The following is a 72,089-nucleotide window of genomic DNA, read 5'->3' as shown; positions in this document are numbered from 1 at the left end:
ATAATAATGCCTGAAATTTCTGACCTGTTCCCGTTCGAAATCGAATATTTTAAACCTACATCAGAAAAAGCCCTGTATACCACTCATGGTTTATTAATTGATATCTCGAATTACCTGGTTTTTTTATTTTAGATTTTATCCATTCGTCAATATATAGGTAATAATAGTTGAAAATAGTTTGCAATAGAAACATCCAAAAGCATTTTTTTCTATATTTAAATTATTCCTAATTCTATTTGCTATCGTATATTCTTTCATGATGCAATATCTGAAAACAGAATACGAGTATAACTAGATATAACTAGAAAATTCACGAAGAATACTAATCTTGTTTCAGATTTCTTTCTTATACGGTAATATTCCTATCTCGTCATTTTAAGTACAAGTATATGATGATACCTACATTCTGACCTAACTTCATAACATGAATTTCAATATCTTAAAGGATTGTATCTACATATAATAATTAGATATTTCACGCTAGCTTGCATAGCTAGTACCGAGTTGTTACTAAAACTCTCCTTACATCTAAACATTGCGGAGTAGCGCCACAGTAAATCTCTATTTAATGCAATAACAGTCATTTTTTTAAAAGTGGATGTATTCCAATTCGCCTAGTTGTAACTAATTGATCTATTGAATATTGCGGAGTAGCACCACAGTAAATCTCTGTTTAATGCGATAACAGTCATTTTTTTAAGGTGGATGTATTCAAATTCGCCTAGTTTTAATCAATTGATCTATTTGTGCTAATTGAAGGAACTAGTTAACCAAAGCACCAATATGAAATAATTGGATAGAACTATTTGAACCCACTGTAGAGTTAGATGAGTCAGTAGAAATTTAACTCCTTTACCCTTGCCACGATCTATCGTAAGCTTCATTAAAAGAAGTTTAAAAGCTCATTATATCAGTCCTATTTGCTTAGGCAACAGTAAACTAGACTCACCGATATAATTTGTATCCTTTTCACGTTATTTTATTAATGGATAACGGAAAGAATTGATCCATCAAGTGATCTAAAATTTGCTGTAGGCGTTGAGTGTAGATCTGCTTGTAAACAAATATTAAGATTTGCAATGCTGATACCGTTATTGTTGATCGAGTATAAACTAATGAAGCCGCAGACTATATAATTCATACTCGTTCTGTTCATGTTGGTGTGTTTGATTGTATCACCGTATCGAATGCCTACGATTTAATCACTGTAATAATTATGTATGAAATTAAGAAAATTTTCATTTATTTTTAGCTTATTCTATTTCTTCGTTATTAATAAGTTATGAGGGGTAACTAATTACATGCACATTGAAGTAATGCTATCTCCCTGACATTTTCAATCAAATGTAAACAGGAAAAAATATCATCGAAAATGTTCTGAATGCATGTCCACTGAATGTGAGAAAATTCCATTTTTTAGTAGTGTCATCAAAGGTAAGTCAATGAATTTCTGCTATGCTAAAATAGGATAATGAAATTTTTCTGTTATACAATATTTCTACAATGATAAGTACGAAAAGAATCTATTATCGGTACTAGTTATCATTTAAATTCATTATGGCGTAACAAATAACTGAATAATAGTGGGCCCTATAGTCGATTTCATAGAATATGGACTAAGAAATGGGTAGTAGCATGAAAGCAAGTAGAAAGAAACTTTAAAATTTTATTGAAATTCCATTAGAAAGCTTGTCAAGATGGCTACAGCTTTCCGTTTGAAAAAAAAATCTATGAAGGAATTTGAAGTACCTTAAGTTAAAATATTGAAATATTATAACACAATAAATTCGTTCTGAGCTATATGAATAGGAAATACTAATATAGCCATCAATGAGACCTTAAACTAAATCAATTCAAACATCAATGAATACAGGATTAGAGAGCCTGTTAAGATCGATATAAAATTTGAAAATATCTACTGTATAAAGAGGCTTAAAATTAATTCCAAAACTGATGCAGGTTTAAAGGGTCAATCTAGCATAATGTAAATATAAAGATGATTATAAATTGACTTAAAAAACTAGTTTATCAAGACTGCTATTAAGATAAAATATCTAAACAAACTCATAAAGTTATGAATTGTATATCGATATCACTTTAAAATATCGACTAAGATTGATATCGATTGGAAAGTTAATGGCAAAAAACACTCATGTTAAAAATATCGATCCGGCCATAGATAGTTCTTTACGTTATATAATACAGAAAGTAAATAAATATCCTCTAAATCTCGAAGTCAAGAGCTCATACTCTATACGTATTTTTCGTATTTTAATATCAACTATAACGAGCACTCTCACTTCGTACACTTTTATCGGCATGAAGTAGAAATATCAGCTAGATACGTGCACTAGTCTAGAATTTTCAAGATTAAAATTAATATAGGAAAATGCTCTTATGTTATAATTTAGACGGTTATAAGTACGGTATATTTTTACAGAAAATCGATAGAATCAGGAATCGAAAACCAGAATTTTTCGTGTATATAGTTAGTATATCAGACTGCCATATATCGTAAATTATGAGCACATTTTGTAAAAGCAATCGATAAAACTAAGAACAAAAAATAAGAATCTTTCGTGCGTATAGTGGTTTATATTCGATTGTTCTATAAGTTATAAGAATATGATGTAAAAACAATTGACAGAATCAAGAACTGAAAATCAGAATCTTTGCTGTATTTAGTAATTTGTATTAGAATGTTATACACGGTAAATTAAATGTATGTTATGAGCACATTTCGTAAAAGATATGAATGCGATCAAGAATTAGAAATCAGAATCTTTCGTGTACTTATGCTTCATGTTATTATTCTATACCATATATTACGAGTATATTTAGCAAAAGAAATAGATATAATCGAAAATCAGATTTTCTCGCGTGCAGTATTTAGCGCCTCATGGCAGCTTGTTTACTAAAATTGGTACTTCTTTATTAATGACATTGAACTATTTTCAAGAAATAGAACACAATTAATTTACCACTGGGCCTGACAAAATGAAGGGATGGTGAACCATAGTTGCTATTTCTTAGGCTAGAATGTAGAATGGGTATATCGTTGTAGAATAAGATGGCCCTGTTGGCTATGTTTTACTGTCATGCTGTAAGGTAAAATGAAAGAGAAAAGAATTAATTCTATTTTTTCCTTTCAACGATACAATCTTTAATTTACGCGTTTGGATACCTATTTTTGATATAGACAATCATCAACAATATTCAATCAGTATAGGCTACAGCAATGTAGCCTTTTTCGATATGGTACCGTAATAAATGATCGACATTTCCGTCGTCTATTTTGTGTCGATTGTAAAGAATTATTGCCAAGTAAATCATAAGGATATGCCCGTAACTTTAGAAAACAGGATATCCATTGTGAATAGTAAAGATTCTAGGCAACTTTTATTAAGACATCCGTAATATTTTAGAAATGCAAAATGACAGTGAGGACAGAAGTACCTATATGACTTCAAAGTAGAAAGGAATATGCAATTAATTCAGTCCGAAATGACATTTAGAAGTGACAATATAATGATAGATATTACAAAAGGTAGTATTATACAACCTTATGGAATAGTATCATACGTGCTGTACAAAAATAAGCTACAGATTTATTATTCAAGGTACCATGAACATGATATGAAGTTTAATTTATTATTCATGCACGATTTCGCTTGATGTTATAAATTGATTTCGATAATATAGTTGATTGTTGTTTGTGGGTAGGTGACTTTGATCAAATTATTATTATTGTCAGCATTGTCTAAGTGTATACGAGTATGTACAATAAGGGAAAATAGAAGACAGATATTTCTAATGTCTATTTGGGGCTCCTAAACCTCATTTCGAAATTAAAGTCACGATATTATATTATCCTTTGCATCGTATAGCCCAACCAAGTTAGATTGATGCCACTGTCTTCTAATATCATGCTTAATAGACCCATAGATCGTACTTAATGCGTTTACTTAATCTTGTAGCTAAACTGACACACCAAGATATCGTAATATACTAGAATTATTCAATTATAAATGATTGACTATCATGATTTACGTCAATTGGCACGTAGAAATGTTATTTGCAAACAAGCTAAAATCAATCTCACACTGCTGCCATTATCGTAGGGTTATATTAGTATACGACTAGATTTCATAGCAAATTATTTAGTTTATTATCCTGTATCCAAGATAAAAGCGCAATTTTAATAGGTCTGACTTACAAGTGCGGTAATTAGGTAATCTTAATTAAATACGTTTATATACGGCGAAAATATTGATTGAAAGAATATTGTCTAATGGTTGTCAGGAGAAATTACCGGTAACAAAAATATCGTCTGCACCATATCCTTAGACTCACAATGAATCGTATAGTTCACGTTCACAATTATACTTTCCTACCCACAAGAATTCTCAGTTTCAGTTCCTTACTTCATTAATTAGTGGATAGTATGCCGAGGGTTATGAAACTCAATATACTGGTATAATTCTTTCCTTTGATGGTCTACCGCCATATATTGTTGAAAGATAATACTTAATTTCTTATAGCAAGATTCTCATTTTATTATTGAACTGCTTCAATAGTGATTGTGCCCTTTTTATATCCTGGGCTTTCAAATTTAGTATAGAAAGTTCTCTTTTATCAGTACATTATTTTAATCATGATCGTATTCTTAGTGTACTGTACCTTAAATGTATAAATTAAGTTTAGTAGGGTCCTCATTTGTTCAGTAAGCCGCTCTTAATCATTACATCCCATTATTAGAGCTACTAAAGATTTGACTTTAAGAATGAAAGTTTCATTTTTGGTAATCCCTTGCTATATCCAATATTAGCTTAGTATATTTCTTATTTAACAAATAAGACACTTCAATTATGTTTCTATTATTACTATATACCCAATACTACTGCAGTAAGACTCTCACTTAATCAATGAACTGCATTTAATCATAATCATGTATCTATAAAGATTAATAGTTTTCCAGTATCACGTTGTAAAAATGAGGAGAGATTTAGTAAAAGTTAAATTTTTATCTAGTTATTTTCGCATTTGTTAAAATCAGTTCAATACGCTAACACACTATTTTACATCGGTATATAATCGATAATATACTATTATAAATTAGAATAAAAGTCTTTGCCTTCTACAACAGAATATGAAAATTTTCAGTAATAAAAATTCTTTAAATTATATTTAATCTTAATTACAGTACTAGCTAGTAAGTAGTAAGCGATTCCTTGGAGAAACATAATATATCCGTTACTTCTGCACGCTTTGCAAAGATTGTGTAGATCAGACTGCATGAGTTAAGATTAATTTAATGATCAATCTAAGATTATGCTTTTATTTCTTTTAAAAATTTTAAAGCAACTATAGTGCCTTAGTTAATAATAAATGAAGATATGCGTACACACCCAACAATTAATTTTAGCTATTATCTTTATTGTATATGCTTATATTTTATACCCAGCAGCACAGTATTAAAACTTTATTTGCCTATCATACTGTGTGTATATGAGGAATATAGTGCAGGACTGAAGTATTGGTAGAATTAACCACGATTAGATTGCAGTTACTTCTAAATATGAAAAGATTTCAATAAGAATTAAATTAATGATATTGATATGATCAACTAAAAAGCAAATTCGTATAGTATATATGAACGTGACCGTATGCGAAATCGGTCATTTTGCAAACTGCCCATTAGTCGCGATTGAGTGACAGCACAGCTAATATAGAAATACTAGCTATTTCATAGAATAGTCGGATTATTTAAATCTCTACAACATTTATATAAATACCATGGAGAAACGATTGCTACAATTTCAACATAATAATGGCTCAAAGCAGATTTACTTGTACAGTAATTTTATAGGCTATTAGCAATCATTTTTTCGAAATATGATACACTAGATTTCAGTCAATTATACAATTTTTAAGATTAAAATAGGACATTTCGGCTCTAATATTTACTTATAATTATCTATCTCTTTCAAATGCAGACATGAAAGAATAGTAAAGAGAAAGGTTTATACAATTTCTATGATACCAAATTGACTACCGTATTTTGATATCTACAGCTATATTAAGCATTTTCTGTAAATTCACTATGATTTATGGCCATAATTAGAAAATTTGGAGTCAACAATAATTAATATAACTTGTACACGTATGTGATAATTTCATGTATTAGTCAAGCCGCTTTTTTCTGATAACTTTTTAAGACCAACGTGATGTTAGCACGATGTTTAAAAATTTGTTCTCAGATCTCGTGTAGGTCTCATATATATCAGATTTTCATCAAAAATTTGTTTACAAACAGAAAGGAATAGATAATTGGAACAGATGGGTTGCTCTCATATAAAGTTATGCTATAGAAGGAACTTCCCACTACTAACTTACGTGTGGCAATAATTATTTATTTATACAATTATAGTACATGACGGAATAATCATTACATTTTGAATGGATTTTTGTTTCGAATTATTAATAGTAAATATACGATCATTTCTAGTTTCATAACATAATCATTAATCAATCATGGACGATTAATTTATATTTATGTCTATCTATAAGTATTAAAATCAGCCTTAATGCTAATTATTATTTAACTACAATGCCTGCATGCATGAATTTAAATTTGAAGCTAATCTCTTCTATTGACTAATGCAATATATCTTCTCGGTAAAGTCTATTGAGTCTATTCACATCCTACGCGACATAATCATCAAGATATTTATTACGATGATGGCGATAATTATAACACTTATTCAAGAATAAAAGATTGCCCAACTATTAAGTTGATATTTGTTTTACTTTGCATTACGGTAATAGTTTATTTTCTTTGATTTGGATGGAAAGTACTAAAACATAAGAAGAAATTTGACAAAGTATATTATAATTGCTGTCTATTTTATTCTGCATTACGCTACTTGATAGTCTATTTTCTTTGGTTTGATAAAAAATATTAAGTTGCAAGTGAGGAGAAAATTAATGTGGTACATTCTATAAATTTTATACGGTATATTTTTATCCATAAACCTATTCAGTAATACTTACAGTATAATTAGCAATTATTTTATATACATTAAAGTAGTTATTATTCAGGGATAATTGTTAGATAAGCAATAATTATGGGCTTATTTTCGATTATAATTTTATGTCTCTTAATAATGATAATGATTTATGATTTGTGATGTCTAAATTAAGTATACTAAAATTTTATCAAGTGTAAAAAATAACCTATTGGCAATACTCTAATATCGACACCTGAAGTCTCATTATACTACCTAAAGCAAATGGTTAGAGTAGCTTTTAATGGCATCCTGTGTTCAATTTTTAATGTAAAAGAAAAAGTGATTCTATATGTCGTAATTTACTCCGGTCCAGTCTATATCTGTACATAAGCAATAATAATAATTTTATACAGATTTATGGGGATGGATCATCTCGTATATTGTTATATACCTAGCAAGAAGTGTAACAAAGTGATTGAATACCGTATTCATTTTGTCATCAAAATATCAGATAGGAAATTATCTACTTCAATCAAGTAGTAGTATTAAGCAATCACGTGCTTTAAGAAAGAGACATGTAGTCAATTTGATAAAATGTATTTATTATTTTCAAGCAAATTAGAAGTTTACAATTTACTTTCTACTTTTATGGAATACTTGTGACTTTTAAAAGCTTGCCAATATCAATACTGAGTTGGTAGTTGTCTATTAAGAACAGAAAAATAGATTTATTTACCGAATCTTGTTCAGGCAATCGTTAGGTTTTATAAGAAATGGTCTAAATGAAAGTTATTTCAAGAAGATACATATATTACGCTGGAATAGTCTTTGATGTAATATTATAGCACTCAATCAGTACTAGTAATTTTTAAAATCGTATATTATTTACTTCCTTTTTAGACTGCACAATTTAGGAATTAATTATCATTATTAAAATCTTAGGAGTCTGTACTGTAGACCACTTGCAATTATAAGAATTAGTTCTGGTATTCCTTTGGTCACAATATACTGTACAAGACATTTAGCAATACTACTTGAGAAAGCTAATATTGTGTTATGTTTGCTTATAGATTATGATCGACTTTATTACTTATTTAAATACCTAAATATCGGATTGAAAAGTAGATATCACTAGCATGATATTACAGGATAATATAATGATCAAACAAGCCTTTCTGCATTGACTACATGTAGACATCTTGCTTAAAATTGATAGGATAAGAAGTATTATTCGTAGATTGTAATATTCGATATTACACTCTTTAACATCAACTTTAGATTGTATATTATTATTAGTAACCTATAATGTCTAGATCATAGATCATTAATCACCAATCAGTTGAAATCAGGGTTATATTAACCTTATTTTGATCAGTTTCTAATGAATTGACCTAAAATTATGGATGTAATGTATATTTGGAGGTTCCGAACTTGTTATGATCGATAGTGTCATCCTCATCAATAATAAGCATCAGATTTATGACTGGATATATCGGCTAGTATTTGCTATAAAATCTATATCAAGTCACGATAACATTAATAGTTTACACGTATTGACTTAAAAATCATAATTTCAAGGAATATTTTGAATTGTGATGGCTTGGATTTATTATGATTACTATCGCTTCTTACTACAATTATTCAAGTGTCCCAAGTAGACTACCTTTGACCTTTTCCTTGCATTATTACTTTATATTTCTATCTTGGCCAGTCTTGGCTGATCGTTGTTATAGAAAATAATTCCATTCGGGTATTTTTGAGCTTATATTTACTTTTTCTATTTAAAATACTATAAAAGAAGAAACACAGCACAAATTAAAGATTTTTATTGTAAGCGACACAGTTTTCCTGTCTTATTTAATTATATTGTTTAGTAATGAGACAAGCCGTCTATTATGGCTCGCCACTTTGGCCCTTTACCCCAAATAGCGGACTACATTACTTTTGTACAGCGATCAACAACGTCTATTCCTTGTTCATTAGATGAAAACAAAAGGATCACTAATTAATACAATTGATAGTTCTAACTATATATTTTAATTTAAAGAGACACATTAATTGATGCCGTATTGATAGAGAATAGATCGATAGCAAGTGATTAAGGTATTGAAAAATGATGCATTGGTAATGATATTTATTTAAGAGTCAATATACGCCAGCTGTGCCACCTCCATATCTTTAATAATGATAATCTCATGCCTACTGCCTACGATAAATTTTGTAATAGCGTACGATAACACTATGGCTAGAGATAGAGCGAGTATAGATATGTTTAGGGTCTTGAAGCCGCTGTAGAAAAGCGAATTCAAAGGAAAAAATTTGACCTGATTCATTCTAATTTATGATACGCCACAGCTACCAATGCGTAGGTTTTTTTCTATATCGGAGTCATTTTCTTTTATTTCTTGATCGATTAAGTGTAGTCATTAAAATGCATAAAAACAAACTAAGGCATGGTGCACTTTTATCAACAAACTCTTGCTCACTTAAATGATGGAATGAATTAATAGCAGGATATCAAATTAGTTAGTGAGCCACAAACAAACGTCCTTTTATTGTTAGTATAACTGTCGCCCGTTATTATGATATTATTGGAAGTTTCCTCCAGCATCTTTTTGTCATGGTCTCTTTCTAATTCCACCTACGTATCATTTATTGTTTAAATGTCCTCCTATTCGAGTTATATATTGAAGGATGAAGTAGAGATTAAATTTTAAATTTTTTGCTTGGGTGACAAGAAAAATTAGCTAAAACATTTATTGAATAACTGTTCTGGAAAAGTAAGTACTAATTAATTCGAGTCTGGCGTTTTAAAGCCTTGATAAGTACCGTTTGCCATAAAAATTGGATTGATCTGCGACAATACTTAGGATGTTGAATCATTGATTTTAGGAAGGTATCACATCCTCTTTGTTGTATGTTGTATTTTCAGAATTTTACTATTCTTAACGGATAAAATTGTCTTGCACAATGTAATCATTATAATTATCAGAACTTGTTCGACATGAGTAAAAACCCATTGCATTTATTCAGGTTAAATGCTACTTTTTCTTTGCGACTATCTAGTGTATCGGAGACTACCGTTGTACCAATCAATTATTTTTTTAATCTTATATTTTACATTCATATCTTTACAACCTAGACAGTAATAACTCATATTCTAGTTTCTTTGATTACTTACAATTATTATACCGTCATTTGCGATTAGAGGCGATAAGTCATAATCAATATCAGCGCTTTTTCAATTATTATAAACTTCAAAAGTTACCGATAGCGTCATGAAAGCGATCGTTCACAATTAGCGGTAATAGTCAACAATGTTTGGAGTAACGTATAATTACGATTTAAATCGAAAGTTCAGCATAAAAAATGTATCTAAGAGTCCTCTTGATAGATCTTCCTTGAAAATCATGTCATGTATTGAATGCTTGACTAGAAGATCAACAGTCTGTTTCGTGTCATGTTTTCTTTTCCCACAACATTGATCTCTTATGTCGATGTCCTTTGATGCCACGTAATGTATTTCCTAATTATAATCGAACTTCCATTTGTTTTGATAATAATGCAAAAAATATCCAAGTTGGAAAACAAACTACTCGCAGAACCTTTAAAGGATTACAGATAAGGTATTATTTTATCATTTTTGGCTATACCATCTTAAAAACCTTCTCGGTAAATTACGATCGTTCGTGATGGGAATTGTTACTTTATGGCACTTTAAGTGAGCTTATTCTATCATTACTTACGCGTATTTTGGTTAAAAAGCTAAGAACGTTTTCAGTACTTTAAAGGAAAGAAAAGGTATCGGTATGCTTTATTATGAAATTTATCTGACATGTTTACAGATGGTAATATGAATTTTCGAGGGATGAAGGTTAACTTTAGGCGAAGCAATCGCGATAACATGTGAAAGTGTGTACTTAAATTTATAACATTGAGCTGTAGTAATCAACTAATACTATCACTAGCTAACAAAATGAGCCTAAATGGTATTCGCTGCGAATCTGTTTTAGATGAAAAAAGTTTTCAAACAATTTTAATATTTTATACGTAAAAGACTGCACCGAAATTGCCATCTGGTCAGCTTCTTATCTCTCAGCGGAAGACTAAAATAACTAGTGACAGTTAGGCCATCTAATGCATCAAGATGATTGACATTAGTAATTCCTGAAAGGAATATCCTTTGGACTGGTAACGCTCCACGATGGAAGTCAGATAATTAATATCAATGGATAGGGTACTTTACCATAGATTCGACACTCACTTTTTCAGATCATTATAGTAAAATAAGTAATTCTTAATGCTAATTTTACTTTTATATTCATGAAGATTTTTAGCACAAAAAATCTCAATTCTTGACTTGCTATAATTCCTGTGTTTATGTATATTATACATTAGACTTAAAAATGTAGCACTTCTTTTATTTTTTGGGTTCTAAATATCAAAGCAATTTCCAAAAGCTACTGCAGTTTTCCTTTAGGAGAGACTAATATAAATATTTTAAATCTTGATGGGGTAAAATAGTTTGAGTTACCGTATTTATTTTTAAATATTATTGAAATTGATAGACATGAGAGTGCCGTTGAATTTTGATTATCAAGGTCCTAGAACATTTTAATTGTTATTTGCAAATAGAAATTGAATTTATAGTAATTTCTTTCAATTTTACTTTTACATAAATAAACATTACAATACTCCATTTAGTGCCATTTATTTATATTCATCAATTGACCTTGGTATAAAACGAGAAGAAATAACCTCATAACGTTTAATAGAGAGTTCTTTTAGCATTTCATGTCTTGTTTTATACCTAGGGATATGAAATATTTGATTGATTGGATGCTCCCTTACTCTCCATGATTGTTTATGTTCATTTATTTCCGTTGGTTTACAATTAATTTTGTCTATATTATCTAATAGATATGACTACAACAATACAAACAACCAGCAGGGATATTATTTTGTCGACACAACCTGAAGATCTACGAAAACAACAAGATCGATTCAGTAACTCATGTCATTTCAGTGAACTAAATCAAAGCCATACCGTGGATGAAAGTTTGCTATGTCGCGACAAAACTTCAACATTTGGGTTAGAAATGCATTGTGATAGCCATTCCGATCCAAATATTTGCACTCCAGGGGTTAAAAATGCCAATTTCTTTGGCAGTACCGCCGATGAATCGGATTTGCAGTCAGTACAATATCATAGTCAAGCGTCGTATACAAATGATGAAGATTCGCTGTTACCCTCATCAGCATCGTCTATTTATTCGTCATCATTTTACTCAGATAGTTTTAACAGCTTGTCAGGCCTTGTTACATCACCAAATACATTACCAATGCATTCATCACAATTTCTAATGCCACCATCACCAGCGCCATCGGAGCGCCGCCATTCTATCACAAGTACATGGCCTCAAAGTGCTGGTCACCATTTCCCTATGGATAATACTCAATTTAGTTATCAAGGTAAGATAGGAGTGTTGTATTCTATTCTTAAAAGCTGATGATTGTAACTTGGATGTTGAAAAATATTGCTTTAAATCTTAGGTACTCCTGTTTCATCTCCTCCCTATAATGGCCATAACAATTATGAACGATTACACTTGGTATCAGGGGACGCTTTCGACGATCAATTTGAAGAACTTAAGGTTACAAGAAAATTTCATTCTTTAAAAATTAAATAATTTGCTAATGATACATCGTATGTCGTTTATTATGTAGCATTGCTGCTATATTAACAACTAAGCGTGGTAAAAGATTTCCTTTTAATACAATTATTTCCTTTTAATGCTGCAGGAATCCTTAAAAGAATGGCTAGTTCTTCTTTGTGATCTAAAATTTGGTGATCGACTTAAAACTGGTTATAAAGGTTCCATCTACAAGTTAGTTTCGTATTCATATGATAACGTTGTAATTCGTTTGGGTAATTTAATATTTTTCTAATGCGACTAATACCTTATATCAGAGGCCGATGGCATGGAGAAGTTATGATTCATACAAGAGAGAATTTAAATAAGAAGGAAATTTCTGATTTATGGCAAGAAGTATCTATTTTAAGTATGATTCGCCATGACAATATCTCTTTATTTATGGGAGCTTGCTTCGAACCCCCATTTTATGCAATTATTACAAGGTAAAACATTAAATGGACATTCTAGTATTCATCGTTTGTTATAATTATTAATATGTGTACATATTAATGATAATTTTTTCGAACCAATTTGAGTGGAATTACGGTATACAGTATACGAGTAGATCACGTCAGAAAATGATTAAAAACATGATGTTGTAATTACATAAATATAACTACGATACTCGTTCTTAATCTTCTGAAATTGTAATATAGTATGTCTTATTTTCACTGTAGCATGCGTAAAGGACACTCATTATATCATCACACACATCATCGCCACGATAAATTATCGATGAAGACTAAATTGCAAATTGCGCGTCAGATTGCACACGGAATGGGTTATTTACATGCCAAAGGAATCGTTCATACCAAATTGTGTTCTAGAAATATTTTTCTAGAATCAAAAGTGAAAATTTCAATCACAGATTATAGCACTTATAATGGCACATCTTATCGTAGTGAAAACACCAGTATTATTCCACATGGCCATTTAACATATATTAGTCCTGAATTAATGAGAACAATGATTGTTGATCCACCGAATTTCAACATGTCCATGCCCTATACATATTATTCCGATATGTATGCTTTTGGGTAAAGGCTTTTACGCTATCATTTTTATCTTAGAACTTATACGAGCGAGTATATCAATAAATTTATATTACAGAATACATATATACATTAACTCTTAATTTTCTTATATATTGTAGAACTATACTTTATGAACTAGTCGCATTTGAATGGCCATTTGCTGGCGAACCAGAGGATGTTACTATATGGAAAATTGGAAATGGTTGTAAGCAGAGTTTGAATCATATCAATTGTCCACCAAAATTAAAGGTAGAAAGATACAAAATATTTAACAATATTTATTTTAGTAAAAATGTATAAATATGAGGAAATTTTTAGTGTTATACTTAAGTTGATACTACCTGTTATTATTTTTAATCACAATAAACAGAAAATTATCAACATGTGTTGGTCGCATAATATCGCTCAAAGACCACAGTTTGTAGATATGGCGAAATCATTACAAAACAACGTAAGTAAATTATGTATACCGATCAATTCTATAAATATTTTTAGCTTACCTAATATTATACAAAGTTCTATCTATCAAATTGTGCGTTAATTATTTTTGACTGCTAAAATAAATTGCCATGATATTATTCTCTAGTAAATTTCTTGTAAGCAGTCTATCGTTTAGTGAATTTATCGGAATAGAGCGTCATCTGCAGTCTATGTACTGTACAGCATATCAGCCGTTGAATTCCTCTAAGTTGCGCCTATTACATTTTTATGTAAAATCTAGTAGCTTATAGTTTTATTAAGATATAAATAGCAACTTGATTGTTTGGTAGAATATTAATATTAATAATGATATCAGTTGTCCTTTTACTTCAAGCAGAGTAGTATGATTGGGTCGTTTAAATCAACTAAAAAGCATAGCATGTCGGAGCCAGATATACTTCATAGAATTCCTTGAAGGGGAAATGAAGTGGAACGAAAAATACTAAATATCTAGATTTACTTCATCTTTTCGGGATCAATCTTGCAACTGAGTTTCGTCGCACTCTGCTTTCTTTTCAATAAGCATTAATAATTAAGTTGTTTGTATCGGTATTTAAAGCCTCTTTTTTAAATCGAATGTTGTGTTTCTACTCTATCATGATTTTTTATTACAAGTTCTAAGTATAGATTGCTATAAGGTGATATTAATTACATCTTTTCTGATATTTGTACTCGCTGTCTAGCTCCGAGCTAGCAAATACGAATGTATTATAAATTTAAATGTTGATGGATGTGTTTCCCATCTTTAGAAACGATAAATTTATAGTTTGTCCAGCATTCATAATTCCTTACATTAACCAAACTGTTTTACTTATCCATGCAATTGCTTTGCAATGGAGATTATTTTGTTTAGCAAGGCTTGATCTTGCTCCTTGTTGACATCGTATTTAAGGTATTATGTCTGTAAGAAGTTAGTTGAATATTCAACGCTATTATACGACTTATAATATTTCATCATATTGAATCGGCTTGCACTTTCAATATTACCGTGGCATAGTTATTGGTAACTATAATTTACTATCAAAGATACAAAGTTAAAAATATGGGTTTATTTTAGTTTCTAACACTGCGTATCTATCAATCTTTCTCATGATTAACTTGCAATTATTAATTGATTCAGGCGATAATGAATGATCACATTTTCCTTTGAAAATTTGTTATAGTTTGATATCAATCAAAACAGGCCTTTCTGAGGTTATACATGGGTTGTATTATACCTCGGTAGTTGCTACTGCATAGATATATTTCAGTTCTACTTCATCTCTTTTGTACCTTTTCTTGTTATTTTATAGCCAATTGAAGGCCTAATCTTGGCAGAAACGATTGATTATGTTGTAAACTATTGCTAAGCTATTACTGCTCTAATTCTACATCAAAATTCAGTAAGTTATCGCCGATCAAGTGCCGAATTTTGTCTTGTCTGTGGAATAATAAAATATCATTTTCAATATTGAAATATTGTTAACACAAGTATTATACATAAATATAAATAATATGATTGACATACGCATATATAAAAAAATTATCCCGCAATATTAAAGTCAACTAACCATTTTTGGGGGAGGGGAGGAGGGATAAAGCTATCAGATATTAATACAAATACAATTGTCATTAATGCATCTATACTCAGAATAAGAGCTCGAAAGTAATGAATTTTACAGTGGATTGAAACAGTTAATGGATATTTGAGATCTAAGATGCTATGGTAGGTTAGTAATTGTTGTGATAGTATGTCCTAAAAAAAACGTTACTTTGAAAGTTAATAATACGATGTTAACTATTTGTGGCACATTAGAGATTTGCTCTGTTTTAATAACTCAGAATTTTGAGTTGTAGCATTGCGAATCTAGAGTTAAAAACTCATACACTACAAGCTAATTACGGTAGTTGCATATTTTGGAAATACTTCCAGTAATTATATGGAGCAAAGCAATGTACTGTACAGTAATGGAAAGCACTATATAAGGTAAAATAAATGTAGACTTTGAGTTAGAAGATTGCCCATTTAAGAGTTTTAAAATCTGTTCATCGCAACTCGATTGGTAAAATAGAAATTTCTGCTATCGTAATGAGTTTCATCAGATTTAAATTTTTAGCTACGCTAAATCGAGATAGACTGCAACTTAGATGTAGTATTAAAATATTGAAAGCTATTTGGATTGCTAAAAGAACGAATCAAGGAGAACGTTGTACGGACATGTAGCCAGACCGACCAAATTACCCTGTGTACGCTGCACACTACTGTACTGTCCAGTACAGTATGACACAGCTCTTGGGCAGTCTTGAACCAGATAGTACAGTACTGTAGACCGGCAGTGCTGCACGATCTTTAGCTCTGGTTTTAGCTCTGGTTTTAGCTCTGGTTTTAGATGCTCTCTTCTGTAAATTTTTACGATTTTTATGGAAGGAGGAAGAGACTAGAGACCATAGGAGGTGCTATCGGAAACGTTAACAGTGTGAGATACGGCAATGTAGTGGAGTGATTGTGGTTGCTGTATTAAGAAGAAACGAAATGAAGATAAATTGTAGCTGTGAATTCTTTTATCTTAAAGTGAAATTGTAAGAACTGGAAGATCAACTTTATAATCGAGATTGCACTCATTGCAAATGAATCAATTTTTCAGCTAAACGTAACTTGGGCATACAGTATATAGTATTGCATGTTTTTCTAAGTGTAACTTAATCTTCTCTTTCTGTTGAGATACTAGGGAATTTACTGACAGATCTGTCACTGTAGATGATGAAAAGGGGTTTAAATCCATCATTATTTCGTGCCTACAGTCTGTGTACGGAGAGGTACGTTATATTATCTCGTCTTATACTTGTGAATACGCAAAGATCATCCATTCTTTCAGCTTTTGACGTACTTTCTATAATGTTGTATTTAAGATTGGCTCTATAATGACTGTTGATGTCTTGAAGTATGATCAGAGCAAACTTGAAGCCATCTTACGTACGAAATCTAGGTCACTTGAAACGAATTAGTTGCCTTTCGCTATTAATATAAATTTAGACTATTCAATGAATAGTATTCGTGTATCTTTCTATGGCTATTTGGCACTGTGTACCTGCGTAAATATACGCATACGCGTATATTTATACATTTTTGTCTATCGGCTTAGTTCATAACCAGGTCAAAATTTAACGATCTTATGAAATACAGCACTGTACTTTCTAATCATTCTGCAATATGATATACGAATAAGTAATTTTACTGTATAGATGGTCGGCGGATACTTATTGAAGTAATTTAACAACAATCCATTTATGTGTAATTGGGTTACTAGATGCATTTACAGATTGTACCTGATTACAATTCGTATAATTGCATCGCCATAGATTTGGGGTTTACAGTGTGATGATCCCTGCCTTATTTCTTTATTCCATTCTATATAGAGATGCTGTCAAGGTCTGGAGCTCACTTACACTAACCGGCACGTACGGTGATTATGAATGTGCTTTCAGAATTTTGCAGGTAAGCTCTAATGAGGACTTTCTGTAACTATAGCAAGCCCGAAGAAGTTCAATAATAGTGTTTTATTAATCAGATCGAAAGATAAATATGGAATATCTAGTACCTATTGCAAAATTGGGAACAACGGTGTACTGTATAAAATGTAGTAGTACCGATGATTAGATCGTGTCGTATATAGATGCAGTTCGTTTTGTCCATTACATCGGAACAAATAACTTTAATTACTATACACAGGTATCTCCCTATCTTATGTCATTGGCCGTTTGTAGTAGGGACTAAACGTGAGGTAACTACAAATAAGTTATTTACATTCATGAATATCACGAAGAGTAGCTTAATGAATTTGTTAATAATATATATAAAAATTTCATCTTTGATTTTAGCATCCGGACGGACGCTTGTGATTGGTGAGAGCTTTTTTATTATCAGGTTCTCCATCCACGAGCCTCTCTTCCTTGATACAATCGAATTTCCTTTTTAATAGATTTTCTGTTATCATTGGTGAATACTTTGGTATCGGTAAACCCAATTCGTCCATAACACCGATCATCACTTGATCAACATAGCCATGGATACATAATGACGCTTTTTTGTCCTATCCAGTAATACATGTTATTATAAATATAAAAGCTCAGAAAAATGTTCAGAAGTCTCGTTTACAAGATTTAATATATTAGAGAAACGTATTCTTAAATATTGATAGTAGTTAGCCTTACCAATTTTGTCGGTTGTAGATTACAAATCGCTATGCACCCGTTGTTCTTTAACGTTAGCAGAGGCAAGTCTCCACTCGGTTTAATTTGGAGTGAAGTACCCAAACACAAAGATAAATCAGATCGCCTAAAAACAGTACGCCATGAATTATATTTAATACGTTAATGAAATTGACTAGGAACATAATTCATTTGGTATCGCAACGGAACAACTTTCGTTCTATGTGAAACTTAGATGACAAAACTAAGGTTTCAACAAAGGCAAGGCTCGGAGCTGTGTTTACGTGATATATCACCTTAGATGATCTTCAGCTGAGAGTAGGTCTTTTTCTGGAAGAGAATCTTCCCAATCTAATATTGTATCTCTTATATAGCCTCTGTAAAAATAAAAAGAATTAAGGTACAAATCATGTACGATGATTTTAGATGATATGTATCAGCATTTAGCGGATCTGCTAGGCAAATTTTAGCCAAAAAGACAATGATAGTGTGCAATTATGACAATTACGACATGTCAGTGTATCGTGGATAGGCAAATTTACCTGCATCGATCGTTACGAGTGCATCTTGTGCCTGTCTTCTTACATCCAACGGTAACTGAGGCATGAGCATGACAGTATTCTTGATAACATCTATCACATCTATCAACAAACATGTTTCCATGGAGTTCCGATACTTTGTTTCTGTTATGGGCAATAAGAATGACATAGTAAGTTAAGTTTCCGGTACTTCATGTTTGCACTATACGCGTATAACAGAATGAATCGTGATAGTTATTAACTACGAGTTATAGTAATCACAATTTCTTTTACTGAAGTATTAGCCAAGTGATACTTGTTATGCATCAGTAGTGAAATAAAATAATTTAAACACATTAGATGTTACCTTGGGAGGCCAGATTTCCAATGTAAACCGTCAACGTTCTGACTAATTACATATTTCACAATGCCAGCTCTGGCTAGTTCGACTACTGCCATATGTGTTAAAGTAGGTTGAGCAGTTTCGAATGTAATATTTATTTCCGGTTTTTTGCCTTTTTCCTCTAATGTCCATACGCCTCGAGGGCCCCTGAGAGGAGCAGTTTAAAATTGATCAATAGAAGTAATTGGTTGCCTAATGATACCTGCTCTCTAGATTTACTGTACTGCAAGTGTTTCTTTGCTAGTACTGTACCTAATCCAATTTAATTGTACTGTACCTTACAGACTGAATGTTTTAAATCAGGGTTTTTGGATAGAGAATTTAATGTGCAAGAAAAGGCGATTATTATCGAACTTGTTACAATATCATTTATTTATTTTAAAATAGAACATTACGCGTATAAACCTACTCTACTCGTCAATAAAAGGCAGCATTTACCACAAGATTAGTGATAATAAATTACTCGTTCAATTACAGTTACAGTTGTTAGCTAAAGGCTATCCAATATATGTATTATTAATTATCACTCACCTAAAATCGGGTATTCCAGCACTGGTGCTGATACCTGCACCAGTATGTACTACAATATACTTGCTGGCTTTAATCATTTCTGCCAGTTGTTTAATTTTACTTTGTAGTACTTCAGTGGAATCAAATATCTAAGAGAACAACAGATGATATCGAAATTTTTAGCATAGTGGTATTATCGCTTGCTCGATGGGGGTATTAAGACTTCAAGATCTGAAACACATAGTCTATTTTTACTCGTACTGTTAACAATATCTTATGTTAATAGTAAAGCTGCTGTACTTTAGTAATAAATATAACATTACGTAAACAGCATCGCATATCAATGAAGTGATGACAATTACTTAATCTTTAACAGCTTTGAAAGCGGCAGCAAGCACTTATTACATCAATGCACAATATCGAGCGTAGTTTAGCGTTGTTACACAGCTATGGAAAAGTAGTGGATTGAAAGTAGAACGTATAAACTATAAGTAATACAGCAAGTTCCCAGCTCTGTTGAAGCATTTTGATTTTTGCTAGATTAACTTTCATTCGCTGACTGTGAGTTTTAAGGTCTCAAACCTTTGTAATACTATGAATCGTGAACTGGTCAGTCTGTCTTTTGCTGTATCCCTACTACGTAGTACTGTAGTATCAACAGGTTTCTTACCTCGGCTTGGCCACATTTACCCTTGTTTGGATAATGAGATAGATTTTCTGCGTAGTTTACTGACATAGTTGAATCATATTTCAAGAATGAATGAGAAAAATATTTTTTAAATTTGCCAGTTGTTCTCTAAGGTGCCCATAGCAACCCATAGTACTGCAGTATTGTACAGTACAGTATAGTACAGTAAAACAGTGCTGGGTACCGTAGTTCGACCAACAGTACAATGTCTCTATCAATTCTAAATTTCCTTACTGTACCCCTAAAAGTTTATCCACCTACGTCCAAAGAACAGTACTCATATTCTGCTTGCAGATTCATCGATATCCAATATAAGATAGACGCCATTATAGGACAGGCGTTTACTTGATATACGTAATTTAATACATACTTCAAGCTTTCAATTTAAGGTTCTGAAACAAGATCATTGATAGATTTACTTCGTCGTACATGCATCAATGTTACTGTTTATTTATTGATTGATTCTTAGTTGTTAAAACTTCTGCAATGACATACGACGAAATGATTACGTACATTATCTCGTATAGATTTACTTTCCTTTATATTATAACCAGTAAAATAGAATTTGAAATAGAATTGAAAACATCATGTAGTGTTGAATTATACTCAGTTCTGTTAATAAACTAATATATAGCAAATTAGGTTGACCATTTATCTATATACTATGATAAGTACCATCTTTCACTCCCAATACAAATTTACTATGCATCAATAAGTGACAAGACGTAAAATGATGACAATAAATTACTATTATTAACAATTACATAATTTCTTAAGGATACTTTTTCCTTATAGAAGGTAGTATAGGTATAAATCTAACAGTCATAATTTTAATTTCTAGTAGGGTGTAATCCAATCGGAATAAAGGTCTTCATTAGTACTGTTGGGTTTACGATTGGACATGCAGTGTGGTTAACATTAATCCTACCGTTAGTGTAGGAATGTACTCGTATGTCAACCAATTTCTCGAGGCAGCATAATAGAACTGCGATACTTTAGGAGTAAGAAATCTAGTTTAATCAAATGATTCTTGTAGTCGACATAGATATTTTCTTTCGATGAATGCTACGCTACTTGATTACATATATATATATTGTATATGTAAAAATACCTACAAATACGAGTAGATAGATATTATTGCAGGACAGCAATTTTCTTGATATAGCTTAACACTTGTAGCTTCGGTTTAACTTCTGAAACAAGATCATCGATATATTTCCTTCGTTGTATATGATATTCTTATTTAATGTTTATTTATTGATTGACTCCAGTTAAAGTTTTCTGCAATTACTTTCAATGAAATTATCACATAAATCGTATAAATTACTTGTAGCACGTTTTATTACTCAAAGGTACAGTTTAATATGATTAATGACATAATGAATTTATTTTTTTCGATCTAGTACTGATTATGCGAGTAGCTACTGAAATAGAATTTTGAATAGAGTTACATGCACTATGCATATTGAAATAAATTTAGTTGTGTTAATAAAATAACATTGTAAATCAGGTTCATATTCATCTTTACAATATGCCATTTTCCATTCTCAATGACGTGCGTGATGTATCGATAAGTACAAAATGTAAGATTATAAACAGAACCATCAATGTTTTTGTCTATAATTGTAGAGTGATTTATAAATTTTTTCATCGAAAGTAGCTCCATATGCTTCTCCTATGAGAGAATATTATACTCATCATAGGACTGAAACTTTACGTAACATCAACTTAAGAAATCGGTCAGAAATAAATTATTACTATTAATAATCTATTAAGGGTACTTTTTCCTCAGAGAAGGTGGCAAAAAATGTATAAATCTTACGAATCATGCTTTCTATAACATAGAAAACTCCAATTCAGTATGATATTTTATAATGAAGTTAATCATCAAACAATCTGTCAACAAGCTTCGGAAATAGTATCGATTTAAAGGTCCGATCTTCAGTACTCTCTTTCATAACCGAATCTTTTAATTTTCCTTGGTTTAAATGTTTCGGAAAAAACTTTGATCGAATCTCACTCATTTTGTCTTGATCAACATTAACAAAATCTTCGTTAATTTCTGAGCTTCCATCAGCCTTGATACGTTTCTTATATGTATAGGACTGATCTCCGAAAGACTGAGTTACCGTAATTTCTTCGTCTCCATTAGAATTTCGTTCAACACGCTTTGTCTCAGAGCTACCGTCTGCTTTAGTAATTGTAGAGAAGGAAATACTGTTGGAAGAAAACCAAGATTTTGGTTGTCGATTTAGATCGGTAGGACCATTACTTTCATCGCCTATCAAACCCTTTAATAAATGCCGATTGTCTTGTACACTTTCATCGTAATCAATATCCTGCTTTTCCTGATTAAATCGAAATATTTTGGGGAATATTCCATTCCCATCTACTGAAGGAGGATGTTGTTGAATTGGTGGTGGTAATGCACTCAGGCGATCATTTTTCGATTCAGGTTTCAGTACGTGATCTCTTAAATTACCATTGTTTTGCTGATTATTGCCATCATCTATATCGAAATTTGAAACATTTATGCTTACTCAATTGAGTTTTAGACATATCTCAGTTCATATAATTACGCATTTAGAAAATGATACATCAACTACAGTAGTATATTATTGAAATGTAATCGATTTTTGAGGTAGCACCATCTTACACAGAGTTGGTCCACAGTCATAATCCATTTAAATTGTGATATGCAAGATGCATTGTATCTACTTTACCGTAAAAAATGAAGGACTCCGGTTGACCAGATTCAGCATCCATCGGGTTTTGGAAGGAGAATCGATTTGAAAATAAACCTTTCAACATTTCATCTGCCATTCGCATTTGGTTTTCAAATTCTTCTTCAAGAGTGGACAAATTTTGGTTAAATTCATTTTCAAATCTATTCCTGATGTCGCTACGTACAAAAAGAGAAAAACAAAAATTGATGAAGTAGTCATTACGGCAGATCGTTTTATAAATTGTGTCTAGCTGATGCTGTACAGTATAACAACACCAACAGCAGTATTGATTGCTTATTGCAAATGTAAGAAAGCAAGCATACGTGTACGCGTATCTAGTAATTTTAATTTAATTTATTTATCATTGGAAATGTTTTCAAAATGCTCGCTCGCTCTTTATAAAACATGCTACAATTCGAAGGTAACCAATTGCAAAGTTCAAGATAAATTCTAGAAATACGTCGTATTAGGGAAGTAGTAGCAAAACACAACATTGTACAGTTCAAGCAAATGCAGTTCTGCCATTTTGAGCTGTGGATTACTAAGACAATATTGACGTATGTATACTTGTAATCTATGACTGACCAATAGCAAAATATCGTCATTTGATTCTACTGATCACTTATCCAGATTTACGCGTACAGTGTCCCAACTTTACTATTAATACATGACGAATACAATCAAGATATCAGTTGTAATATTTTCTACCGACATACTGCATCATCAGTTACGTATTTCATTTTAGTCATGGTCAGACAATAAGACTGATACTGATTGAGGGCTTTTACAAAAAATCAATATCTCAACATTGCATCATACATACGATGGATGTCAAAATTACAGAGGTACGTATGTTAGGAAATTAGCTTGCTGTATGGATCTGCATCACTTACTGTGGATTCCATTTGTGTTCATCAAGCCCTAAGAATGATCGAAAAGCGTCCATTAACGTCATGATCACTTTTTCAACTATTTAACATCACTTGATGGACGACAAAATGTTGACTGTTTACGATTTGGACATTCGCTAAATTGAGTACAGTACCGTTTATCTTGAGTATTGTACCCTGTGTCCCTGTCCTTTTTACGACTAGTCCGGTCCGCCCGTCCAGTAGAGTAGGAGTTCGGCGTACTGTACTGTACTGTCTAGTACTGTCCTTTTTCCGACTAGTCCGGTCTGGTTCGGTCCGCTACGCCCAGTACAGTCGTTTTTACACACGAACGTACAGTACAGTACAGTGTACTGTACATTATTAAAACGGTACTGGACATTGCAAGATTGCGCAGCAACAGGATCACCTTGTTCATATGGCCTACTGACGGACAGTACAGAACTACAAGTGTTTGAAGGAGCAAGATTGCATCGCACAGCAAGACCAGACAGCGTCAGCTTTTATCGTACGATACTGTACTGTACTGCCTATAGTATGCGTGGTACGCAGCACGTGCTCGAATCATCCAGTACCGTAAAGACTGTACTTACAGTTACACCTGTCGAAGGTTTGGTTAGTGAGCGAGTGAGCGTGTCACCCTACTGTGCTGTAGTCAGTCTACTGTACCCAGCTCTGCAACGTACTGTACTGTACTGTACAGTATACAGTACAGTATGTGCCGTTGTCGAACAACCGCTGTACTGTACACTGTACCGTACTGTACTGTATGACTACAGTATAGTAAGGGTACCAGCTGTACAGTGTACAGTACAGTTGTACCAGTACTATTAGACCTGAGAAAGGTTCGGTTCGGTTCAATACCTTTACGGTCTATCTGTACTACCATAGAGGTCTTCTAGAAACTGCGCAGTACAGTACAGTATACTGTAGTACTGTACACTGGCTACAGTAGTTTGTACTGTACTGTACTGTACTTTTCGTTTGATGAAGAAAACTATTTTTTACCTCACACACAGTCTATGTGTGGTTTCATCATTCTATCACGCTTGCGTAGTGGTTTGACCCACGCCGCAATCCGGGTGGTCAACTATAATCTGCAGGGCTCTTTCTCATCAAACGGATCTCTCTGCAGCGTGTACTGTCGCTGAAGCAGTTGAGGAACAGCACGTACTGTACTTTGTTGCCCTTTCCGCCATCTTGGTAGTCCATTCTCGGTTAATCCGTGATTAGAAATATCGACTTATAATGCTGTCTGCACGTTTAAGTAATACCGTTGGTCGGTTATTGACTGGTAGATTGCCACAGGTTAGTTATATTGCTTGATAGAGGATGATTGATTACTTTTTCCGCATTTTCTCTTGACCAATCTGTTGCGTCAAGCTTTGCAACTGCAGAGGGGTGCCATACGTTGTCCTTCTGCAGTGCCACAAATCGACTATCTTCGATTTTTATACGCGTATCCTATCCATTTTAGAGAGTGTATTTATTAGATTTGTCGCGTAGTGAAAACACACGGTAGACAACGGGCAATACATATATTTATTCACGTCACACATGGCACACCAGGTACTGTACTATGCGTGTTGCAACGTTACGAAGGACTATCGTGAATGGTGAATAGTTTATCACGAAAATGTTTCGTACTTTTAAAATGACTTACTCTACTGGTATAATTCGTGCTGGAGTAGGATTTTTAAGATCAGACTTTTAACAGTTCGATTTATAGTTACTAGTTGAGCTATCGTCGCGTTCGCATCCCTGCTCACGATTGAATTTTGATCACTATGATAAATAGGGTATGGCTCTTAACTTGGAACCTGATAACGTTGGTGTTGTAGTATTTGGTAATGATAAATTGATCAAGGAAGGTGATGTTGTTAAGAGAACTGGTGCCATTGTCGATGTACCTGTTGGAGAAGAATTACTCGGACGTGTTGTTGATGCTTTGGGTACACCTATCGATGGCAAGGTTTGAATGATACTTAAGATTGAATCTTTTACAGAACTGACGCAAATGATATGAATCTATGCAATACGACGTAATTGCATGGCTACGCTACTTTATAACTATTACTCCGTGTACAGTAATATGGATTACAACTATTTTATCTTAAAAGGGCCCAATAAATGCATCTGAGCGTAAACGTGTTGGTCTTAAAGCTCCTGGAATTATTCCTCGAATCAAAGTTAGTGAACCTATGCAAACTGGTATTAAAGCCGTTGACAGTTTAGTGCCTATCGGTCGTGGACAGCGTGAGTTAATTATCGGCGATCGTCAAACTGGGTGAGTTAACTTCCTGTACATGAATGCTTTTGACTATGGTATTTGGTAATACTGGTACATTAGCATTACGAGTCATATTATAATGAGCTGGTATATGCCTGTCGTGATTGATAACTGAATGAATATGGCCTAATATTCTTGCATTATCAATTAGTAAAACCGCAGTCGCAATTGACACTATCATCAATCAAAAGAGATTTAACGATGCTAATGATGAAAGTAAGAACATTTCTAGTTTAAGCATACGATCTAATTTGTCTTTTTATTCTTTGACTAACAATTGAAAATTTTTTGCAAACTATAGAAAAGAAACTGTACTGTATTTACGTAGCTACTGGCCAGAAACGTAGTACAGTCGCCCAATTAGTGAAGAGATTGTCTGATTCTGGTAAGAATAATGTGATAATCGATAATATACTATCCACACTATTTTAAAAACATTCCCTTTACTTTGTTCATGTAGATGCAATGAAATACACCATTATTGTGAGCGCTACTGCATCTGATGCTGCTCCTTTGCAATATTTATCTCCATACTCTGGTTGTGCTATGGGAGAATTCTTCAGGGATAACGCTAAGCATGCCTTAATTATCTATGATGATTTATCCAAACAGGTAAAAGAAATATGATATTTGGGAATGTAGGTACAGACATACCATTCTAAATATTATTTTTGTAAACTCTTCATTGAAGGCTGTTGCATATCGTCAAATGTCTTTGTTATTGCGTCGACCACCTGGTCGTGAGGCCTACCCTGGTGACGTATTTTACCTTCATTCCCGTTTACTTGAAAGAGCTGCTAAAATGAACGATAGCAATGGTGGTGGCTCTCTTACTGCATTGCCAATTATTGAAACTCAAGCTGGTGATGTATCTGCTTATATCCCTACGAATGTAATTTCAATTACTGATGGACAGGTGATGATTAGTTAAATTTTTGCAGTCTTTCAGTGAATTTTAATTAATATGTGACTGCCTAATCTACCAGTATACCAAACGGTAAGTAACCCAGATATTTGAATAATTACTCTATAGATTTTCTTGGAAACCGAATTGTTCTACAGAGGTATCCGTCCTGCTATCAATGTTGGTCTATCGGTTAGTCGTGTAGGCTCTGCAGCTCAGACTAAAGCCATGAAGCAGGTTAGATCACTTTCTACTTATTAATGTTTTAGCTTGTGAGTAGCTAATACCAATAACTTATTCAAATAGGTGGCTGGTACGATGAAATTGGAGCTTGCTCAGTATCGTGAAGTTGCCGCTTTCGCTCAATTTGGTTCTGATCTTGATGCTGCTACTCAGAGCTTGTTGAATCGTGGTGTTCGCTTGACTGAATTGCTAAAACAGGGCCAATATGGTAATGAGAAAGCATATAAAGATTATGTAATATCGATAATACCCAAGCATTTAACTAATGATTTTGACATTCTCTCTGAAATAATTCATTATAGTACCAATGAGTATCGAAGAGCAAGTCGCTGTAATCTTCTGTGGTGTAAGAGGACATTTAGATAAGGTGGAACCTGCTAAAATCACCGCCTTCGAAGAAGGTTTCTTGAAATACATCCGTACTAATTATCAAGCCGTTTTGGATTCTATCCGTGAGCAAAGCCAGATTACGCCAGATTCCGAAGCTAAGTTAAAGGAAGCTGTGGCAACTTTCTTAGAAACATTCCAGTAAATAGCTTGAGATAAATATAATTAGCAAATGTTTCATAATAGGTATTGTCTTATTTTGCTTTTACACACCCGCTGTGGTCAATAATTATTGATCAACATTATTCGTATGAAATTGTTGATTGATTTGTCTATTTCTATTCGAAATAAAGATTTAATGATGTCATACATTGAGCTCTTTCATTAAGAGTAAAATGATTATTTCCTGAGCTATAATTAATAAGACGCAAGTGCTGTAAGAATTTTTTTGTAGGCAAATTGATCTATTCACTCTAGTTTAGCTTGTACTTTGTAGTGTGTTTTGATTACGTCAATATGGTGTCTTAACTTAACTGCAATATCCCTGAGTAATGGATATAGAAGCTAGTAACCATACATTATACCGCAAACAACTTCAAATGATCATGATCAGGAATTATACTTTTTAAAAGTGATGATAACAATGAAAATTAGTTTTATAGTGATGCATGTTGCAAGACTAATACCGTTTGTTTTAGCACTACCATAAATCTTACAAAGTGATATGATCTCAACACGGCATACTGACAGTCAAATTTCATCTACCATCCAACTTAATTTATTTTCATTATCGCCCATCATAATTTCGCACATATCAACGTCAATCTTCATTATTACCTATGATTATTATTTATCAATAGCTATAGTTTACAATAATTAAATGTAACGATATTTACATATCGTAACACTACAAAGATTATCGGTATCCATGTTCGTATGCATTTAATAGATGTATATTTTATTTCTTTTACGATCCTGCTAGTACCCTCTGCATTCGTATTATTATACGAGCTGCTATCGCCGTGATCATAGCCACTGATCTTATCATGATTAATATTACTCATATAGTGACCATAAACTTTCAGATCTATGGTAAATCAAAAGTTGATCAAACTTTCTCATTTACATTGTACGGTGGATATGATTAGATAGACCGTCTATAATTGTATTATTTGATGTTACCTGGACTAGCTAGTACTTTTCGTAGCCACCGTCAGTAGTTACAGTAAATTTTTATTGATTACCAATCTGTTAATTACTCTAGTTTCTGGGTGTATGTCGTATATTCTTCAGTCCTAATAAGAATAAAAGATAGACATCAATGAATGCAGCACGCTAGTCAATAACTGGAAAGAATATTGATCTAAGTTCTAAATGATTGAGAATATTGCTTTATTATAATTATTCATAAACAATCTCAACGGTAGCCGTTACAAACTTATTTGACTTTTTGTAATTTAATGCAATAAGGATGATTATATATTATTTAAAATCTATGGTATAGTTAAGAGTTGCAATTTTTTTTCCATTGTATACACATTTCTAAATAAAGGATTTTAAATTCCAAGTGTAAGAGACGTATTAATTGATATTGTGGCATTTACTTGAATGCAATTATGCTTCACTACGAGTATACATGTATTTCTCTTATTTACGCCTACAAATCCATATTTGTATCTAAGTAGGATTAATGTACGTGTATAAAATACTATGATGACCTGTAAGGAATTTGTTCAATCTGCTATGAATAAAGTCTCAGTTTACTACATCATTACAATCGAAGTACTGATCGCATGTATTAGTATCGTGAATCTAAGTCAGTGATTAATTCGCCTCTATACGGCAATACACGATATTTTACACAATATCAATATAGATATAAAATAAAAATGATCATATTGTGATAATATTAATGGTAAAATGATTATGAATAATACCAATTAATGCTTTAATGGATTTCTTCTGTCAATTTATCGCATGACTATTAATTTAGGTTAGTCATTTAAATTTAATCTATGCCGTCTCTTGCAAAGATTTCCCACTAATAATGCATCTTCATAATTTATATTGATTATAATTTTAGTAAATACATCCAATGTGAATGTGAAAATTAGCAACATTTAAATCATTAGTTCTAAATTTGCAATTAACTCTTGAGAAGCTTGTGTTGCACTGAGAGCGTATTGTTATATTTAGTATTGACAGTGTAGATATAATATGAATTTGCAACTTTTAGATGTTCTCTCGCGAAAAAGTAGTCGAAAATCTAGCGAATTTTTGAATCGTTTGCTGTATCTCATATTTGCACCGACGTAATTAGTCAATTCTATCTATGATGACATAACAATGATCAAACTATTCTTTACAGAATCTTAGGGGTATTGAAAGATATACCCTTATCTAAATTAATTACAACGAATAACTTCAAAATTATTTTACGAGGCAACGTTTAAAGTATGTTCCAATATTTGCAATTTAATTATAAGGATTTGAATAGCATTTTTTAAGCCATCTTTAAATTTACTTTGAATATTTCTAATAATTCCAATGTTTATAAATGAAACGGCAATATTGAAAGTATTTCCCCATAATCTTTTCTTTCAAAAATTTTGAGGTTTACGATATACGCTGATATATTTTATATTTAGTTGCATAGACCAATAGATGTGACTATGTGATGTAGCAAGATCAGAAATATTTTCTCCAAAAGTTAGTGATTGAGCAGCTAAGGATTTGCACTATATCGATACTGCTTGATAATATTTTCATTGGTTATCTATCATACAATATATAATGGGGATAAGTCTTAAAAAATCTTTCTTATCTCTTAGCTACATATTTATGCAACACGTAGAAACTATACGACCAATGCAATAGGCGTATTATGAATTTATATTGCTTAAAATTATTTATTAGGAGTAATTGCAGCAATCTATTGATTAATGACATATTTTTAGCTTTAGCTCTTATCGGAGGTTTACATACTAAACTGTTGCGCTGTATCATTAAGCATATTACTGTAATCAAATAAAATCATGAAATTAAAATATCGACGATCGTCGTTTACGTTGATTAATTTTGATTTTTTTACCTAAGTTCGCAATATTTTGATTGACCATCACTCATCAATTTTAAAGTGTTGCTATGGAATCTATTGCACCGATTAAATTTATAATGCTCCTATAATTAATTATCAAAATTATATTAGTACAGCTGTAGCTGTGCTAATAGCTGTGCTGATAGCTATACTAATTGCTGTGCTAATATGTATTGAAATTGCAAGTTTGCCAGAGGACATAATTAAGAGACAAACAATATAAAATCATATTTTTTATATACTGTCTTTTGACCCCAAAAATGACTCATTTGGACTCATGTTGTAATTCACTATAGCTAGTATTTTATCCAACGATTGTAGACGTCTACGCCCTTAGAAGTGAAACATTTATTTTTCAGCTGTAAATTCAATATCATGTCTTAAACTAATAGTATACAGTAATATGTGGTATACTGTATACAGAATACAGTACGCTTATATTATATTTTATACTAACTTTCTTCGCATTGCATAGTGCATAGTTGGCGCCATCTCCAAGTCCATGACAACACACACTAAGTACGGCTAGTAGCCAGAGTAGTAGGAACTACTAGGAATATCACTAATACAAGTACCTTTATGCTGCAATAAAACTGCGACATTGCTGATTGAAGCGGGCTTTAACAAATGAGTTAAAATTGGATTTTGGGTTAGAGTTAAATTGAACGGGAGAGAAATTTTCAGATTTCAGGTTTCGGGAGTGAAGAAGAAGGAAGTTACAAAATATTGTAGGATAGTGTACACTGTACACTAGAGACCTTAGGAGTGTGTGAGAGAGAGAGCACTATACATTGTACAGTATACATAGTTTGGGACCGGCCGAAAGGGTTTTACTGTAGGTAATCGGAAGTACCTGAATTTGTCCTAATTTTTTGCCTAAGAGTTGCTGACTATGAATCGTAGTGTCTAGATACATGAGTTAATCGGTTGCTTTCGTTAATTTCCAAACGTACTCCGTATGAAGCCTGAGAAATTGGTATTTCATAAAACACGAATATCATACTATCACGTTCTGCAACTCACAATATGGTTCAGCCTCAAAAAATCATAATTCCAAAATTTTAAAAAGGAATTTATTGACAGCGTAATGAAACTACCAGTTCGCAGTTAAGCTTTGGAATTTCTCTTTATTTTGTTTACCTGAACTAGACATGCTATTGCGTAGTATAACTAACTATAACTTCAATATGTATATTTTATGAAGCGTATTGCTTAACAAACAAGATTCCATAGGACGTCTTCAAAAGATCGGTCAGAGGTTTGGTTCTGTATTATGACGGTACAGTTATAGTGCAGATCTACTGCATTACCTCATCGAGTCGCAAACCCTATTTTTAGTTCCAAGTCTTGCTGAAATCATGTGAATGGGGTGATTATCTGTGATTGGCTACAAGACAACCGGTGTTAGCTGATTGGTTCAAAAATTCGAATTGCGCAAGTCAGCCAGGCTAAAATTGTGGACCGCGCGATACCAGTCTCAGTACAGTACCTTACGTTACACTATTTGTACCGATAAATACGGGTTACATCTTCACGATAGCGTTTATTATTATTGTTAACAGTTACGGGTGGTTCGTTAAATTCAAGATCTAAGTATTCTTGGATACAATTGAAAATTTGCAGTTAAAATCCAATTTCCCGTTGATAATTGATTGACTTTTAAAGAGAATTTTCCTTGAAGCGTCGATATGGCTGAAAGAGATTGTTCCAAATGTTTCTTATGCTTTTTCAATCTAATAATATGGGTAAGCTGTTGACAGAATGTACGATATTACAGTTGAACTTGACTGATGTTCTCCAGGATGCCATTGCTCTTTTAGACATTGACGAATTAGTCATTCAACTTATTTTTTCCAATATTTGCTGTAATGTAAATGTCGTATTAACTGCTTCTATGTTATTTGCCTAATTTTAATGAAATCTTCTATATGTTCGTAGACACAGTTTCTCGAATTTCCTTAACGTTTACTATGCAAGTAAAACTTTTCATAGTTTTGCATATACTTTACAGTACTGTATTGACTATGTAGAATGTACTTTACCGTACAATACAGTGCTAGAGTGGCAATCGACGTTATGCCATGTTTTTGAACACTAACGTTATAGTGCAGTAGTACTGTACAGTGTAAGTATACTCTGCTGTATCCAAGGCAATAACAGTATGACTAATAATGCAGACAGTCAATTTTAAAAGTTTTCAAAAATTTTTAAAGTTGAGCAAATTGATTAATTAACACCTCTTACGTCCTATTCTAAAACAAAACCAGTTGATCGGAAATCATGATGCAGCATTTCTTCTCATTTTGTGATGAGTACTCGCAGATTGACGTATACAGTACAGTATGCTCAAGGCAAATAATTAAAATTATCACTTCTTTTGACTGCATTTTCACACTCCAAAGTTTTACACCTTCTAAATTCATGATATCAAAAATATTTAAATTACAGTCTTTCATGACCTACTGTACTCTCTATAGTGCAGTGCAGTACGGGACTTTTGCTACTAATCTACAATGCGTCTTGGATAGAATTAATTTATGTGTTATCTTGCTATTGGTAGCTGGTAGGTGTTGCCTTGATCGTTTTTGGTGGTTACTTGATGGGAGTATATGGAGACTATACATCTGTTTTAAATGAACAATATACTGTATTGCCGTTTGGCATCATTATCGGAGTCGGTGTGCTATTTTTCTTCTGTGCTGTTCTTGGTTGGTGTGCAGCGAGCAGAAATTCGCGTGCATGTTTTGGAGTGGTAAGAAATATAACCGTATCTATGTTTTGCATTAACAGATTTCTAGAAGAAGCTATAAGAAATCATATGCGATATTGTAGTACAGTATATCTACATTGCGTATTATTTTTATTTACTATGAATGTCTCTATATATAGCACAACTTAATTGATTTCATGTCGACTTGTATTTAGTTTTTCTTTATCCTGTTTGCCATCTTTGCCATGGAAATTGCAGCAGTTGCTTTGGGCGTTTTCTTCAAATCGAATGTGAGTTTTTTGTTTAAAGAACAACTTGTTAATTTAATATTATATACTTTACAAGTACTAATTAAGCTAAAATAAAAAATAATCGTTATGTGCAATAGATATCGGATTTCATTGGTAAAGATTTAGAAAATGCCATCAAGAATTACGATACACATAATGACCATGGCATCGACAGAATCGTTGATAAAATTCAGGAATTGGTATGAATTACCTAAGAATAATGCCTAGTGTTAGCACCGTGTGCGAAATACATTTGTCAAATGCTCTTTCTAGTCAAATTATCATGATACTGCATAGATGAAATCTTACCATGGATTGTTATATTGTAGTTTCACTGCTGTGGTAACCACAACTACACCGATTGGTCCAGCTCTCCATTTGATCATGTTTACCCTGCGTCCGTACCGGATAGCTGTTGCAAAAATAGAACTTCTGGATGCGGGAATGATTCTCTATCTTTACCACGAAATCAAGCTGGCGAAATAATTTATATCGAGGTATGGAGTTTATACGATTGTTGTTATTATTCAAAAGCTAGAACTAAATGACCCCAGTGTGACGCATGTATTTCATAATCCCATGAATATTTAGGGTTGCCACGACGCGATCTTTAATGTCGCTCATGACGATATGGGTATCATTATCGCAGTCGCTGCTTCTTTTGCCGCAATTCAGGTTGGAAAGCAAATGTTGATAGCATATTTTTGCATCAAGGTCGATTCTTTGGTTATAGATCTTGATTGTAAAATTTTAATATTGAATTTTTCATTTCTTTCTAGATATTATGCATGATTTGTACTGTCTTCATAATGTGCAGAAGATCTAATGATAGACTCATTAGTGGCTATGATATCCTTGGAGATGGTGTTGTGGCATAAGTGTGAAAAAATTATCCATTTCCCATGATTATAATTATTTACTATATGATAATGAATATAATATGCTATTATTCCGATGTTAACCTTATTAGTAGCAGATAATAAGTAATCTAAGTAAACAAAACCTAGACGCGTAGAGTAATTCGAACCGTAAATAATTTCTCTCAACTAACACGATGCGCTGTCCATAATGTATAAAAGAATTTACTCTGCTTGTAGTGCCTAAGAGTTCGTATAGGATTATATTATCATAAATGCTACTGTTGCTATTCTAAAATATAGAATTTATCGATTATGTTAAAATTGCGTAATAAGCTTTACTGCAGCAACGTGTATTACTTGTTGAAAAGTACTGTAAAATAGGTACTTTTATGTTTGCTATTCTACGTAATAAGGTGCAAGCAAGTAGTCGAAATACGGAGCGACTATATCTTTAATAACTGAAATGATAAAAATTTCCATTAGATCTGCATTCGCACTGGTTTGTCTTGCGTGTATTAATTAGGCAGATAATGATATACGGGTATATCAGTGATCTTCTGTTTAGAATAGCTTACTGTAATAGATAAAATATGAAACTGTACAATATCATTGGGCCGTTATTATTTAGCATCTCCGTGAAGAATAAATTACTAAATGCACAATATAAAGGCAGATTATCGTTTTTATTATGTGTCGTAGAGTTCCATAAATTTATAGCATAATTGTTGAAGACCTTCTTCATTTAAGTTTGGAGAAAATACCTATAGTATATTATAATGAAAATTTGGCATGTCTTAGTCCTGTAGCTGGAATAATATCCGATGATGTAATAGTAAAAACATTGGTAATATTGCAAATCAGCCTACAACTGCATAAAAATTTAGTCACTTTCATCATTTACCCTTTCAAATGATGTTTGAAGCAGTAGACGGTATACCTAGTGTAGGTGTACGGTACCACGCTTTACGCGTATACTGATAATAAGATTCATACATTTTTATCAACTAAAGCTGTATCTTATGTTTACGAATATTAATGCACTAGTTTCATCTAGCTTTTAGTAAAACAACAGATAATTCAATTTATCAAACTCACATTCCACCAGGGCTTGGTACTGCCTTCACTGGGAACTTCGATATTATTACATTTTACTGCTAAATAAATTACTGCGGTAGCTATAACTGAAGGGGGATATAATAATATAAAGGGCAATAATGATGTATCTTGTAGTAGTTGCCAACAAAGTTGATTTATGTGGTTAGTTGTCCAGTTCGATTCACCACACCAATCTTGTAACGATTTTAAGTAATGTAAAAGATACTAAGGAAAAAGAAAGCATGGTATGAAATTTTATAACAAGATCACATTGTTAGTAACAATCAGTAGTAACGATTTTTAATAAATATATAATTTGAGTGGCCTGATGAAACATTATACACCTAAACTGTACACTAGTGTACAGTTTTATATATATATATGCACGAATATTTTCTACCTTGTGAGGTAACTCGGAAGAGACATCGAATTTGAGCATTCTTAACATGAACAATTCAAAGTTTACTACGCTGTCCCTTAATTGCCAGTAAAAGCTGTCAACTTTCAAAATCGGTTTCTCCTTATGTAGTACTCTAATAAAGGATTGAAATTTTTATATTTCATTTCGGGGGTTTATGTAGATAGTTAGATATTTAATTATGGAGTAGTCGCTACTATACATTCTTCACTAAATTGCAACGGATACACATCATTAACATAGGCAAAATAGCTACTGTATTATCTTACTTGTAGGATGTTGTTATCACATCTCGCGCCCGACGCGGTGTATCTTCAACTTTACTAGCTAAATATAAGCAAGTTACAGCTACAAGCTGATAGAAATAGATTTATTGCATAACTTAGCAACAACATTTTAGTAAAATGGTCATTGTTAGGAGTGCAATTATTACTGTATCATTAATTAAATGTTTTTAAAGATTTTCTGCCTTTCATTTATGAATGGAGATTTCAAATGCAAGTCTGATGTTAAACTTTTCTTAGTATACAAAAGGCTTACATAACGGTCGAATTGGCTAATATCACATAGGAAATAAAAGCGATGATAAATGGTTGCAGCTCTTGCAATAACAACAGATCCAAGTTTCAATTTGATACCTACTCGAATAGAATATACCCGTATGTACAATACAATGAAAAAATTTGTGGGATACAACATTGATAAGTAATAATAGCCGTAGCGCTATGAATTGTTAGATACTAAACCAATTAGTTATGAGAGGAACTATGAAAGCAAGACATTTTATTGGTAAGGCACATCACACAGGTAAATTCGCTCAACATTACAATGGTAAAGAAATTTCTCATTTATCTACGGTAATAAATTCTACACATTAATCATCAGTCTGCACTCTCCTCTTATATTAGTCAAAGGAGTCTGAAGTCAATAATAATATATTAATAATATTATGATTATACTCGTACTGTAGTTATTTAGTGATTCGTAACGTTATGTTTACGAACGGATATGCAAGCTGCAAATGTGATTACCCACTACGTAAGTCTACATCCATAGAGAGTAGATATAAGATTAAACAATTGTATCGTATGCTACTTCGATATCCAAGTCTGCCTTGATCAAAAATCAGCTGACGGCCATTTTAACATATAGTAGTCATAGAATATACAATTATTTACAGATAATAAAGTTCATGCACCTGCCTTTGCAGTTATTTCAATTTCTCCATTAGCAATCCTATCGTATCTACCCTAGCGTAAAAAGGTCAATATTCTATGATATATACCTGATTCAGCAATAAATTTACCAATCTTTAGGTATTCCGGCCAATGGTCTTTATCTTCTATTAGCTGCTGAGCGCTTATTTTTACTACTGGTGGCATTACTACTTTTGATTTTTCGCCACCATCAGCCATATTGAAGCAGCAAATACCTAGCTAGTGGCTAGTCCAGTGTCCGCAGTAGACTGAGTACGGTGTTGGTGGACGGATGGCAGTCCAAGCAGTTTATAGTACAGTAGTACCCTAACGTACAATATGGTAGTGTAGTGTACTGTACTGTACACTGCATACTGGAGTGCAGGGCAAAGAGCTATGGTACGTAAATAAGGTTGTACTGATTTAGTTTTTCTGCATCAAAAGTCGAAAATTGCTAATCGTATTGGTGGAGCTATCAAAAGCTAAAGTAATTTACAGTATACTATATACTTCTAATTATGTACAGTATAAGCCCAGGAGATGGACGACTTCAATACTAAGCAGACGTCGCTAATCTCTCATGCTCACCGTGTCAAGTAAGTGAATATTGTTGAATCATCAATCATTCCATCGCAGACGAGTTTGCATGGCATTGAGAGCATCGAGTTTAAAATTAATCAAATGTAAACTAACAGTAAATTGAAACTTTTTTCATTACTCAACAAAAATTGATTGAATCGATCATTAGAGTTAGTTCAGTCCTCAACAGAGCGATAAAATCATATGGTAAGAATTTTATGTTTGATGGAAATGACGAAACGTGTTGGAACTCCGATCAGGTAAAGATATAATAGTTGAATAAATTTTTGCAATGTTTAGCAGATTAAGAAATGTTCAGAATTTCAGTTTTTACATAGCAGTTATGGCCAGTGAACGCAAATCGCTAAAATTGATTAGCAAAGCTGATACAATTATACGTATATCAATTTGCAGATCTAGCTCTGGTTACCTTTAATCAGACTACATGTAATCTCATCCTAGTCCTTATGATTATGGTGATTGCTGAGAATAACTATAACTGAAAACTTAAATGTTATAGTTTGAATAATCATAATTTGCAACTAAATAACCTAGATGTGTTGTAATTTATTCAATAAAATGAATTAATCTAGTCTCTTGCTATAACAAGAAGTGGGGTTAATCATTAATCACTGTGTGTATCAGTAAATCAGAAAGGATCGAGGTAATTCAACTGATAATTGAACTATATTGATGTTTTATTATCTTTAAAGGGATCTCCGCAGTATATTATGATGGCATTTGATGCTAGGGTGAAAATAAGCAGTGTAGGTATCCAATTTCAAGGTGGATTCGCCGGTAAAGAGTGCAGGCTTGAAGGAGGATTGGATAGCAAAAACCTACATCATCTACAAGATTTTTACCCAAAAGACATAAATTCTTACCAAGTATCTTTTTGTATTGCAATATTTTAATTCTCTTGCTATGATTGCTAGTGTGTAATATGTTAATTGTGATGCGATTCTACCGCTGAAGATATTAAAGGACGCATGTACAGTACAATAGCTTAACGTAAAATTTATCTACTGTATTGTGAATTGCTTCCTTGACTTAATAACCATTAATAGATATTCGATGGAAGTGCAAGTGAAGAAATTGAATATCTTAAGATAATATTTACAAGTAGTTCGGATTTTTTTGGAAGAATAACAATCTATAAATTAGATGTGCTTGGTAACGTCTGTGAATGATTTCTCACATCCGACATGGACAAGAATAGCAATCGTAGCTTATTCCTTTCATTAATTATGTATTGATACTTTTATTATAATGTACGTGGAGAATTCATTCATTGGTATGAAGAAAGGTGATCATTGAACAGTAATTGGGATGAAATGGGCGATGCTAACTCCAGTATTTAATTTGTATGATTGCAATGTCCGTATAGCCTTATGTTCGATAGTTTTGCAAATTCTAATTTTTAGATGTCATTTATCTTCCTGTCGCAGATTAAACTATACTTATGTACATACGAGTATATTACTGTAGGGCACTACCGCAGAAATGATACCAAGATCTCGGTTTTCTTAGTCATGCTGTTACTTAGTAAGTGCAGGTGTATGAAAGCGTGTTGCAGTGTATAATAATTCAAATAAAGCTTACACAATAAGTAGATATCATGATGTTATACCAAAGAATTTATTTAGTAATATAGCATCATCCACACCGCATCAGAACTGTTAGCTTTCAGAGAAAATTAATGCTAGTTATCTGGGTAAACGGTAAAAACAATCTAGATGTTGTATCCACTCACATGGACGGCATAACCATATCATTAATAATTTTAAATTTTACAGTAATTAACAGCTCTTTCCATCAACTTCCGGGATTATGATGAATACAGCATTTCAAAATAGCGTCCTAATTTTGTTTTAGTCTGCAAAATAAAGTATTAACTTAATTGCACATTATGAGTTATAATAAAAATGACCGACTTTGTTGAACCAAATCACTAGAAAATTGCGTTATAATAATCTATTGCTACATGAAATAAATCTAAAGATACATTATTAATTAATTAGTCTTATCAGATAGCATCTAAGTGCAAGTATCTTTGTCTATATTTACTGCCACTAAGGAAATAGGAAATTTATACCGCACGATAGATGCAGTTTGTTTCTTAGCTGACCTATTCTTCTTCTTCTTTTGGACGTGGTGGTATCTTATTCTTGACAAATGGTATGTACTGAATAACTTGTTCCCAGTCGGTAAGATATATGAGGGTAATCAATCCGGTAGCACCCCAAACAGCACCGGTGGTAGACCTAAAATATTGACGAGAGAGTAAACCTTAGTTGATTTTATATATTTTACGCATTATTTACGCGTATGCTCATGATGCTACAAATACTGTACAAGTCAGACAACATTTACAGTAGAGTACAGTAAGAAGGTTTGATAGAGGCCACTAACTGACAATTGAATATGAACATCCGCATGTTCTCTTAGCAATAGCGATAAAAATTTGGATGATTAGGATATCGTTTACTAAATTTGAAGTCTATACAGAATCACCCGAACTTGATACTATAATATATGGCTGACCATCAAAGTTATTATTCTTTTACTACCATTTTGCTGTCACTACTCAGTATCGCGTGGGACTGGACATCAGAATAAAAAGTGCATTGAAATTCAATACTAAAGTAAAGCATGAACAAGGATGTAATTAATTCCATATTGTACTGCACATTTCGGTCAGAAGATTAATTTTTAAATAAGCTCTCGCCTATCTTCATAACGGTGTTTCCTTTCATTAATAAAAAATCGTATCCCCTGAATTCTGTATAACATATGAATTGATTTCTTATATCATTATCTAAGAAACCTAACCGTACAATATACTGTACATACTGTGCAGTAGTATACAACTACGGCATTTACAACCAGCGCAACGTAATCATAGACTTACTGAATTATTGGTTTACTAAGCTGTTTTCAATTCAAAATCCGTCGCTATACTGATCAAACATTTACGAGACTATAAAACATGCTCGAATACTTGCGAATTTTTCTTCCACAGGATTTCCCATATGTACGTTAATAATCAATATAAAAAGCTCCCTTTGGCTTACCAGCTCAATGCCTTTTCTGTTGTGATTCCATAAACATTCAATCGTGGGCTTCTCTGTGCCACAGATGCAAATTGACGTCTGTTTAAGTAGCCTAGTCGCGCAAGCATATTCTTACCGTTCCTGAGAGCAGCCATCTTGGATCCTACTAGTGTGATGCAAAATGCGAACTGTTGCCTGCATAATAATGGACAGGCGCACACGGGACGATTGTGAGTACAGTTAGTACCGTACCGTATCACTAGAACCAGTACCTATACCTACAGTACGTACAGTACAGTGCTGTAGTCTACAGTAGAACTTTTCCTTTTAGTACTGTACAGTGCTGTACTGTACAGTACCACTAACATCTACAGTATGTACAGTACAGTAGAAATACTGTACTGGTAGAGACTGCACTGTGTGTGGACGTACGTGTACACTCAGTAATAGAAAACGCGTGCGCAACAGCTGGCATGTGTCCACGCAGCTATATTACCGATCTGCGGACGTAGTATACCATTCTGTATAGGTTATTACTATGGCACGGCGCAGTATCTTTACTCAAGGATTGTTTAAATCCTTAGCAAAAATAATGTCGCACGCCTAGGCCTAAAAATGGATCGCATGCTGTAGGAAATTATCACTATGGGTGACATCACTTTTGGTGAATATCTTGACGTACTGTATGCTTTACTTCGTCTACTGCAGCCATTATCCGCATGCGCCAGCTGCTCAGCTCCTCAGACGTGAACAATATGGAGAGCCAGATAAGTAGTCCAGTTTCGTCTCCGACTGTCCGACATAAATCGGGTACAGCATCATTTACATGTTAACATAATTTTGAGAGCATTTCTACGTTGAAATATTACAGATTAAATGAATTAATTTAATGGATATTATAGTGGATTGGTCCTCAGAAGCCGATACTGACCGATTATTTCGAGATAACAGTATTGATCAAATTCGTAATCGAGAAAAGAGCATTCGGTATGTTATGAAATTGATCTGCAAATTGGTATGATTGTACTACCTGCTTAGTTCTAGTTGGTTACATTTTAATGATGTTAGATTGACATTATACCACACCACTGTATAGTGTGTCCATTAACGGTATGAAATACACCTAATTTAATCCTTCTGTTTGAATGAATAGTGGTGATATTGAAAGGAAGAAAGAAGAGCTCAGGCAAATGGTCGGGTAAGCAAGCCACTCATAAAAGTTAATGTCTGATTGCTATACATATAGTTGATATTATTAATACTGCTAGATCAGCAGGTTAGAGAGTGAGGTAGTGGTAGTTATGACTATTCTATAAATGTATGATTGTAAATGACTGTCTTTAATGGTATGTCATATGCCACTCATGGAAGAGGATTCTGTACATATGCATGTAGTTGATGCTATTGATATTGCTAGATCGATAGGTTAGAGAGCAAGGTAGTGGTAGTTGTGACTGTTCTATAAATGTGTTATTATAAATGACTCTCTTTAATGATATATCGTATGCCACTCATGGAAGATGATTTGTAACTGCTGTACAGGTAGTTGATGCTATTGATACTACTAGGCGAGTAAATTAGAGAGCAAGGTAGTAGTAGTTGTGACTATTCTATAAATATAGGATTGTAAATGGCTCTATTTAATGGTATGTCTTATACTACGTATACTTGCTATACAGCACATATTATTATACTCCTATGGAAAAGAGATTATAAATGTCATTGTACGTACATAACTGTTTCAGAGAAAGGTACCGCGATTTAATTGATGCTGCTGATACTATCGCCGCAATGCAGGTCTCTTCTTCTGAGGTGAGATAAGACAGCACGTAATAAATAGCACAATTGCTCAAATATTTATAATTAGCCTCTTCGATCAATTGTTCTCAAGTTAGACGGCGATTTATATTGCACAACATGTTATATGTCAACTAATGATTCATCACTGACTGCTTGATGTCTTTAGGTTGTTAAAAAGTTGGATGATATGAAGCATTACTGTTATGAAATTGACGCTCTACAAGCTAATTACAATGCTACCAATAATTCTGGAGACACTGTAGGCGTAAATGGGTAAGAAGAAACCTTAATTAGCATGAATATTGATAGATAGAAAAAATACCTATGAGTAAGCATATTTTACTATATTTGGAGAACCATTGAATGAGAAATCGTTACACTTTTTATCCAAAGTTACAAGTTGATCACTAATAGATGCATTATTCCATTATGACTCACTTATGCTTTCATCTTACTATTTTTGCAATTACAGAAATGTTAGAATTGGCAAGGATTCATCTACCTTTTACAGTATCGCAACACAGATGAAGTTGCTAGTCGATATACCAGAAAAGGTAATAGAAACCCATTGCGTAATAATTGATATCACGATTATAGGACAGCGTACTCTTTCCTTATATGTTCACAAATATGCATCCATTTTTATAATAAGATCTACATCATTCATACTATGTAGATATGGAGTACCTCGGATAAAAAGAAATTTTTAGATGCAGCTTTACTATATCTGTTAGCGCGCCAGATTGTTGATAATTTACAAAAGAGTATGACTTCATCGCCTGTTAAAAATTTATTGGTAAGCCCGTACAGTAATGCAGAATCGATTAACATGGTTGATTCGAAACACGAATTCCTTACATATAATAGAGGATCCAAGTTACGCAGCAAGCTAATCTTTTTGTATATGACCTATGATCTCAATAGGCTTCTTTTCCTATCTTACCGCGTCAGTGGTCGACTATCAGCCACTACGTTGTGTCTATTTTGCAGGTAGAGTAACAACAAAGAGTGCTACTTGTTTGTAGTTAATTTCAATGTGGTATTTTGCTCTATTTCTTTTAATGTTTAAGACGATCTCTAGGCAATGAAAATAATTCTTATTATCAAATAAAATTTGTTTTTTGTTGATAGGACATCCGTGAACGATTAAAAATTGTGGATCTACCTGAACAGGTTGTTCTTTTATCTATAATACTTGAATATCTAATTAATCATAAGTGATGTAAATGTCATATATAAATGATTAATTAATGTTATCTCAATGTATATATATAATTGTGAACAGGATATTGGAGAATGCTTATGCGCTATATTATTATTAGATGATCAGTGTAAATTTCCTAGACAGGCTTTTAAAGATTTTCTTATCGTCAGAAATGTAAGTTCATATTGATCGGATTGGTAATGAGTTGATATTATAGCTCTAAAATACTAACACTATTTTGCAATCTGATTCATTTGTAGACGTTACTAGAGACTTTACTATATTCAGATGAACACAGTAAGTAGGCTAATCGTGAATACTGTTATTTTAATTATTCTACAACTGACGTTGCTTTTCCCCTTCCTTACAGCTGATAGTATCAAACTGCAAATCCGTGATGTTGTCTCAGTTATACGATTAACTATTTGCCAAATCTATAAAATCTTCTACGTAGCGGAAACCGAAGATGCGTCTAGTATGTTATCTAAAAATGCGTAAATCATTTATCTAAGATTAGTTGCTATATTAAATTGTGCGACCCTATTCTTACTCTGCTTCCATTGCACATTAAAATCGATTGTTTCATAATTCGTATTACTTCTTATTATTACGTCGAAAAACAGCTGGTTTGCTGTATACAATATTAAAGGACATTACTTCAAAGGATGAATGCAATACATCTGAAGGTTTATATTTAGTATTCTGGCATTATTACTCTATCTTACTGCTCCTTCATAGTCATTTTTAATTTTAAATCGTATGATATTAATATTATACTGATTATGGCATTATTGATTAAATTTTATCCTGCTTTAGTATTAAATGTGCTCATCGATCATGAAGTGTATAGGATGACGATATCAAGGCATTTACCTCAATCCGTCTTAAGTAAGGATGAATGTCGTTAGAAATGCTTATATACGTTTCAAAAATTATTTATTCGTACATTCATACCAACTGTATTAATTTTCTTTTAGAGTTAAGACCACGGATATTTTCGTCTATGTCCTTAATAAGTGTTGAAGACATTCGAGAAAGTTGCCAAGAATGGGTTACAATGTTAGTTCAGATTATGATAAAATATTTAAATAAATAATTAAAAGAGCGTTTCTTTAACTCAGGATTACACGAGCTGTGGTTGATGGAGTCTCAAGACTGTTGGCTTATGTTAGCAGCATCAAAAGTTTAATGGCAATTAGAGACGCAATTTGGAATCTACTAACCGATGTTCGTGAAATTAATTATTACATATAATGGCATTCTCGCTGATATCACTATATAAGCTTGTGATTTTTTATTGTTAATATAAAGGAATTACAAGGAAACGATAACTATCCAGACTGGGATTCCATATGCATAGAAGTTTTAGGGCGAAAGTTATCGATATGGGACGAATTTTTAAAGGGATTATTTTTTGAACGTGCAAAAGTAGTAACAATCTTCATCTTCCTGTATTACTTACTGTAAATTGCGTGATTTTTAACTCCGTAAATCTTCGTTGCTTTATAGACCATTACTCAAAGTATGTTTGATAATGCATTCAACGTTGCAGAGGAAATGATTACGGAAGGCTTATTAGATCTAGATGGTGATCAGAGCATGGTATGTGATCACGACATGTCAACGTACATCTGGCAAGAAAGTTCATATGATATGCCTTCGGCCAATGCATGGGCTAGTTCTTTCGAAACTGAAAGTGTAAGAGAAGAAACAGGTGGCTTAACTTTAAAGTCGAGAGCTTTCACACCAAGCGTGCACAGGTATTTTACGTGTGAATATGCGTGTAATATATATGTATATCCACATGTTACAACAAATTATTGGTATGAAATCTATTGGGTATTTCTAATTCATCATAGGCTCTGTAGAAAATTCGATTCGAAACTGAGAAAAATACTAGAAGACTGTAAATACTATGTGCAAGACGCAGTATCTATACGGCCTACTCCACTTAGAACCACTTCTGAATCTTTAGCATACGGCATTACACATTCAGCAGCTTTGCCCCTGAAGGATAGCAAAGTTGGTGCCTTCGATAAATATGCCGGATCAGACGAAATGAAGCAGTTTATGAAGACTACATGCGAAGAATGTATTAAGAAGTAAATTGAACATGAACAAAAATATTATTAAAGTAACAACTGGTAACTAAAATGATAACCTTTTTTATAGCATTGCTGATGAAATTAATACTAAACTGGATGAATTGCAATCTTCTATGAATGATGAGACGGTATCAAATGTGAAACGAGCTTTGCTAATTGACAGGTATTACAGCAAGTGTTTGTTATTGACATTATTCTGTCTAGAAGTATACTTAATGATGTCCGCTCTAGTAAACTAGAAAATACTCAAGATTGTACTTATTGCAAACAATTGTTTGGGAGACAATAATCTATCTAGTTATTTGTTATTCTTTTTTCTGCTCTGAAAAGCAATAAGCACCTTTTACTCTGACATTATCGTATTTAAGATTACTTCATGATCTTTCTATTGTATGCAGTGTTTTATGGTTAGGTCGAATTGCTCGTGCGATATTGGAGCAGTGCCCTAAAGCTAAAAAATTAATGACAATTGATAAGGATCAAGAAAACACTGCAGTTAAAACTAAAAGGTTTGTTGTAATTTTTAGCGAGAGGTCTCGGCTGTTAACCTATATGATGTTTTTTTTTAATTTTTAATTATATTAGCTTAAATAAATGGTCGTCTACTGCCTCTAAAAGATCAAAATCTATATCCTTGGAAGTTGAAAATGAGCAGCGGTATCATCAACTGTTGACTAAAACTTATCATCGAGCACACAAGTAAATACATTACATAGTTTGATCCAAATCTCATTGTGTAGCACTAAATTTTCTTTACAACTATGATTTATGAAATGAATGATTACTACAATTATTTATGAAATGTATTATCACTATTTATTATACAGCATTTGGATTGAATGGATTACCGATTTATTGCTAANAGCTTTCCGTCATAACTTATTTGCAAGTGATGATAGTCTCACATTGNCTGCAGCTTTCGTTTGCTCAATTCTTTTTCTAACTTTTTAATGAAATATGTTCTAATATTACATAGAGTCAGATATTGAGTAGTACTTAAATTATGTTGCTTCATTAAAGTAAATAATTGATTACTAGATTAACTCTGGTCTTAAAAAATAAAGTATTTCGTAAAAATCTGTACACTGATAGCGTATATCATCCTATTATTGGGTTAACGTAGGTCAATTTTGCAAAATCTTGTACATCGACTGTCTTCAGGAATCTATGGGATTTACGAAGATCACTTAACCAATGAAAAGATTGAATCAGAGCGTGACCTTAATGTTAGCAGTGTATTAGAAGAAGGTGTCGAATCTTTTCAAACTGCCACGCCTGAAACGAAAATTACGCAGACTTGTGCAATTCAATTCCTTTACGATATTCAATTCATAAATAACATTCTAAACTGTCAAACTGATGATATAACGGTAAGCTTCTCTACTTAGTGATGCAGATTATGATGATAATTTCAAACGTAACATTCGTTTTCTTTTGCTGGCCAATAGACGTCGAAAGAATCATATAAACGAGCCCAAGACTTAGTTGAAAGAATTGAAGGTTACATTGATCCTTTTGACCTAGATGTTTTTACGCCGTATATCAAGTCAAATTTAAACCGTTATACTCAAAGATGCATGGTAATACATACCTTTATTGATGTAATTGACTCTAATCTTACTCTGTGATTTTGGATTTGTGGCATCATCGTTAAATTGTTTCTCATGACAGGCTCTGTTAGGTTGTTTAACCTGTATAAGTGGTCAACCACCAATCATCACCACAGATAGGACTAGTCATGCAGCTGGTCAAGAATCACATAATGTAATGCCCTTATCGGAACTATCAGTTCGTTTTTCTCTCCTGCCATATAGCACAAATGCGCAACGAAATAGTAGCAATAAGAATGATATTAAGAAAAGATCAAGGAAGCTTAGCGAGGTATATTCTAAAGGGATATAGACATAATGACATCAAGTGTAGATGAAACATACATCGTATTAGTACCTGTGAAAGATAGTAGTTCAATATGATCAAGGAAAGTATTTTTTATCTTTGCATAATTTATTTTATGCAGTAAAATATAATTGCAATGCTTTAATCTATATAAAACAATGTTCGTAGTTATTCTATAGTAATGTGGATGTACTTAATTTTTCGTAAACGATGGTCGTACTAAATTTGTAATAGCTTTTAGTTTTGAACCTGCTTTAAATCTAAACTAAAATTAAATTTTCATAGCCACCTTCCACTGGTATAGCAGAGGCCCATGGAATACCTGAAGCCACAGCTAACTTATTTAAGCGTGTTGAATTATTAGCTAGTTATGGTATTTTTGACGACGACGATACAAACACTGGATAGGAAGACAATTTCTGCAAGCAACTAAGCATTACAAACCCACATGATGAGATCAGATTTGTCACATTCGTAAATATCTATGGATGTAGGACTACAATAAATTAAGTGTTCGATTATGTATCGCTTTACTAGTGACAATTCGCCGATACATTCATTATGGACTTAATGATATAATAGCATATCATTAGTATATTTATGAAATTATGAAGTCTAATAGTTTATTGGGCATTTAATCTGACTCACTGCTCTCTAGTCACGAAGAATACATTAGATGATATTGGTCAATGGATTAATGCCTATATGTATAATGTCTCGTTCGGCGATCTACTATTAAGACACATTGAAATTTTAATAATTATATATAGCGCTTCGAATGAACAACGTTACTATAGTCTACACTGGTAGTTCAATTATGTTCGCTAACCTAAGGTTATAAATTCTTTGTACAACCAAATGCTATTTTCATAACAATATATTTAACAAGTCTTTCAATGTACAACAATTTACGCCGAAACCGATTTAATAATGATGATAGTATCTGTAAACTTAAAGTAAACTTGGCTAGACTAATATATAAAAAGGTAGCTATTTTAGTCGCCAAGTATTATCATTACCAAGCTAATAGATAATTATTATAGTCCCAATAATTTAATTATGTAATATTTGATAGTGTTGATCTACCAAGATTTCAAGTTAATGATCGTTACTTTTATTTATCTGGGTAGATTTGTATATACATTGTAGCATCTTGCAAATGACGATAATAAAACAGTAAAAGTTTGAAAGAGAACCACATTGGTGGCCGCAGTTGTAGGCTTTAAGATCTTTACTCAAAACTGGTCTTCCTTAAGTTGTATAGTTCTTCCGGACTGAAATCCAACAAAATCCTTGCTAATAACTAATTGCGCTACTACTAGTTTACAATATTATAGCCTTTATTGGTTTAGTCTGATGAAACATCAGCTTTTGCTTCAATAACAAGGCTTGTGCATTTGTAAATAATTATAATTTATCGTATATACGATGACAAATTTCTAGATATTGCGAAAGCTCTAAATATTGCTGGATAGCAATAAACTACCCATCGCAGTGATATTCTAGTATTAGGCCCTTGATGTTGCCTTACTCTTTGTTATAGCCTATTAATATAAGCTCCGACTTATTTGATAGCTTATTACGATCTGGCTTGATTTTGAATGATGGATTCCATTTTCCCCTTATGTTAAGATTTTACCGTACTGTCTTAGATTATATCGAAAAGCACAGTCGAGGATTTGACGGGCTTTAAAACTGGTATAGAAGCTAATTACACTTGTTGTACACACCGAATTTCGTTTTAATAAACAAAAGAATGAAGTAAGGCAATGAATCTGATAATTTTCAATAATATTTTAAAATCCTTAATACTCTTAATCGAATAAGCACATAAAATACATTGGTCTAAAGTTCCTTAGTGATACCTCAATATGACATACAATTCTTAAATTCAATTATTTTGTAATATGTACATATTTTACCTTTATATAATAAGTATACGTATCAAAGCTTACTGTTTAAAACATTTTAGAGATAATTTGAACCTAATTTAGATTATTAAATTCAGTTCCTAGAACTAGAGCATTTTTGTTTTTATTTTTAATGCAATAAAGTTGTATAGAATTTGCCCTCAGGGTGATCTAGGAACGACTTAAATATCACAATTGGAGATAATTAAATCCAATTCCTAGGAATGGGTGAATATTTTAAAATTTAATCTAATGAGTATGTGGGACTTGCTCTTCTGAGATTCTAAAAATAGTATAAGCGTCATATATACAATTATCGTATAAAGTTTTATCCTTGGAAGTTGGAATAAGCGAAAGAACTTTTACTGCTAATCTAAAACATAAAGGCCAGGCTTTTACAAGATAATATTATAATCTAAAGAAAGGATCAAATATCATAAACGGAGGATATTTAATTTTTAAGTTCAAAATATAGTCAAGTATTTCAACTGTAATCTAATAATCGTATAAAATTTGTGAATTCAGGATACCCTGGAAAGGATTGAAGCGTCATAAATAGATTATACCCATATTCAATCTTTAGAATAGGCCAATCTTTTGATATAATATCGGTACAGTTTATTAGAATTAATTTAAGTGGGTATCCTAGTAATTAATTACAGTGGGCGTTACAGATAAACCTTCAATACGTGAAAATAAATACTAAAAGTTTTTTCCATGACTCATCGTTAAAATAGAAATTGCGCCCTATTCTTCTTATTGATGATGCAATATTGTATATTAATGTTTGTGTATTCTTTTTTTGGCTATAGATCTAAGATTATAACCGTTGTTCGAATGCAGTTAAATAAGTCATTCAATAAATAAATAAGAATATGTCAAGATAATTTTTTAAGTAATCAATCAATCATAGTTTGATATAAAACTAATATACATCAAGCAATGATCCGAAGTGTGATATTGATAAATAAGGCGATTTTCAATTAATATGTGTACACTATAAGTGTATCAAGCTGATAACTTGAGCATGCATAGCTTTTACGCGTGTATCCTAATCAAATTACTCAAAATCTCCTTAGGATGCTGAATGTTTAATACCTTAATTTAATTGAATAGTAAATTTAGACATTCTCATATCTGAGTAATGACGTAATATGGCGCTATTGAATATTTTATGAAACGTATTTGCTGAACTTAAAAGTTTCGATCTTTTTATGTCTATATAAAGTAATTTAAATAAAGACTAAAAGCTGTTTATGCTGTCAATGCAATTAAATATAAGCAATTACTAAGTCTTACTTGATCATTGACTGATACTTAATCTGTTATTTCTCATATCAAATGAAAAGAATTGATACTGTAAACTTCAAGCATTTACAATAGCGCATGCCATTCACAGTTGGATTGACGTATAATTACATAAATTTCATTAAGATAGTTCTAACTTAATCACTTATGTACGTTGTTTACTGCAACTAATATATTTGCTTTTAATGATAGCTGCTGTTATTTCTCTTGCAGTTGTAAATAGTATCTGTACAGCACATTATTATTTCAAAGAGCTTCACTTTTCTGTACCAGTACTAATTCTTAAATCAAGTCAAAATTTATTGTACAAGATCTAGTACAAGTTTATTCAATTTTTAAATAAGTCAATACAACAATTGGATGATAACAATTAAGTTGTATCTACTCGTATTAGAGGATAGTAACTATAAATATTTCAAAAGTTATAGAACGAATGTGGATATAGTTCTACTTATACCATAGAACAGCATTTATTCTGAACAACTGATCCATTTACTACAGAATTGTATTTAAATTAGCTAAATTATATTCAGTAAATTTAGTTCAAAATTCAGCAAATACACATTCGCAGCAAGTCATACAATATTCAAATATCATTTTATTGCACTTTATCAGTATTTTGTTATTAAATGGAGTTATATATGGCATAGATTTATTTAGTTTCTTACTGTGGAAATGATTTAAATCAAAAGAATCCCAATTTGAGTTATATTGATCAAATTAAGGCTACTTTCGTGTCGAAATTTTAACTCTATAACTGTTTAAAAACTATAGGATTAACTCAGGTACAATCTCTTTCTATATATTACATAATAATAACAGAAAATCTTGTTAATATGCTATCCAGCTAGCGTACATTAATGCGAATACAGTGCCATTTGCTGCACATTACATTGTACTACATCACACCACAGTATATTATACAGCCATACTATACTGAATACTGACCTTCAAAGCCGAGTTAGAATTCCCTAGTAGCATTTACGAAGCGTTTTTTACATGTTCTATTAAATAATGAGACCCTACAATAGGGCAGTGTTGCAATAAGCTCTTTGTAACAAAAAGGACCACTAGATCCAAAATTGTCGTACTCTCTGAACCACACTTGGAACAGTATCGATAAGAAACAACTCAACTAGCCAGTTCTTCGCTAGGGCCGATCTAGTAGAATTCCTTATCAACTCATGATCTACATGTAATTTTATTATTAATGCATACAAGCTTTATATACATTTTCTTGCACTAACACGAATATCGTACATAACGCGATACAGCTATGTGTGGTTGGCCAAGGTCAATCGGAGTCTGACAACAGCATGAAGATTGAAAATGAGGCTTCGATAATCATAATATTATTCTGATACAAATTCAGAAACTATAGCAAAGTTTATAAGAGAACCTGCATGCATAATAATTTTATCGTAAACAATAACTCAAGAATTAAGCACACTTCATGCACTTTTCCAGATATACAACGTTGCAATAAACTGCATCTAAACACCTATCATAATAAATTCAATATCTTACTATAGCACTGAATGTTTCATAAAAAAATTAGTTACAGTGAATAATTTACGCTGTGACAGGCAGTGTCACAAAATAGCTTTCGTGATCGGACCTAAACTAGTCTATCTACCCTACTTAATCTCCGACTAACTTCGGGATGTTCCTATGAGGGAACTAACCCATTCCAATATTAAAGAATTGAGTCAAATGATAGGAATTTAGGTTGATTGAATTTTATTCACTACTAGCTATTGTATATTGCATCCATATTTTTAATCATACCATATGAGTGTATCTTTATCGGACTATTCTGCGAAGGAAATATATTACTAGGAGACCTAATAATGCTGTGTAGCTACTATATACTTTACTATTTCTCTCTTTTAAGCAAATCTCAATTTATGAAAATACCCTTGGGAAGAGCTTTTAATATTAAAAAGGCTTTTCAAGGTATATAAATATTAATAAAAACAATGATAAATTTCTTAGAAGCAGTTACATTTCGCTGTCATTAATTAATAAAATTGCTAAACAATTAACCTTTTTTTAATAGATTTTGCGGAAAGAGTTACTATAGCACGATACCTAAATTGCTTTTCTTCAAAACTTTATCTACATTTTGAATTAAGGTTTTTTGTCACAAATAGTTGTATCAGATAGATGATTAAAAGTAAGTGTTATGAAGAAAACATATTCCAGAGTAGTGGAGAATCATGTAGTGCAAAAGAAATTTACAACTATATTAAGCAGCTATTGTAAGATATTATTGTACTGAAAGACTTTTTTGAATTTAAATATCAATATGGATATAGCTTCAAGAGATGATTGATTAGTCGATGTGAAAGCATCATGTAATACAGTGATCGATGTTCCTGATTTTAAAATGATAATTAATCAGAACTGACGTAGAAAGTTACGCCTGATATGAAAGCAATAGTGCTAAAAGAGAGTTATTTAGAGATTTATGATACTATAAAACTATCTGAATTAAATTATCATGGTCGTTGCCAAGAATAATCGATATCAATTGCAATGAGGTATCATTAGGTTGAAATTATCAATGCGTGAAATTAATAATTAATTTATGAATTTCTTATAAAGTTATCATGGTAAATATGATAAAAAATGAAACAAATTTGTGACTCGCTATCAGCCTTCGTTTGTAACGATAAATAATTACTTTCTGCCCGAAAATCACTACCAAATTATTCAAGCTGGTTACAGTTTAAACAATTTTTATATAATCTTCATTTACCAGCAACTGAGGTGTTATTGTAAATTACCAAAAAGTAAATTGATTCATTAAAGTTTTCGAATTCTCTGGCTCTTATCTTTTTCTGAAATACTATTTGACATAGGCGTATTGAACAGCAGTTATAATTAAAGATTGATTGTAATTTACTGGAATGAATATAATCTAATTATGTATGATACCTGTGATTATAACCTAGCAAGTAATAATTTAATTTTAGGTTTTCTAGAATATATTAAATTGCACTAAAAGGAAGAAAGAATAGCAAGTATTGTCAACCTTATAAAGTAACCCGCTCCAGGTTGATACCAAAAAATAATATTATGTAGTAATATTATCCTCTGATGTCATCTAATTGTATCTGTTAGTGGTATAATTTAGTATCAATTTATGAAGGAAAGGTAGACCTGATATAGATTTCATTATATAAAACAAAGTTATATATGTCTTAAATTATTCCCATAGGAGATGTAGAATTGTAGATGATCTGCTGTACCGTACATATAATTTACTTTCATCGATCACAAACTCAAAGAACGTATGTCTCTACATCAAATATATACGCTATCAATTTACTAAGCAAGTAACTTTCGCATCTTTACTACTAGATTAAAACTGCATCACTGGGCTATTTTCTGTTCATTTTAATATTACATATTTACTAGTAGAAATTATTAAACAGCATATTTGATAGATTCGCATACGCACATCTCGCATCCTTACACAATTATACAGGTTGGATTCATACAAAATTGTAGAGGCTGATCAGCGGTTATAAACAAATAATATAGCAGTCACCAATATAGTTATCATAATTATAGACATCATCTCTTCGCTATATATGTTTACACTATTTGGTATTTCTAGTAATATTTTTAATTAGACTTTTAAATATTTCTAAGTATATGTGGGTATGTTGGATAAAGTGTATTCAAAATATTGTAGCAAGAACTGCTATTTCTTGTAAATGTTCACTTTATTACATAAAATTGGTTCGTCTAACAGCACCAAGAGCTAATTGCTTTCAATCATTTATGTACGATTTATATATGACTGGTTACAGGATTATGCACAATTTTACAATCCAACGAATAACTTGACCTGTATTCGTACAATCTTTCAAACTTTAATCTTAAGCTAATTCTTTGGGCTGTACGGCAGTATGAAACCTTTTCGTATACGTCGAAGGTAGTCATTGTTGTTATAGTTCAAGTTAGATTATATCATAACGAAAAAGCTACCTTGATTGGAAAAAACAATGCATTTAATTTGCTTAAATTACATTATTGATAGCCTTCAACCTTAGAAACTTTCTAAAATATTACTAACATTAGATGGTTTTAAATAAGCGCAACACTAACTCTACTGACTAGAAATAGAGTATTTGAAATACGTCAATTGCTCGATCTATAACCAGATTATCAATAGTATTATAATTTTAATGATCTATATTAATTATACTATCAATTAAGCTAAATATAACGTTATTTATTTAAAATTTCATTCCTATCCCTCAAATTACTTTATTGAGAAATACGGAATATATAAGAATGATGTTATCATAATATCACAATATGCTTGACGAATAGATATTTATTTGCATGCCTATTTAATTCATATAGTTTACTAAATATGTAAATGCTTCATCGTCGTTCAGTCGAAATGTACAGTTCTAAATCTTATGCTTTACGAAAATTCTTTAATTAATATCTTTACTGCTAGCATTATTATTCAAGTTGATTGACTAATTTTTCCCAACTGGATATCGATGGTTTATTATATTATTTATCCTTTATCATTTATTGTTTCTTTTTTGAATATTTTTAGCTTTTTCAGTACCAATTCAGCATACAAATTTAAAGTAAAAACTACTTACATTGAAGATAATACGTATAGCTTACTTAACATATAATAATAGAAAATGAATATAGTTAGTACTATTACATTGTGACTGCACATACAGTAGTTAATACTAAAACTACTAATTCTCAAATGACCCTTTTGGTGTCTAACTGTAATTATAAATCTATTATTATGTCAAATATATATTATAAACTATCATCTATTATTGTGGTTACGTTTTTATGTTTAGAATATTCGTTTAAGTAATGAGATTTTACCCAAGTTTGTATAGAATTTACTGATAATGTATTATAACAATAACTTTAAAAAATATAATACTATAACTTTATCATAAGGTTTGTTCGCTAGACTATTTTTGTTTTTCCCGGTTATGATTATCCGTTGTTGTTATCTATTTGAGAAGCAGATTTCATTTATTACTATAACATTAATACTGATAATGAAACTATAGCAGAAGTGAACAAATAGTTTAAATGACAACAAAACCGAAATTACCACCAACATTGAAATATTAATGATAACACTCTTCCTAATACATGCGTTCTTAATTACATAATTTTAAAAATATTATTATTACAAAGTCATATTAACGTAGCTTTTATTAATCGACTTGATTTACTGCAATTGAAAATACTAGTTCCGTTGTTCTATTGCTCTGATGATTTTAGTAATGATGTTATCAAATTTCCTAGAATTTACATATATATTTATATGTTTACAATTTATAGTAATTTATTCTTTATTACATTTATTCCAATTTGAATAATTTGTAATATCATTGACTAATCATAGCTTTTCGCATGCTCACTTGCTCGAACTGCATTATTTACGGTTATATTTTTCGATATGACTGCTTCTACGTTTGTTAGCATTTCTTTTTAGATTGACTTAATAAAGGCATGATGAAATTTTATCCTTATTTCATTAAAAATTCAGTATGTATTTCAACATCAATCATTTTTGTCAGGTTATTAGAAATCATTATATTATTGTATACAAGTAAATAATATTATTTGTTAGTTACAATAGGGATGATCATTGAGTGAGGTGCAATTAAATTTTTCATATCATATAGATGAAATATAAAACTTAAAATTTTAGATATTATTAGTGATCAGTGATCGCCGTTGAAAATGAGATCGCTTCTGCAACAGCATAACGCTAACTCTAATCTTTTACATCAACTTTAACCAGTCAAAATAGTTTTATATATATTCTGAATTTGTCTTCTGGACCATTATTTCCCTGGTTTGGCAGTCGATTATTGGAATAACACTTTAATTCTTGATATTAGAAATCATCTATTATTATGATCGATTATTGAAATATCTACCGTACTGCGGCATCAGTGATACTGATGGTTATTTCCAATTTTCCACCTCTAATCTTATTTTTATTATTTTATTCCTAATATTCTATGGTCTAAATCGCGATGTCAAAGGATTCCATTTTTATTTTTTTAGACGATTTGGGTGATAATAAATTGGATTAATGGTACGACTTGATCAATAATATTTTTTGTTATTTACCTGAACCAGCTAATAGTAAAAAGCGATTACAATTCAATTTAATTCAATTAGTTCGATTTATTGCGATGACCTTATGTAATAAAGTTGTTTACCTATTGTCTCTGCATGACAATATCGTAATTCTATAAGATGTGAGAAGAGGCGAGAAGAAGTAAGTTATAGGAGTGAATCTGAGTATGAGAGAAGGGGATGGAGAGAAGGAGGAGGAGGCAACGAGTAGGAGGGGGTAAAGAATAGAAGGGAAAAGGCCTTATGTTCTTAGATAAACAAATAGTCTTCCAAATTAGAAAGTATACTAGTTCAATATGATGAAGACTTGATTAACAGAGGCAAGGAGAGAACGAAAAAAAGAAAAGATGATTCATGATGATATGCAAATTTATGCCTCACTATACTAGTATTAGAATTAAGATAAATCAACTTTTAGAAATGGCGGATACTGTAAGATCTACGACGCTGCCACGTTGAGTAATTCGTAAGCTTGTTGAGATTAAATAAAAAATAAATGTAATGTGTGCATTTACGTCAAATTGATAATTTAATCGAATCTATCATTTTAAAAATTTTTGGTCTACACATATTTATTCCACTTTGGTTAATGTAATTATTTAGAAATGAATACTAGGCGGTCTAATTCAAGTTTTGTTGAAAGAAGACGATTGATCAAGTTAATAATAGGAGTTAATTAATCATTGCACGTCTGTATACTCATGGAATAATTGATTGTCTTCAACTGTCTCATACTTGTATACATAATGATATGCACTATATCAATAAAGACAGAAAGAGAAGAAAAAAACATGCCGACATAACTAAATAAACTTGCCAATAAGACAACAAGACAGGCCTCACTAATATTAACCTATCAAATTGTCAATAATCCTAATTACAATCATTCAATGATGCAGTGTTGAATGATAACAGTTTCTAGAATCCCAGCAATTTAGATTCCTTTCCATCATTGGTAATATTACCCCACATTAAGTTACTACCGTTACAATACTTATATGAAAATTGATGTGATTAGTAAATTGTTGACTGCTATTTAATTACAGCTGGCAATAACTTAATCATCATATTGAATATTATTTAAACATTTTGATTCACTTAATTAAAGAATCTTGGTTATTCATGGCTACAAATATTAATGAGCAATGTAGCTATGCAATCTCTAATTAATTTAGTAGTAGATTGGATTACCGATATCTAACATATTTCTCCTTTTTTAATACTGTTCCAATCGACTCAATAACTTGATTATCAATTTTTATGTTACTATTGATCTATCTATTTATAGGTAATATTAGATTATGTTCTTTCTTATCATTCATAGTGGAATAATATCTATTTTCGTCATGTAATAAGAATCCTATTTAGCAAATACAGATGATTAAGAGATGATAGATATTATTACTAATATATTTACACTAATAATGGTGTTATGAATGCTACCTGATATTAATTGCAATGTGTCATACTTTATTGAATAAAAACAGAGGTGATTTGATAGTTCATTATAGTTATTAGCTTCATCTATTGATTGCTATTCTACAGGACTGCATATAGCCTTAGCCTGTATGAATATAACCATCTGCAGTGCAGAAGATGTCCGCTTGTTTGTTAAGTAATCATTCGCAGCGGGATAGATGAGTATTTTTAGGATTTTAAAACAAGAGAAGGACACCTTATTATTAACAAGCAACTGAGTAAAAAAATAGTATCAACTTAGCTTAGTTATTTTGAATGAGAATAGTAATGATATTAACTTATCAGAGTCTGATTTTATCGTCTTGAATACTTTAAAGGAAATAAACCACAATGAATGGTGATTGGATATATTGCCAATCCAATATATGTTAACTCATATGTTGCTATTGAATGGGTAAGGAAATAAATAATATAATCTGATTTCATAATGTAGGAGAAAAAGGAAAATAATAAATTTGAATCAATAACTGATTGATGTTGGTCAAATTATATATCATCTGCTGAAAATGACCGTAAAATAGGATAGGATGGAAAATAACGTTAAAGAATGAGATTGATAGTTTTATTCGAAAACTATATCTAGATTTTGCTGTTAATAACAACAACAATAAAGCTGTTGTGTAGGTTGGTTTTTGTTCCCATCCATTAAAAGTAATCAATAATCAACTGATTGACACCTTGTCAAATCAGTCGATGGATCATGCCGTCCTTCATGCTTTAATGGGGAAAAGTGTAATTAATGGTATATAGTGTACAGTCATCGATGATAGATCTACACATCAAGATAATGTCGTTAAAGATATGATGTACCGCGATCGATTCTACCGGTCACGCCAGGATATTGCTCAATTATCATCATTTAGATATTACTTTTTAATTTCTACCTGTAGACATTCTTAACAGTTAATGATGATATTCATATTCTTTCTATTACTCATCATTGTATTTATAGAGCATTGTCTTTTAACTTCTAATGATGTTGATTGTCGTCTTTTTTGATCAACTCCCTTTCTTTCCTTCTACTTGTACTATTAACGGAAGAATACTATGCAGTACTAAAATCATCTTTTACATTTTGTGTACATATTTTATCCATATCGTGGTCATTATCAAATAATAATACGTAATATCCACGAATATTAATAACGGAATCATATACGTTATATGCAATCAATTTTGACTTTTAATAAACTTGACAGTTTGTTTGTTTGATATTAAAGACGAAATTAGATTGATTACTGTGGTAGCGAAAATAGGTTAAATATTAAGATAAGATACATATGTATTTCTAAAATGAATTTTAATAATACTGAATAAACTCACTGATGCATTTTAAAGCTAAATTCCTTTCATATCACGATTGTGGAAAGTATAACCTAATCGATCATTCAATGATATACAGCCAAATTTAATTATCAGTCCTATTTTATGTCCATGACCTTTCGAATTAAGATTAATCTTATCGATAAGTCATTGCTATGGAGGAATGTATAGGGATGTCAAATAGACTTTGACGATTATAATTTTATACAATAGTAATTTTAAAACAAAAACAAGAAAAAACAAATCTAGAAGTTTGTTGATAATGGTAGCGATTTTTTTCTGGGTTTGGTGGTAGTATTGACGCGATGATAATCAAATAGTATTTGAATATACATGCACTTACAGTCTATTTTTATTAATTCATGAAGTAGAGTTGACAAAATAATTAGCATAAGAATCATAGTCGAAGATGCAAGAATGGTTTGATAACAATAAAATTCTTGATACGCTGTCTATGGGTGTTGATGAAATTGTCCTGGCTTTACAATAATCAATAAATAGCTACAGTTAGTTACGACTGGAACGATTTCAACAGTATTTTGTCGCCTTCAAGTCAATACAATAATTGAACTAAGAGTTGCATTTATATTCTCTTTCTTTTTGTTTTTTTCTCAGCTCTAATTCAACAAAGTCGCAGTGGGAGGGCTAAAGTAGAAAGTTGATGGATCAACTTGCCCATTTATTTAAACATTATTCTCCTCCTCTTCTAACTATTGTTACAATTTTTTATTATCTGCAATCGTTTTATAGCAAGAATGATGGATTCTAGAACATAATATAAATATCAACCAATCTATGCATGATGTATCGAATAGAAACGAAGGATATAATTAGAGTGCATCGTAGATACTGTACTATAGGTCAGGTAAGCTCGTCATTGATTCAATTCCTTTCTTTCCACTCTATTATTTGTTGGTCGTGGCATGATGCCATTCACATGCTGTGGGGGTAGATAATTACCTGCTAGCTTCGACGTTTGAATTTCTCTTGTCTAGAGGGAATAAATTGGCTTGATATGTATGACAAAAAAGGCTACATTGTTTGTAAGATGTTAGTCACGGGTAAATGTATAAGCCTCATGTAGTTGTTGCTGTGGATTAAAAATACTCTCCAACTTATGATATTATTTTTTGAATGAGCTATTTTTGTAACTAGAGGACCCTAACTTTAATGACGTAGCATTGCGTATGCATTTGTGTTTATACCTACATCTCTCTCACACACTACATAGATGATTATATTTTTATTAACTTCTAAAACGAATTCTTCTAGTCGATGAGGCTGCTGTTAAAGCAGATTAGATGAATGGGCGTGATATTACCCTTATGAATAGAATAAGGTGAGAAATGTATTTTAAGCAGAGAAATATAAAACCTGAGTCAACAGAGAGCTACCTTAAGTCACTGAAGATTAAATGAGTAACCATCCCTGCATGTAAATGACGGTGGCATAAGACAAGCGATATTCAAAGCCAGTGATGAAATCAAATAGAGCTTCAATTAAATAAAACCAACACCGACGTAATTATCATCAATAGCTCAGTAACGATTATTCTTTTTACGGTATATTATTATATCGTAAATCCATAACTTATTGGAAGATGTTGCCAACAGCATGAATTAATGGGTAACGCCAGCTTCAAAACATTATCGTTCTTAGCTACTCATGGTTCGATGATGCCATTGACTCTAACAATCATTTTGAGGAAAGCAGTTGAGTTATGCAGTCATGGAAATTGTTAATATTGTCGCCATAGCTAATCAACTAGCTAACATAATTAGCTAGAGCTGTAGAACGCAGTACTAGGAAATATGACTGTAGGCACTTAAAAGGGTTACTAATATATATAGTAATTCAAAGAGTCAGATATGAAATCGTGTGAAATGAGAAAGCAAATGATCTCATTTCAGAAGTTGATCAAAATTTACGATGTTAATTATGCTTTATGATTTTTATTAGCTTGGAGTTTTCCATTTCATCAAGTCATGGAGAATGGAATAGTCCAAAATTGAGCTAGCCAGTGGTCCTTTCACTGCGATGGCTGTGGTGAAGGCAATTCTATTCATTCATACCAGTGTTTTCAGTACAGCATTAATTACTTAGTCAATTCTGGTGAAAGTACTGTACACTATAGTACTGTACATACAGTACTACAGTCTACAGTAAGCGCCGGTGCCTGATGTGAATATTGACAGATGATATTTTGTTTATAAAACAGTTTACCAATGAAAGCGGTAGATTCGTGTCCACGTGACTCAAGAGTTGAGAGTTGATGGATATGACTGTACTGTACTGTACAGTGTACAGTATTAAAACACGCCACAGTACGGTAGCCAACTAGAGTAGCAGGTTGAGTTTCTTGCGGATCAATCATCAATAATTAATTGACCCGTACAGGCGTACACGCACTTCTTTGCTACGAGCTACGAACGTGGTGAAAGCCCTTACCGATGTCCTTGACTAGGCTGATGCCTTGTAATACTTCTATTTTCACATTATCCGCACACCGAGAATCCCTGCTATTAACGTACAGTATTTTCATACAGTTTTAATTCTACTATATTACTCATAAATTAATCTGCAGTAGGCATACTGTATAAGAATAATAAATAAAGGCATTGACAGAGCACATGCTCCTCAAAATTTGTAGTCATAATTAATTAATCTTGACTACGCTACTGTGTACTCATAGCCTCTGACGGTCTGCCTACAGTAAGTGTTAAGGTGATAAAGTCATCAAAAAGAAGTCCAAAATGTTACTATCCAATATTATACTGTACTAATGCTAGTACTAGGGATACTGATGCTCTACTAATCACAAGCTATTTACACTTTGAAGTAGTCATGATAAGTGATGATAACTTGGAGCTGGGATCAGGAATCTTGCCAATTTACACCTGTCCTAACAGACAGTACAGTACGGAAAAAAAAGCAGTCATCAAGTACAGTACTGTACTGCAGTACTGGACAACTGGACTTTAGCAACAACCTACAGTTCATACTGTACTGTACAGTGTACAGTACTGTATCAGAGATCAAAAACAGAAAGATTGACCGACTGTACAGTGTACAGTGTACAGTGCAGACTGTACTGTACTGTACTGTACTGTACTGTACATCGTCAGTAATCGTCAGCCATACAGTACAGTACAGTACTGTACTGTAAAAAAATGGCACGGCAGTGTGGCTGGGGGCGGGCTATAACAAATCAATCACTTTAGTTACAATACTTCGCTGTAGACTGCAATTACTGCATTGTTATTATGGGTATTATTATTACCATTATTATTACTATTATTATTATTACCGTACATAGATGACGACTATTCATTGACTGTACTGTACTGTACTAAACTTGATGAACGAACAATGCTGGTACCGTGCGTACATGTGTGAGACTTCTATTGTATACCTTTCTCGTCTGAAGACGTGTTGCTGAGTGCGTACAAACGACTGTGTTTAATAACTGCAGTCGTGCAGTCTTACTTATTACGGCAAACGCTAAGTTAAAATTGACAGAAAAAGTCGTCGTTCGTATTTAGTGTTGTATTTTTTCAACTTGTAAGTTTACGTTCCTTTTTTTCTCCTGATTCCAAGTCAAACGAATAAACATTGGTTGTGGTAAGTACATTACGAAAAGTAAAGAAAATTAATGGAAGAGAAAATGCGTATTGATTCTTTTACTACCTTTAAAAATTTTCAAATAGACTTACTTTCACAAGAGCGTACGTAGTTTCATGGCATGGTGAAGTGCCATTATTTTTACTTGCTGTTGTCAGTGAACTTTACATTACCCTTCTTGGTATCTATGTTACCATTTTCGTTATGCTTGACTTTAGAGTGATGTAATTTCTGAGAAAGTAAGCCACATTTAGTCTGCCTTATTTTTCTTTCACAGTTGCTAAGAACAGTATACTGTACTGTTGATTTCCCCAAATAAAAATTGACAGTTCAATATTCTCTCGTCGTCGTTGGATGACTATAGTTAATTAAAAAAGCCAGTTGAATACTATGAGCATGTATACGGCCCACTACAATTCAGATAAGGAGTCAAGGCGAAAAATTTTCATAGTTAGCAGCAAAGTACTGCCCTTATTGCAAAGAAGAGAAAGTAATAAGCGGTTTTTACCTTGAGACTTACACTCAACTTGCCATGAAAGCATGATTCAACGCCACTAAAACGATCGGCTTGTCACTTCGACCTACGTACAGTTCAGTACTGTACGTACGCTACGGTAGTGTCAGTGTCAATACATGCTTTTGCAACACAGTCAGCGTACGCTTAATCAAAAGTGTTGGTTAAATTAGTAACGAATGAGATTATTGTAGATGTTAGGTATCGACTTTGTTCGTGCTCGTACATGGTGACATGGACTATGGTAGATTTTTTTTTCCATGTTTATTTTTGCTTCACTAATGTACTACTGCTCGGAAGCAGTTACTATTTCAATCATGATTGAAATAGACGCTATCATGGTCTAATAAATCTAAAACTTTATAAAATGAATAATTGGAACGATAGCGTGACTTGACGTTCTCTGTTTCAGAATTGGTCGCACGTTACCCATTTTACCGTCGTAGTTTTTCATATCTTACAATGTCATTTTTTATACTCAATATTACCTTGGATGTCTATTAAATCGCCCGCACAATCTATTTAAGGTGTGCAAGCGAAGAAGTTATAAAACTTTCTCTAACTCAAATTCAATACACCTTATATTAAATCAGGTATATTTCTTTTATATTTTAACAAATGGAACGATTCATTGAATCTAATTAATTATTGCTGTAATGCCCATTTTTTTTTACGTAACGTCTCCGTTTTCTTACCCGTATTCTTACGTATCACCAAGTATTGTTTCGATCCTTAAAATGTTTCTTCAATCGTTCAATCTATTACCATGGCTAAATTTAGGGGCCTTATTACCCTTATAACACGTGTCTAGTATGAGGTGTATATTATATTGTCAAAAAGTTACACTACATTTACAACTTCTTTAGCGGTTGTATCTCTTTCGTGATGTACCCTATGATGGTCCCGATCGCTCGCTAGCTTATTACTCAATAATCTGTGGAACAGTATAGTTGATGGATTGATAATAAGAACTGTATTTCTGCTGTGTGTAAACTTTCAACGTGTAAGATTGTAGTCTTAGGGTAGGATTTACCGTTAGCCTATTAGATGATGTAGATGTAAATGATTTATTTTTTAAATATTGTAAAATTGATCAATTCTTCACTTAACTTCTATATCGATACCACATCTGAATTAATTAAAAATCTAATTTGTTTAGTAATAGCATACTTACTTAAATAAAGACTTACCAAAGTTTATGGTCTTTTTTTCAGATCTTAAGTAAAATTTAAAGGCAATATTTAATTTGAAAAAGGTTGGATAGGATTGAAACAAAAATCCCCTACTATCTTTTAATATATTGTATTGGAGTCCAGAAATAGTTTTGACCTGTACTATCAAACAACTTGAAAAGTTGGACCATTACTATACTTGAAAATAATAATATCAATACTGTAGTCTCTCTTTTCCACTGTGCTATTTGACCGGGAAGAGAGTCACCAATTTCGGCGTTCGCAAACAGGTAATATTTTACTTATAAAAATTGCAAGATTTTCCTGTTCGAAGAAGGGGGCATAAAATAAGTTCAATTAACTCATTATTTCTATTATTCTTAGAGTCAAAAAGACGCTAGAGTAAACGAGAAACCTGAGATACACAGCATTCTGTGTTCTGTGAAATCTTAATAGCTAAACATCTTCTGTAGCAATCCATGCCCAGTTCGTTAGTTAATATAACCGACATGGAATCTAGGTTAGGTAACGGTTGCCTTCAGAATGGCAGTAATGTTGGAACCGCAAGTGGAAATAATGGGATAAATGATGAATCTATCTCGCTTGCGGTGGATCTAAGTATACTAGGTTTTAGTAGTGATGACGAATCGCCAAATGAGCCTAACTCTAAAACGCCTCCCCTCTCGGATATAAATGGTGGCAATGATCCTCGTAGTGTAAGGAGGTCCTGCAATACTACGGAATGTGTGCCTGTACCCAGTTCTGAACATGTTGCTGAAATTGTTGGTCGTCAAGGTAAGAATAGATTATAAAGTATGAAAGATATTTTTCCTGTGCACCTGACAGAACGAACATGCTAATGAATGGTATAAACTACTTAGTTGCGGAAATTGAAGGAATCGGTGTTTTCTGGGTATTTTTACTTCTCGTTACTGTACATGATGTTCAAACGATTATATAATTATACCACAGCATATTATCAGCAACTTTATTTCAGTTCACTCTTTGTCATTTCCCAAGACTCAAAATTCGGTTGTTGTAGTCTTATCAATGTACAGCACTGCAAATTAGCTTAATTAACTAATTGTAGCAGATGTAACTATTCTATACTGTAATATTTACGTGCCAGTGGATATCTTCCTCATATCATTTGAAGCCCTGCTTTCCTCAATTCCTTACTGTACGCGTATATACGAATTTTTCGTACGGGTACCTCAACAATGATATTATTACTGTAGCGTGTCATTTATGCTGCGTGTTTTGTAAAATGATGGTTCGATGCTTTTCTGCTTCAGTCATAACTCTAATACTTATCAGGACGAAGATTAGTAAAAAAAAATATATATATTTTCGATGTAGTAGTTCTTATTGAAAGTTTAAGTCGTTACACTTTAAATATTTGTTGTTGTTTGTGTGTTTGTAGTTTGTAAGGGGACTACTTGAAAAATGAAAGTTTGACGTTGTTATTCGTGTTCTGTCTGTTTACAGTACTAGAATCGCTACAACCATACTGTACAGCACAGTACAGTACAATTACTAGTATCCACGTTAGTAGTGGTAGAGATTGTACTGCCGTGAACTTTTCGCTTAGTACATTAATACAGTAGCGCAAGTACGGTCGTTTTCTCCTTTGCATGGATCAAGTCACTATGTGCGTCGTGCTGTCTATGGCCATGCTATGGTGTCTATACGATTTTACAGAACCGTCTGTACGGTACATTGAAGTAGTCAAGGAAAAAGCCAGTATGGTACAGTACACTACTGTACAGTAAATCAGTAATACTGTAACTAGCGATAACCGTAAGAAGGTACAGTACTGTACAGTCTGTGGTAAACAAAACATAGTCATGGTACTGTACGTAAAAATGCTGTCACAGCGTACAAGCACAAGTGTACAGTACAGTACATGGTTGCCAAGTGCGCACGTGTTATTTGTGTTCCAGTACTGTACCCCCATGGGTCCGTAACTAGATCAGACCGTGAAAACCTCGATCCATACGCTTCGCCGTACTAACTTTGACTGTACTGTACAGTACTATAATTTAAGAGTGTCGTACAGTATGCACTATGCACCGAGCGTGAATATTTTGTTTATAAGAGTTGATTATGATTTAAACTGTCAGAAATCGTTCGATCTCTGACAACTGCGATAAAATTGATGTCAAAGATCATCACTGTATATAATTTAAGTGACATTATGCAGTATGGGAGGCTGGGAGCTTTATTGTTCGCATTTAAAAATGATGCTTGAGTAACAGACGTGAAGCGCTTTCATGACATGTTTACCAGTTAAATATTTTTACTGTCGGTTTAAAACTGCTTCATAGTATCGAGTCCAAATTTCATACTGTAACTATTTATTTTGCTGTATGAAGTACTGTTGACTACTGAACTATGTACTGTAATAGGATACGTATGCTTACGGTTAAGCTCAACTATCTGTGGATGACACAAATTATATATCACCTTTGTTGATTTCCATATTGTGACATTTCTAGAACACACCATTATTAGCCATAATAAAATCATATATTGACATATTATGCCAACAGTACATCACGATATCGAACATATCCGTATACTGTACTGTACATTGTACAATGCCCTTCGACTGCTAACCTTATTTCATTAGATGCTTTCTTGCGATCGAGTTACAACAACCGTTCTCAATTTTTAGTTGATTAATTAATTGTGTTATAATATTCCAACATTGCATCATCGACCACTTAAAATTGGGGTGTTTACTCATTGGACAATAAACATTTATTTATTCACTATCTACTAGCTTAATTTGTTCCACATTTGAGAATACAGTAGTTTATGCTTACCGAAAATTTTACTATGTAGTACTGTACATAGTATTACTCGTACACTCTGCAGATAAAGTAACTACTTACTAACTGCAATATATTTGAAAAATAAAAAAGTAGAGATATTTTCAGTCTATAATATAATCGCACAATATAGATATTTATGTATGTATGACCTGACTTGGTATAGGAGTATCCTTGCTTACTACTAAGTCTATGACTCAAGAGTGTAAATTTTAAATACTTTTTAAGGTCCCATGATTGATTATTTTAGCTTCTAATACACCGTAATAATGTAATACGAATTATAATCTATTTAGGGTGCAAAATTAAGGCCTTACGTGCTAAAACAAATACATATATTAAAACTCCAGTTCGCGGAGAACAACCTGTATTTGTAGTCACTGGACGACGGGAAGATGTTGTAGCTGCCAAACGAGAGATTCAGTCCGCTGCTGAACACTTTTCGCAAATACGTGCAGCTCGTAAAGCTAATGCTGCAACTGGTAACGTAGTAACCAGTAGTATAGGAAACACAAGCCATGGACCTCCATCACCTAATGCTCCTGGCCATGTAACAATTAAAGTTCGTGTACCTTATCGTGTGGTTGGTTTAGTTGTTGGGCCAAAAGGTGCAACTATTAAGAGAATTCAACAACAAACTAATACTTACATTGTAACTCCATCAAGAGATAAAGAACCAATCTTTGAAGTAACTGGTTTACAAGATAACGTGGAAAGAGCAAGAGAAGAGATCGAAGGTCATATAGCTACAAGAACTGGAGGGACTGTTGACACTAACGGTGATGACTCTGATTATCAATCGAGTTCCGAATATCCTTCACAGACTGCGCTATTTCAGAGCAATTCATCACCTTTCCCCGGATTTGGAAGACCATCTGCTTCCAATACTGATACATTTTTCTTTTCTAGCGTTTCTAATGGTGGACCTAGCAACAAAGTTGGTTCAGATTACACCAATAATCACAACGCTTACAATTTTAATGATTCAGATCATGATCTAGGTATCGATTCACCAACGCCTACTCGATCACCACAGCTCCAATCACCGAATCTGTGGGGTAATGAAAAAGTAAGATATAACCGAATTGCAGCTAAACGCACGAGTAGTTTGAATGGACTTCCCAGTAGCAGCCATAATCCGAGGCGAAATCCACTGCAAGTTGATCCATTAGGCAATCCAGGAGCTACTGGTAATCAACATCAAAGTGCTAGGCGCCTACGAAGTGATCCTTTAACAAATCCTTTAACATCCACATCTCATCCTATCTATGAGAATTCGTTAAAAAGTAGTAGCGCTTCACAGAACGTACATATGCAACTTGCTCATACGCGCAGTCAACGCAGTTACAAAGAGTGCGCTGTTTGCAGAAAAAGTGAAATCAAAGCTGCTTTTGTACCCTGTGGTCATAACTTGTATTGTATGGACTGTGCATTGAAAGCTGTAGATGATGATGATCGTTGCCCTGCTTGTGCATCAAAAATTTCCCAAGTGCTTCACCTATTGTCTTAAGTCGATCAACATTTAATTATGGAAGGATATGGAACTGAAGTAGTCCAAAATAGTAAAAACTAGAGAGAGCAAGATCATGTTCTTTTTTATGTATGAACTTATTTTACTATAGTACGTATTTGTCAGTAGTTATGTAATCAATGGTCCGTTGGGTCAACACTTAATTGTTTGCACAATGATTAAAGAGTAGGAGTTTATCAAGAATATGGCTAACATTTTTTTTATCAAGTAGCCGACAACAGTCATGGAAAAGATCTACTAAGGATGAGAAAGATTATTTTTATCAGCAAAAGTAAGATAAATATTAATACAAATTTTGTAATTGAGATGCAGATCTATTATAAATTAAGAAGAGATCTTATTACTCAAAGTACGACGAAATAAGAATTATTGTATTGCGTCCTGAAGTGCCGAAGCAAGACAATTTTATATTTATGAATTGATGGTTTTAAAAAGTCATAGAGATATTGAAACATTTATGATCAAAGTATGCATCTGAAACGTCGTAATTCAAGATATATATATATATATATATATATGTGATATTATATCATGCTATTCACATTATGTTATCATATTATTGCTAATATGATATTAAATGGTCTGTAAAATCAAAGTGTAGACGTAGTCTTTGTCGATGAATGTGGTATTTTTTTGGAACTACTTGTATGTTAAATGTAACCTGAATGGTTTTATCACAGTTGGCTTTGATGCGTTATGTTCTTATTGGTATACCAGATTTAAATTGTATTCTACTAATTCTTGTTACACCATTATACTGCGCTATACTACTAGCAGAACATACGCTAATTTATAATTTGTCCTTGCGGTATACTGGGGAAGCGAAACCGCACATTGATTACAAATTCTATTATTCTTGGAAACCATCATGTCAAAACCTATCTCACAAGTTGCTGTACTTTTAAGTACAATCTCTTTATTGCTTTGCTTCGTAAAATTTGTGCGAATACTGGGCCGCTGCCTAAATGACACATTTTTTGATTCATCGTAGAAAAAATGTTTACAAGGTAATGCTCCTACTCTGATCTGTCAAATAATATGAATGAATTACATATAACGCATTATACTTTTTTTAATATCACTTTTTCATCATTTACATATTCAGTTTACTAATAAATCTCTATATTGTCTACTTCTATAAATTATATATAAATACATATAGATAGATAAATAGATAGACAAACGTTATATGTATCAATTAATCAATCATATTCTATCATCCATTAACATTTTATTAAAATAACTTACAGTAATATTATATGTTAAGGATAGATTTTTTGGATTAAAGAGGAGGTTGTAAAAATAATTCATAACAGAAGGTGTATGACCTTAATATGGATTGCTATTTTAGAATCTCTCACTGCTTTATTACAGATTATCTGTATTGTTTATCCATGCCGTTAATATGTTATTTTACCTGTTAGAGCTTTCAATTATATTATTTTGTTCCTTCTGTATAATTTCTTAGCGTTGGCCATGACGTTAGATTTGACTTTTATCGTTAATAATCATTTATATTTGGCAGATTATTATAAGAACAGTTTAATATTATTGCTGTTATCGTTATTATTATTATTGATATAATTATTATTATCCACATTAATATTATGTTATTAAAACCACCATTACTATTATTAACATTATTATTATTGTTATTATTATCGTTATTATTATTATTATTATTATTATTGCTGCTACTACTACTGTAGTAGTATGAATGTTACTTTATTAGTTCTTATTCCTTCCAAAAAAATTTATCATAGTTCGTCCCTCTTATTATACTGCATCGGCATCGTTATTGCTTTGTTAAGAAAAGTATTCATTTCGATAATCTTTTTACTTGTTATTACCATTTATAACTTGATATATATACCTATTTGCGTATCATTTCTGACGGTAGTAACAATTGACTTTATTTCCGGTCAATCGTATAAGACCAGCCCATGTGTCAAGATTTAAATCTATTTACCAAAGCCTGTGTTACATCATTATATCTTACATAACACTTTATGGTATTGTCATCATGAA

At 32.3% G+C, this 72,089-nt stretch overlaps 9 protein-coding genes across 9 annotated transcripts; 6 read left to right on the top strand and 3 right to left on the bottom strand.

The window, feature by feature from the left end:
- Window positions 1-11,932: 11,932 nt before the first annotated feature.
- On the top strand, window positions 11,933-15,569 carry TRIADDRAFT_54111 (uncharacterized protein; the record flags this gene model as incomplete). The annotated part of the gene is made up of 8 exons (XM_002110777.1): window positions 11,933-12,482; window positions 12,564-12,664; window positions 12,813-12,898; window positions 12,982-13,149; window positions 13,384-13,743; window positions 13,860-13,989; window positions 14,111-14,191; window positions 15,513-15,569. 8 exons carry the CDS (start codon window positions 11,933-11,935, stop codon window positions 15,567-15,569), a joined length of 1,533 nt encoding a protein of 510 aa, XP_002110813.1.
- Window positions 15,570-18,074: 2,505 nt separating this feature from the next.
- On the bottom strand, window positions 18,075-20,575 carry TRIADDRAFT_23343 (uncharacterized protein; the record flags this gene model as incomplete). The annotated part of the gene is made up of 7 exons (XM_002110241.1): window positions 18,075-18,290; window positions 18,412-18,535; window positions 18,705-18,785; window positions 18,951-19,091; window positions 19,294-19,476; window positions 19,861-19,988; window positions 20,510-20,575. The coding sequence occupies 7 exons, from the start codon at window positions 20,573-20,575 to the stop codon at window positions 18,075-18,077; spliced, it is 939 nt and encodes a 312-aa protein (XP_002110277.1).
- Window positions 20,576-22,527: 1,952 nt separating this feature from the next.
- On the bottom strand, window positions 22,528-22,746 carry TRIADDRAFT_8659 (uncharacterized protein; the record flags this gene model as incomplete). Its single annotated transcript, XM_002110240.1, has 1 exon — window positions 22,528-22,746. A coding segment is annotated over one exon (219 nt), but the record flags the coding sequence as incomplete, so codon positions are not given.
- Window positions 22,747-25,700: 2,954 nt separating this feature from the next.
- Window positions 25,701-28,267, top strand: TRIADDRAFT_63713 (ATP5A1 protein; the record flags this gene model as incomplete). Its single annotated transcript, XM_002110776.1, has 10 exons — window positions 25,701-25,712; window positions 25,942-26,115; window positions 26,264-26,430; window positions 26,585-26,649; window positions 26,735-26,818; window positions 26,894-27,045; window positions 27,125-27,349; window positions 27,467-27,574; window positions 27,644-27,788; window positions 27,883-28,267. 10 exons carry the CDS (start codon window positions 25,701-25,703, stop codon window positions 28,110-28,112), a joined length of 1,362 nt encoding a protein of 453 aa, XP_002110812.1. The 3' UTR covers window positions 28,113-28,267.
- Window positions 28,268-32,692: 4,425 nt separating this feature from the next.
- TRIADDRAFT_54107 (uncharacterized protein) lies at window positions 32,693-34,882 on the top strand (the record flags this gene model as incomplete). Its single annotated transcript, XM_002110775.1, has 7 exons — window positions 32,693-32,749; window positions 33,565-33,756; window positions 33,930-34,004; window positions 34,103-34,204; window positions 34,334-34,501; window positions 34,596-34,679; window positions 34,784-34,882. 7 exons carry the CDS (start codon window positions 32,693-32,695, stop codon window positions 34,880-34,882), a joined length of 777 nt encoding a protein of 258 aa, XP_002110811.1.
- A 668-nt stretch (window positions 34,883-35,550) lies between these two features.
- Window positions 35,551-37,792, bottom strand: TRIADDRAFT_54106 (uncharacterized protein; the record flags this gene model as incomplete). The annotated part of the gene is made up of 6 exons (XM_002110239.1): window positions 35,551-35,625; window positions 35,960-36,184; window positions 36,360-36,492; window positions 36,647-36,732; window positions 36,918-37,015; window positions 37,663-37,792. 6 exons carry the CDS (start codon window positions 37,790-37,792, stop codon window positions 35,551-35,553), a joined length of 747 nt encoding a protein of 248 aa, XP_002110275.1.
- Window positions 37,793-38,319: 527 nt separating this feature from the next.
- Window positions 38,320-39,342, top strand: TRIADDRAFT_22604 (uncharacterized protein; the record flags this gene model as incomplete). The annotated part of the gene is made up of 3 exons (XM_002110774.1): window positions 38,320-38,412; window positions 38,866-39,039; window positions 39,220-39,342. Coding segments are annotated over 3 exons (390 nt in total), but the record flags the coding sequence as incomplete, so codon positions are not given.
- A 2,618-nt stretch (window positions 39,343-41,960) lies between these two features.
- Window positions 41,961-48,618, top strand: TRIADDRAFT_54105 (uncharacterized protein; the record flags this gene model as incomplete). Its single annotated transcript, XM_002110773.1, has 24 exons — window positions 41,961-42,015; window positions 42,108-42,192; window positions 42,359-42,403; window positions 42,951-43,017; window positions 43,172-43,278; window positions 43,478-43,559; window positions 43,682-43,801; window positions 43,930-43,995; window positions 44,137-44,178; window positions 44,291-44,383; window positions 44,470-44,506; window positions 44,580-44,684; window positions 45,187-45,268; window positions 45,331-45,436; window positions 45,521-45,637; window positions 45,719-45,969; window positions 46,069-46,311; window positions 46,382-46,477; window positions 46,713-46,823; window positions 46,900-47,013; window positions 47,438-47,684; window positions 47,763-47,894; window positions 47,986-48,195; window positions 48,496-48,618. 24 exons carry the CDS (start codon window positions 41,961-41,963, stop codon window positions 48,616-48,618), a joined length of 2,736 nt encoding a protein of 911 aa, XP_002110809.1.
- Window positions 48,619-68,825: 20,207 nt separating this feature from the next.
- On the top strand, window positions 68,826-69,335 carry TRIADDRAFT_22806 (uncharacterized protein; the record flags this gene model as incomplete). Its single annotated transcript, XM_002110772.1, has 1 exon — window positions 68,826-69,335. A coding segment is annotated over one exon (510 nt), but the record flags the coding sequence as incomplete, so codon positions are not given.
- Between the last annotated feature and the right edge of the window lie 2,754 nt (window positions 69,336-72,089).

Source organism: Trichoplax adhaerens, genomic scaffold (assembly GCF_000150275.1).
Source record: "Trichoplax adhaerens TRIADscaffold_3 genomic scaffold, whole genome shotgun sequence".
NCBI lineage: Eukaryota > Metazoa > Placozoa > Uniplacotomia > Trichoplacea > Trichoplacidae > Trichoplax > Trichoplax adhaerens.
This window is presented reverse-complemented; position numbering and strand designations above follow the sequence as displayed.